At 31.6% G+C, this 59,623-nt stretch overlaps 1 protein-coding gene and 3 pseudogenes across 8 annotated transcripts in view; 1 reads left to right on the forward strand and 3 right to left on the reverse strand.

The window, feature by feature from the left end:
* Positions 1–820, reverse strand: part of LOC149518147 (cytosolic sulfotransferase 15 pseudogene) — a 1,250-nt pseudogene extending 430 nt beyond the window's left edge. The window contains exon 1 of the transcript XR_016343821.1: positions 1–820. This exon is cut by the window's left edge and continues 430 nt beyond it. The product of XR_016343821.1 is annotated as a cytosolic sulfotransferase 15 pseudogene (transcript).
* Positions 821–19,516: 18,696 nt separating this feature from the next.
* On the reverse strand, positions 19,517–20,747 carry LOC111277484 (cytosolic sulfotransferase 15 pseudogene; annotated as a pseudogene). The gene has a single exon (XR_016343822.1). The product of XR_016343822.1 is annotated as a cytosolic sulfotransferase 15 pseudogene (transcript).
* Positions 20,748–34,385: 13,638 nt separating this feature from the next.
* On the reverse strand, positions 34,386–35,123 carry LOC149518148 (cytosolic sulfotransferase 15 pseudogene; annotated as a pseudogene).
* A 3,314-nt stretch (positions 35,124–38,437) lies between these two features.
* LOC111277004 (putative polyribonucleotide nucleotidyltransferase 1, chloroplastic) lies at positions 38,438–53,268 on the forward strand. 6 transcript variants are annotated; one of them, XM_089763858.1, is made up of 26 exons: positions 38,438–38,871; positions 39,472–39,540; positions 39,685–39,791; positions 39,879–40,030; positions 40,454–40,537; positions 42,244–42,308; positions 42,413–42,569; positions 43,947–44,003; positions 45,001–45,114; positions 45,740–46,003; positions 46,122–46,193; positions 46,840–46,953; positions 47,303–47,395; positions 48,352–48,530; positions 48,659–48,842; positions 48,993–49,040; positions 49,212–49,284; positions 49,940–50,013; positions 50,108–50,215; positions 50,299–50,393; positions 50,856–50,919; positions 51,385–51,438; positions 51,543–51,584; positions 52,080–52,430; positions 52,514–52,567; positions 52,977–53,268. In XM_089763858.1, the coding sequence occupies exons 4-25, from the start codon at positions 39,992–39,994 to the stop codon at positions 52,523–52,525; spliced, it is 2,343 nt and encodes a 780-aa protein (XP_089619984.1). In that variant the 5' UTR covers positions 38,438–38,871; positions 39,472–39,540; positions 39,685–39,791; positions 39,879–39,991; the 3' UTR covers positions 52,526–52,567; positions 52,977–53,268. The 6 variants fall into 6 exon arrangements, with proteins under 6 accessions (XP_089619984.1, XP_089619979.1, XP_089619980.1 ...); XM_089763853.1 differs by having other exon boundaries at positions 39,879–39,921; XM_089763854.1 differs by having other exon boundaries at positions 39,879–39,921; positions 53,072–53,268.
* Positions 53,269–59,623: the final 6,355 nt, after the last annotated feature.

Here is a 59,623-nt window from a genome sequence, read left to right on the forward strand (position 1 = left end):
CTTGAGATCTTCATACTGTAAAAACAATATTTTGTTGGGATTTTCTTGGCTTGCATTCCAATACCCTAAAACATGATCAAAAAATGGTCCAAACCCATTGATTCCCTGGCAGAACTTCTCAAAAGCTTCATCTAGTGACAGCGGCTCTACATTTTCTGCTCGAAGCTTGTCAGTGAAAAACCAAAGAGAGATAAAAGTATCCCTCGGATTTCTACAAATGTAGACAATCTTAGAGCTGGAATCTTTAATGGAAGGTGGCAAAGAAGCATAGGGTATGTGGGTGGAGAAAATTCTTGGCTGGTATGGATAGCTTTTTTCGATATCTGGATAAGGGTTATTGATGTAAAGATCAAACTCAAAAGAAGGAACAAGTTGGTGAGGGCATACGTTGAGCAAAGGAGTTTCTTCCATTGCAAATTGATTGCGGTTCACAATTGAGAAAGTTAAAGCCTTAAGCCAAGTAGTGCCACATTTTGGTGAACTTGCGACAATAATATCACTATCAAGTGCTTGGAAATGTTTTTGGAAAGAAATCACGGCTTTTAAAACAATAGATGAACACCAAAATCCTTGATAGAAATAAATATGAAATCCCCACCAGTTGTTTTCTTTAGCGAGGGTTTGCAACATTTCTTGGAATTCATCCTCCCATGGCACCTTACCTTCATCATCTTGTGGTTTAGAAACAATACTAACGTCTTTAGGGATTTCTGTGGTATCCATGATGAAACTTGCAGCAATTGAGAGGAGGAGTAGAAATGAATATGAAAACTCTACACTAGTTCTTTTTTGCTATAATTATTTATAGTGAGGGTAGGCTTCCTTGTTTCAGGATAAGAATAAATTATAGATTTTAAAAGTCATTTATTTTGAATTTATAAATCATTTATCAAAATAACTATCGGTAATAAAATTTAAATCTAATTTTTATAAATAAAATATTTGAATTTTACCAACTTAATCAATCTGTTAGCCCTAAAGTGATTCTTTAATAAATTTATATAAGTTGTTCATCTTGACCTATTCATTTTTAATTACATGTGAATTACTTTAGATAATCAAAAACATTTTTTTAATTTTGGGTAATACTATATTCTTATTTATGATTTTTAATTTTTAATTTATAACCCTTTATTTTTATTACATTAATTTTTTCTAAGCAAAAGAAAAATTAATGAAATTTTATGATCAATCTAATATCTATTGTTTATCAATAAAACAAGAAAAAAAATCTCAATAATTGCACCGTACTTTCTCTTTAATTTGAATTAAAATTATAAATGTTTTTTTTATTAATAATTTTTTGTGGTTATAGGACAACATCACAATAAAGAGGGACAGATCCAGCATTAATATGGAAAGAGAAATTCTTAAATTCATTGAGAGTGAAATTTTTTTAATTTTATATGTAAAAATAAGATGGTAGTATATATTTTTTATACATTTAAAAAATAAAATATTGTAAAGAGGGACAGATCCAGCATTAATATGAAAAGAGAAATTCTTAAATACATCAAGAGTGAAATTTTTTTAATTTTATATGTAAAAATAAGATGGTAATATATATTTTTTATACATTTAAAAAATAAAATATTTGTTATTATCTTAATTCTATATGTGAAATTAAAAAATTTTCACTGTTAATATATTTGATAATTTTTTATATGTAAAAGATTAAATTATGTAATTAATCTTAGTATTTATATAAAATTTTAACTTTAGTTTCTATATACTAATTTAGAAAAATTAAATTCTCATATTAATTTTATTTAATAATATTAATTTAATTAATAATGGTGTTACTTAATTCTTATTAAATTAGTTGACGTAGTCATTGACCATGTTGATATGAATTGACTTTAATGAAATGGCATTAATTTACTGACATGACAAGAGAAATTAATGAAATCAATTATTAAATTATACAAATAATCTCAATATTTATATGAAATTTAAAATTTAGTCCTCACACGAAATTTGAAATTTAATATCTTTAATATAAAAAAAATATTTTGAATTATTTTAGTTTTTTAAAAGTATTAAATTTTAAAATATTTTAATCCTTTAATATATTAGTTTTTATTATATATAATTAATTATTAATAATATCATATTAATAATATTATTATCATTTATATTAATCAATTATAATATTAATAATTTAAATTAATATATCAAAGTTAATATTATTTTAATCACTATAAATATATCATGTAACAAAATTTATAATGAACCAAACTATTAAATTGATTAGCATTTGTAATAAATTCGAAATAGACTATGAATAAAATGATCATTCCATCCAACCAAATAAAATAAAATATTCAAACTTAAATTTTTACAAAAAATGAGCTTCTATCTATCTGAAGAACGAACCTTAAATCTTAACAAAATGAAAGGAGGAAATGGTTTATTTGATCAATCGAAACATCAATATCATGAATTATAATGAAAACTTATAATTTTTTAGGTCTTAAAAAAAAAAAAGGACTTAAATAATTGTGCTAAATTAAATAATAAAATTAATTTTAAAACCAATACATATTAAGTATAATAAATTACTTTAATATATTTAGACTCTTGAACCTATATTTGATTATAAAAAATCATTTAAATAGGAGTTTAATTTAAAGGAATAGAAACATTGCTTTTATGGATAATTTGATCATTATGGGATATAATTCTAATTCTAATTCATTAGATAAATTAATAAAAAAATTAATAGTTTTACTAAAATTTGATAGTAACATATTGGTATCATATATTGATAAATTTGTGATAGATTTTTAATAGATTGGTTTAAGAATTTTTTTTATACAACCATAATATATTACAATTGTGACAGAAAAAGAAGATAAAATTAATTATAGATTTATATTTTATGACAGAATATAACAAGAAATAGTAACAAAACTAGTAATAGTATTTTACATAGGTTACAAAAAAAATGACAAATTTAATGACAATATATGAAAATTGTAACTAAATATTGTGATAGATTTTTTAATTTTATGATAAAATATTATGAGAGAATATTATAATAATTTTTTAAAATTCAATGTTTTAAAAAATTAGATTATTTCTAAAAATTTAAAATAGTTTTTGTATTAGAAATTAAATTTCAAATTTCGTATGAGTACATGGACTAAATTTTAAATTTCATACAACTACAAAGATTAAATTTTAAATTTCGTATAAGTACAGAGATTATTTGTATAATTTAGCAACTGGTTTCATTCATCTCAATTACCACGTTAACAAATCAATGTCATGTTATTAAAATCAACATTACGTCAACATAACCAATAGCCACATCAACTAATTTAACGAAAATCATGTAACAATGTTATCAATTAAATCAACATTATTAAATTAAATTAATATGAGACTCTAATTTTTACAAATTATTGTTTAAAAACTAAAATTTAAATTTTATATAAATATTAAAACTAATTACATGATTTGACTTATGTAAAATAGTTAGACAAATAAAGGCTCGTTAAGATAAAACATAGGCATAGGTCGCTTCTCAAGGACTTTCGATGGCTCGAATGTATGTTATATTAGTCCATAAAAATTTTAGGTTCATATATATATATCAAACTAGTCAAATAATTCTATTTTGTTTGTTATGTGGACATTTAAATTTTAAGGTAAACCTATTTTTGCAACATGAATCTTCATACGAGGTTGAGATAATAGAATTTATCAAATTATAATAATGAAATAGATGATTTAAAATATTTTTAAAAAATAATAAATTTAAAATTAATTTTTAAAAGTTATAAAGGAAAAGATAGGGTATATACACTATTTGTAAACATCGAATTTTGTTCAGGTCTATTGATATTTTAAATCACATTTTTTGTTTTTGTTTATTGATATTAAACTAATAATAATAATAATAATAATAGAAAAAAATATTGATAATAAATTATTAATATTAATTTAATATTTAAAAATATAAAAAAAGAAAAAAAAAGTAGCAGAAAGTAGGGGGCTGATGCCTAGCACCAGCCACCCTACAGCCCTCTACAACATCCCGACCAACCTCCTACCACCACCTTACTGCCACCTTACAGCCTACCTTAGCCATATCTGTAGCCACCCAGAACCTCATCTACTTAAAACCCCAGCTTCTTTCCTTTTCAATATCTCGGATACATCTTCTACAACAAAAAGAACCTAAGCACCCACACCCAGAAACCCCAGCTCGACCTTGCCTCGATCCCCGACCTCCACACTGTTACCTTCACCAAACATCCCACTAAACCTTCACCCACTAGAAAATAAAAAACACTAAAAAAAAAAAATAAAACAACACGATCTTCATTGATTAAGCGATGATCCAACAGCACTAAGCTACTTGCAAAGAACAATGAAAATATATCAGCTTTAATTTTTTAAAAGAAAAAAGAGGAAGGAGAAAGGAAGACAAAAACTTTGAGCCTCGATCTACGCTGATTGGGGCTATTTCCAATAAAAGAAAGATCGGATCCAGAAAAAGCGCATCGAAAAGAGTCTTTTGGTGCATTTTGTCATTTTTCAACCACCGACGACGGCCATCGGTAGTAACCCAAGTGGCACCCAGCGTGACGGTCAGGCATCGAATTCTGGCTAAACTAGAGAGAGTTTCTTAAGCTAGAGGGATTTTTTTTCTGAAAGGAGGATGAAATGAACAAAAATAAAAATTAAATTTTATATAGAAAGCTAGAAGCAAAATGACGTCATTTTGCTTAAGGGGAAAATCTGCGCGTGAACCCAAATTTGACTCGAGATCCACGTGTTTGACCCGTCTACTCGCTTTCTTCACAACCCTAAGCTGATTTAACTAGACTGAGTCAAATCGCCAGTGAATCGATTTGAACCGGTTTGAACCATTTCTGCATTGAACCTCTAAATCGAACCGAACCAACATTGACCAAACCTTTGACCGGTCTAGTTCAGGTATTTTTTTATTTTCTAATTTTTTCTATATTATTATTTTTGTTATTTTGAGTTTTTTGTTAATATTTATACATGATAAATTTTAAATTTTTATTAGAATAATTATTTGACTGTACTTAATAATAATAAAATAAAAATAAGGTAGGATAATGACTAAATATATATATATTAAAAATGCTTATAAAATAAATATAATATTCTAAAAAATAATAATAATAGAATAATATTTTTTCTGCCTAAATGTTAGAGGGAAGAAAAACATATTTTTAAAAATAATTCTGCCTAGATGTTAAAAATTTATTATAAAAATTTTTTAAAATTAAAAAGTATAAAAAGATAATAAATAATAAATTAGCAATAATAGTAATAATAAATTTTCATTAAAAAAATATATGAAAAATCAATTTTCTAAAATCATAAAAATCGAACTTACCAAAAGTCCATCTAGATGTTGAGGATTTTTAGAGATGTTCGCGTTTTCTTCAATTAAAAAAGCTAAACCTTAAAATCGAAAACCTAAAGCCAAAACCCTAAACTCTCCAAACCTCAAAACTAAATCCTAAATCCTCCAAACTCAAAACCCTTCACACCCTGAAATCAAAACCTTAAACCCTTCAAACCATAAAACAAATCCCTAAACTCTTTAAACCCTAAAATTAAACCTTAAACCCTCCAAGTCCTAAAATCAAAACCCTAAACAACCAAACCATAAAACAAATCCCTAAACCCTACAAGTCTTAAAATCAAAACCCTAAACCCTACAAGTCCTAAAATCAAAACCCTAAACATCCAAACCCTAAAATTGAAACCATAAAATCAAAACCCTAAATCTCAAACCACAAAATTAAAGTCCTAAAATCGAAAACTTAAACCCCAAAATCTGAAACTTGAAAACCTAACCCTAAAATCTAAAATGCCAAACCTTAAAATCCAAAAATCTCAAAATTTAAATCCAAAAATCCCAAATTTGGTACACAACTCCGAACCGTCATCGAAAAATTGTTCAAACTCTAAAACCCCTAACACCCTAAATCTATTCTGAAACTTTAAAGATACATGTGAAAATGTCACATGAAATGATTTGTTCCCGAATGTCGCCTAGATGATGGAGTATTTAGGAAACTTTATTTCATTAAGTTTTTCATATGAATCCTTAATTTACATTAATAATGGGATTAATAAATAAAAAGTATAATAGTAAATTGGGGTCTTAAATATAAACAATCGCACCTGAGCCCTACCTAGATGTTAGAGAGTTGGAGTGATCTCATTATACTTAAGAGCCCAACTTTAAAATTGCATTTCATCTTACATAACATTCATTGGCTTACATATATTAGCATATTATCATTGGCATTTGTTTGCATCTCATTGTCCTTAATTTTTACTTACTATCTGATAAAACCACTGTGTACTTTTTCGCATAAAAATGTTTTTCAATTTATTTACTTTTAAAATTATGATATTATAAAATAAAAAAAAATAACATTTCAAAGGAAATAATTCTTGGTACTCTGCCTAGATGTTAGAGAGTCACCAATAGTTATTTCTTGCAATGAGTGTTATTTTTATTTTAAAAGATATTGTATTAAATCTTAAGTGAAAAGAGTTACTTTAAATTTTGTCTAGATATTAGAGAATTTTAACATAATTCTTTAACTTAAAGATTCTCTCGATACTCCTAAATAAAGAATTTTGATAAAATTAATTTTCTTTCTTTTAAAAAAATAAAAAGGGATTATTATTAAATTTTAAATCAAAACTATTTTATTCGACACCGAAAATAGTGCATAATTATTATGAGCGTTGTAGGGGTGCTAATCATTTCCCATACATAACCGACTCTCGAACCTAACCTAGTTTTCGTAGATCAAAATTTATCTTTTTTATAAACTTTAAACCTATTTTTATAGTTTTATTAAAAAGATAAACTTTTGAGTGGTCAATCATACCATAAAAAAGATTGGTGGTGACTCTTACATTTTTCTCAATTTTTAAATTCTTTATGTCTAGTGGTCCCAAAACCGTTACGATAACTTGACGACTCCACTAGGAAGTTTTGAGAGTCAGGCTAAAATTTTAATTATGTGCTATTAATAGTTATTGGATTTAATTGGTTTTATTCGATATTTAATTTAATTCCCTTTATTTTAATTTTTCAAAATATATATACATGCAAGTTAATAAATAAAATAAATTGTACGTTAGTTATTACTTTATTTTGATTTTATGTTTATAATTTATTTATGTTATTTTGATTAATACATTACTTTGCACACACTTTGCATATTTACTTACAAGCATGAGCTCTAGACCCAAACTCTTTTCCTTTTAAAAGGAAGTGCAGTAGTTATGCTCTCATGAGGTGATAACCTTCGCATTTGCTAGTGAAACACTTTCACTTAGATTGAACCATTTTCGTTAGTAGCTAGTAATGGGTAAGGATCAGGGAGTCTTACTAGTCTATAACATACAATGATGTGAGGAATAATCTAAGAATCTTTAGACAAATAAATCCTAACTTAGCATATCATGAGCCATAGAAAGCTTGCCTAGGGTAGAGCCCTCCCAACCTTTTTATAGAAATAACTTAAAATTGTATTAAATTTTGAAAAAATGGATAACAAAAAAAGAGCATTTTCTTGAAAAAAATAATTTTTCTCTTAACATGTTGTTCATTTATTTGGTAATTGTCCAAATTTTACATTTTCATAAAATATTTTAGCATAAAATGATTTTTTTAGCATTATCCAACAAGCAAAAAAAAAAGTAAAAAAAAAAGTTTTTAGAAAAAATTAAAGATTTTTCTTAAATTCTTTGTTTATTGGCCAAATAAAAATTAATTTTCATGTCTTAGTTATTTTATTTTTTTCTTTTTTAAAAAAAAATTGTATTTTGTTTCATTTTTTGCATTTCATAAATCATAATAAATAATGCATGTATTTAATCCTATGTGCATCATAATAAGATAATATGAGCATTACATCACATCTGTATCAATGGATAATCTATGCATCTCATGTTATGTACATATTGATAAGTGATATATGTCTTTCATATGCATTTTAATAGATAATGCGCATATTCCATTTCATTACATATTTAAAGATAGTGTCAGTTTCACTAGGTTGGCATAACACAAGCATTGCATTCAGTGTAAAAATATAATGTGCACTTGATAGGTTCATGCATTCCATACAAGTATGTTGCATTAGTAATAGGAATACATCTCATTACTCATGTGAATATGTCATTGCATTTCATGCATATGAATTCATAAATAGTAGAGTCTTATGGAACATATATTACGTTTCATATCCCACTATCCTTGCAACATAACATTACATTCCTTCCACACACATTCATGGTCGATAAAATCTTATCATTTGGGTCTTGTACATATAAAACTTCATTGTCTTAAGCATATATGCATTCTATGACATTCATTAGGCATCATTATCACATTCATGAACATGCTATATGTGTCGTATAGGTTAGAAATTGTTTTTGTGGCATTTATTCAATAAGGGTAGTTAAATAAAATTTTTGGTCTAAGGCCCAGAATAAAATGTCTGTCTTGGTAGAAATTAGAATGGCAAAAATGAGAGATCAATTGGAAGTAAGGATTAGTGCTTTAAAGTTAAATCAAGAGGAATTATGGCTAGAGCTTCGGGAGATGAAACAATAGATCGTTCAATTGATAGAAATGGTTAAAGGTAGTTGTGGAGTTGAGTTTGTTCCTCTTTAAGGATCATTGTCATTTTCGATTCCATCAAATCAAGATCAGCTGGCTCCTATTAGTTCCAATACTTTTTTTAGCAAACTAAGGTATTGGGTGATTTGAATAGTGATCAAAGTTTGGGTGAACTCAAGAGAAAATTGAGTGAACTAGCCATACAAATGACTGAGCTCAAAAGTTTAATTTTTGAGAAAGAGTCATTCGGCTTCAAACAACCATCACCTACTATCTTGAGTCCAAACCCTTACCTAAATCCTTCTTATGACTACTTTCAACCTCCTTTCCGAGCACCTAGGATTATGCCCCTAAATTTCATGAAACCTTCAAGAATTTCACATATGAATTCACATTCACCATCTTATATTTCATAATCATTTGTTCAGCATGCTATGCCATCACCACTTTCACAGCTTAATCTTCGACCCAGAGTTTCTCAATTCACTTCAAAACCAACTATACCATAATCTTTTTCAGCAAAGCAAACCAACTATAAGATAAAAAAACTTTAGCAACACCAAAGGAAAAATCCTTGTTGATCTAATACCCATGTCCTACACAGAGTTATACCCATTACTCCTAAAAAATTATCTCATTGCCTCTATCTCTGTTGAACCTCGCAAACTACCTTTCCTTGAATGGTATGACTTTAGCACTTGATGTGAATACCATTTTGGCTTCATGGGCTATTCTCTGGAAAATTACACAGCTTTAAAACATAGGGTGCAGGGACTAATGAAAGCTGGATATCTTAGTTTTGATGCCAAAACAAAGTCAGTTATTCATGAAAACCTTTCATTAATCCATGCCAAAATAACAGATAGTGTTGTAGGTAACAGTAAGGTTAGTCAGGATGATGAATAAAAAGCTTTTAAAGCAAAGGGTTGCCCTCCCTAGCAATCATAGTAAACTATTTTTGGATTTCTTAGGTGAAATAAGGGGGAGTGAGAATAGGTCTAGCACTTTTTAGCCCCAGCCCTAGAATGGTTCATGATGCGTAAACTTGATACTTTTGGGAATGAATGGAAACTTCTTTTGACCTAAATTTTTTATGAATTGATGCCTCTCCACTTTTAACGATTGTTTGTCTAAAAGAGCCTTTGAAAAAAATTATGGTTATAAATATGCTTTCACCAAACTTTTAAGGAAAAAAGAATGTCTTTAGATCACCCAACCAGAATAGAAGATGAAACTCAAGTTTTCCCTCCTTAATAATAATAAAATTTGACTTGCACATTATGGATCATCTATTTAAATTCATTGTTTTCATGCTAGCTAAGGACAAAATGATGATTATGAATATGCTTTTGTTAAACCTTCAAAGCTAAAAGATTTTTTATAATAAAATTCATGTCATACATTTTTGTTTTTGATAATTAATAAAAGGTCCAAGGATACCTATCCTAGGAAACAATATCAGTTAAGTCTGCACACTTATAACACTCGAGCCTATATCAGAATCATAGAAAATGAAGATGTAATCAGATGGACAAAGTGAAAAAAGCCCAATGAGAGATCAGTGAAATAGTTATGGGAATGCAACAGAACTTGAACAAACAATTGGCAAAATTAAAATAGATGTTAGCAGAGTTGACAAAAGGAAAAGAGTTGTTGAAACATACATGGCAAAGGAAGAAACAATTACTGAGGTACCATTGTATCCATTTGGGTCCACATATGTTCAAGACCTTCATATGCCATAAGCATATCCAAGAACTCATCAACCTTTCACTGACATTCCTACCGAGTTGTCCTTAGTTCAAACAAATGTCAACCTCGGGCATACTCTTCATGACTCCACTGCTGTGTCTAATGTGGATGATCCTAAAAAATTAAAAAATTTAAAAAAGGTGCCAGATCCATCAAGAGATATGGTGATGAAAGATAAATTTGATCTGTTAAAAAAAAGATTGAAGGTAATTGATGCCTATGATACATACAAGAATGTTGATGCCAATGAGCTTAGTCTAATGCTTGATCTTATTATTCCATCAAAATTTAAAGCCTTAGATTTTGAGAAGTATGTGAAACGAAATGCTCTTTAACACACATCACCATATATTATCAAAAGATGGTAAGTCATACTCATGATGATAAGTTGTTAATCCATTGCTTTCAAGATAGTCTCACTAGGTCTACAGTAAGATAATACGCTCAGCTGATCGAAGTAAGATTTGCTCTTTGAGTGACTTAGCTAGGGCCTTCCTAGCACAATACAAACAAATCAAAAATATGGCGCCAGATAGGTTGTTCTTGCAAAACATAAAAAAAAGTCAACTAAAACTTTTAAAGAATACACACTCAGATGGAGAGACATAGCAGCCCAAGTACAATCACTCTTGTGAGAGAGAGGAATCATTGTTCTATTTGTCAACTCTTTGAACACTCTCTATTATGAAAGAATGATCGAAAATGTCTCCAAAATCTTTTTTGATATGGTGACTTCTGATGAAATTATAGAAAATGCAATCAAGAATGACATAATTAAGTTAAAAGATCCAATAGATGTTGAAGAAAGTAGTACAATAGAAAATAATGAAGGAAAAGTGCAGTCACAATGGAAGGACATTTACTTAATAACTTCATCATGTATAATATATATCCTTTTCAACAACCTCATCACTTTGTCACAGATAATATCTCTCATAACCCATATCCTTGCCAACCAAGTTAACATTTGAGCTTTTCAGTAAAATCTCATCCTCAAATGGCTATTCATGATCTTGTTCCATATTTGAACCCGTCACTCGACCAACAAAGAACTGAAAGAGACCAAGGAATGATCAAAAGAAATTATCCATCCTTATTTTTCACCTTTTACTTTTATTAATAAAATGTCAGTATCTCACTCTTGTGCCTCTGAAACAACATTAAATCTATTAGCAAGGAGTTATGATCCTAATGGCAAGTATGATTATCATATGGGGTTAATTGGCCACTCAACTGAAAATTACAAACAATTAAAAAAAAAGGTTAAAAATCTTATCAATAGTGATATTTTAACTTCAGAGGTGATAGAATAATGGAAGTCGATGACTCCATCCAATTGCCAAATGTGAGGAGTTGAGATGAAGAAGAAAGTCTCATGTTCTGAAAAATCAAGATAGGATGATTTTCTTTTAAATCTTTTCATTATTTATGTATGACATGTGCATGGTGTCTTTAGGGGTTATCCAACTTATTTTAAAAGAATCGAATACTTTGGATCTTTTTCATGAAATTTTCTTTTTATGCATTTGTTTGAATAAAAGTCCCACATAAGTAACTTTCAAAAAAAAAAAAAAGAGGAAAAAAAGAAAAATGGTTTTTCTTTTGTAATAAAGATGGAAGGATTCTTGAAAGAAATGGTGATTACTATTAGGAAAAAGTTTATCAAATACCTCCACAGTTTTTCAAATACTTTCATGCCTCTAATCATTTAAATGATTGGACTCATCAACCATGACCCTTCAGGGAATGTGAGTTTGAACTCATACCTTAAAGGGCCGATAATCTTTTCTCGGGTAAAGAACAAAAAACGTTACTTTTGAAAGTTTGTTTTGAATTTCAAAAATTAGATACGTTTTTAAATTTTTAATTGAAACACTGTAGACACCCAATTGGGTCCGGGCCCAAATCAATTGGGCCTGACCCAAATGGGTAAGGCCCATTTCAATCATGTATATTTTTTTTCTTCTTTTGTATTTTATGTATTCTATTATTATTATTATTATTATTATGTATATCTTTATTTATTTATTTATTTTTATTCAGATTAGATTTATATGTATTTTATTTATACAGTTATATATTATTATTATTTTTTTTGTGTAATATATTTTTGGGTTTATCTTATTTTATTTGTTATTATTATTTTTTTTAATCATCTGTTAATTCTATCTTCTTTTTCCCGAATTATCTGATATTATTTTTAATTTTTAATTTTTGATTTTCTTTTCTAATTATCTAGTTTTTTTTTATTTTGATTTTGGAGGGCTGAGATTGAAGGCTGAAGAATCCCATTGGAAGTGGGAATTCAATCAGAAGAGTCCAGTGGGATTCAAAGATTGAATTCCCGTCCAAGGAGGAATTGGGATTGATCAGAAACTCCTGATCAATCCCTATATAAAGCACCTCCTGGAACAGTTCAGAAACAGACAGAAAACAGTGAAAAAGCTACTGATTTGAGAGTAAAGGAGGCGTATAGGAGGCTAAAAAGGGTTTAGGAGTGTTCTGGGAGCTAAAAGAAATTTTTTGAAGATTTTTCGATTTTTTTTTCTGGGAATTTCTGGAAATTCCAGTTTCCGGTTGAATTTTCCGGCGAAACTTGAATTTTCCGGTCAAATCTCCGGCCAACATTGAAGTTTCCGGCGACCTGCCCAGTTTCCGGCGAAGAATCCCAGAAACCGGCGACTAATCCCAGAAACCGGCGAACTTCCGGCTAAATTCTGGCTAAATTTCCAGATTCCGACGAATTTTTCCAGAATCCGGCACCGGTGTTCTTCATTTTCTAGAGAGAAGGGAGAGAAAAAGGGAAGAAGAGAGAGAGAGGAGGGACCGTTCTACCGAAAAATGGAGGAAGGTGCCTTTTATACCCTCCCAAAACGACGTCGTTTTGGCCTTAAGTAACCCAGAGGATCCGCGCGTTTTGCCGTAACCCGACCCGACCCGAGCGTCGACCCGATTCTGACCCGCGCGTGCCAGCCCCCCTCCGAGCCGAGCCGAGCCGATCCAAGCCGCCGAGCCGATCCCCCGAGCCGTTTTTCTTCCTTGAGCCGAGCCGAGCCGCGCCGATAGCCGAGCCGCTCCAGGTTTTTTTTTTTTTTTTTTTGAATTTTTATTTGTTTTATTTGTTTATTTATTATTTTTATTTATTAGATTAGATTTATTTAACATTCTTTTTATCTTTATTTTATTTTTAGTTTTGTTTTACTTTTCTTTTTTTATTTTTCTATTTTTCTTTAAATAAAAAAAATCAAAAGTTCCAAAAAAAAAATATTTTTAGGGAAAAGTTGAAAGTATCAATTTTCCTTAGAAATAAATTTCCAAAAAATACTTTTGGGGAAAAGTTGAAAGTATCAATTTTCCTCAGAAATAAATTTCAAAAAAAAATATTTTTAGGGAAAAGTTGAAAGTATCAATTTTCCTTAGAAATAAATTTCCAAAAAATATTTTTGGGGAAAAGTTGAAAGTATCAATTTTCCTCAAAAATAAATTTCAAAAAAAAATATTTTTAGGGAAAAGTTGAAAGTATCAATTTTCCCTAAAAAAAAAAAAATCATTCTTTCCTTCCTTTCTATCTTAATTTCGATTTTGTTTTTTTAAATAATCCGACGACGGAGCCTCTGTAAGTGAAACAGTAGTTTTTCTTGCATACTCTTGAGGTGAGGGAATTTTCTCAATTTTCTGCTAAAAGTATTAGAGTCAATTGAGAAAAGTTTCCAACAATTAATTACTTGGTAAAATTTTAAGGCTTTTGGATAACACAAATTCAAGCTGGTACCATCTTTTGATGGGCGTTGTGAGGGTGCTATAACTTTCCTCACACGTAACCGAACTCTCGAACCCTGTTCTGGTTAGCAGACCTGAACCTATTCTTCTAGGGACCCTTAAACTTAGGTGTTTCCTTGAAGGACAGATTCCTTAGGTGGCCAATCGCACCTAGATAAAAAAGATTGGCGGCGACTCCCTAAAGTCCAATGTCTAGCGATAGATCCCCGGATCTAGACGTTACGACAAACACAATTCATTATGCTTGCTCTGAATTGATATATCAGTCAATATTATATGTTAACTATATGAAATTGTTTGTAAACAAAAGAAACTTCAGCATTTGGATTTCGAATTCGATGCATTTCATCTAAAACTTTGTAACCCTATTCTATGTCAAGAAACTTTTCACCTAGCAATCAAAGTTGCTCAAAAGTTGTAATTACAACCTAAATTTTGACCTCAATACTCTATTTATCAAAGAATCCAAAATAAAAAATTTATTTTTCCTAATTTGAAAAAGAAAATTAAATTTAAATCAATTAAGCCTAAACTATGTGAATGATCATATGACAAAAGAATACCATAAAAATGCTAGTTAATTGCGAGACATGTACAAAAGAAGCTTGAAATTTATTACAAAGAAAAAATTTTAAAACTACATCGAAAGTTGAAAGTCAAGTGATAACATTTACATTATAGGTATCTTTATGACAGAGCAAGTAAAAATTATTTTTGTTGTAAAGATAACTGAACTTTCTCAATTCAAAATTACAATGAAATCAAAACCAGACTTTCTCAATTAAAAAGGACAATCATTTTTTCAATACTCTACTGTTCACTCAAATATCAACAAGGAATGTATAAACAAACTAATATTTTTTACAAAGAAAAGTTTAACAAAAATGCATGAAAGGTTGAAAGTCAATTAATAGCATTTATATTTTATGTACCTTCATGATAGGCATTCATAACTACTTAGATGCAACTTCAAACACAAAAAATAAATTAACTTCTTTGATAACAATGAAAACATACACATAAGGCTAAGATTTCAAATGTCAAGCAATCATGGCAACAATTTCATAGCCAAAATAAATATTATAGCTTACACAATTTTTTATTTTCAATTAATCAACCACTAAAGGCAAAATAAACTTATCCTAAAAAAATCTTTACCATGAAATCTTCAAAATGATTCAGAGAAATCAACAATAACTCTGGCACTTTCACTATCCAAATAAAGTAAAGTACTAGAATTACTCAAATTAATATCAAAGGATAAAAGCATAGTTGAATCACTATCACCTAATTGTCTGTTAAGAGGAACTGAACTACTTTTACCTACATCTACTTTATAGTCGCTAAAACCAACAAAATCATCATAACTATGTGGCTGATTAATAAGTGAAGTGAACTGAACCCTATAAAGGCATTCTTGGGTTTTTGTAGCTCATAAATATTCATCACTTGTGTTGTGCTATATTTTATAGCTTTAAAAAGAACACAAAATGCATAAACAATCAACATTTAGTATGAACCTGAAGTGACGGACTCAAGATTAAATAAATTATGGAAGAAAAAAAGAAAACAAACCATTTTCAACTTTTTTGTAACTTTCTTGAAGCCCTTTCATTATGTGATCCCTCTCAATTACAACATTGATAATTGGTTGATTATGAAGTGCATAAAAAATAGCCTGAAAGAATATGAGACATTTTAAATAAGGATTTAATAGCATATAAAGACGTAAACGCACATTTGTATCTTTCAGTGAATAATACCTTTACAAATCCTGAGATAAGTCCTAACTTTACTCCATGTTTCTCAACAAAAGCATCTTTATTGTCAAATCAAAGCATCATCAAATTGTCCTGAAATTATACATCAAAATAGGGAGGCTAATAAGCAAATAAGTTATTACTAACTTAAAATAACATAAGAAAGTTGTAAATGCTGAGTGGCACAAAAAAAGTGTATCCATTTCAAATATAATCAAAACATATAAGTTTCAAACAACATAAATTCTATGCCTTCTAGAATCATAAGGACTGGAAGAATAAAAAGTTAGGCAAAAAGAAGAGCAGTAATTAACATTCCACAATATTACCATAAGAAAATGTGGTAGTTACATGTCAACTTCATTGAATGTAGTCAACATTGCAAAAGTGTTTTCGAAGTTATTTAAGCATGTTGCAACACATTTTCCAAGTATAGTCATAAGAACCTGAAATCACAGAAACTGTAAGATGTTAAAGTAGTAGCAATTTTTCCCTTTGATAATGTACAATAAACAACAAAAAGCAAAAGGTTAGTAAATATTCAATGTTTGTCATAAGAAATATTATAAGTAGAAAAATAAAATTCCTATAGTACTTACTCTTCTCTCATTTTCTTTAAAAAGAAGTTAAGGTTCCTTAGTTGAAGGTTTGAAAAGAGACAGAAAAGGGCAAGGAATAATTTTAAATATTAATTAATAGAAGAGATAGATAGATCAATATTTTGACATCCAACCATAATGTTTTAATAAAGCTATTAATTAGTAAAAGCAATTATTTAAAAGCACAAGAAAAGTGAATAATTTTAATAACTTTACATTCGTTCAATCAACAATGACCCTTGAATGACCTTCATCACAAGCAATACTATATAAAGATATACCAAAAAATTTTGGCTTTCAAATACTGTGATCTGGTCCTTAACCATCTATAATTCTTTCATAAATTTATATCATGGATCCTTTATCTTTTATACTTCTTTCTTTTTTTAAAAAAAAAAATTCTTTCATTTCTTGAATTTCTTATTTGAATTATTTAAATTAGCTTTATATTCCTTTAATTTAGTAAGAAGTGTTGCCTTTACCCTTGGTCATAAACTCTTTACCTCAAAGTCCATTTTCTTAATCTACAAATAAAAATGAAAACCAAATCAATATCAGATAATAACCTAAAAAAAAAAAAAAGCAAACAATAAAAACAAACATATCCTTAGAATATAGTACCAAGAAATTAGCCTCATCAACCCTAGAATTTATCTCGAAAAATTTTTGCTTCTTCTGTTTTATAATAGTTTGTAACGCCATAAATAATAATATTAAAAAATTTCCTTTTTTTGGGGGTTGAATGGATTGAGGAAGCACTTGCATCAAGAATAGAAAGTAAAATTGCATTTTTGAGAAAGATTGGTTGAGAGTTCTTTATATTGTTGTTCATACTTTTAAAACTCTTTACTCATCTTCAAAATTTTTTAGACAAGATTAAATCACCCAAAAAGAGATGAAAAGCAAAAGATTTAGATCTGATTGGAGAAAACTATTGTTGTTTGTTAGGGACTTAGGTAAAATAATCTAATTTTTATCCAACTATTTGCAAAGAGAAGAAGAAATAAGGGGAATTAATTGATTTTTTTTTTGTTTTAAGGAATTGTAAAACTGAGATTGATAGAGATATAGCAACCTTCCTCATGACAGCTAGCTTTTCCCTTTGTGTTTGTTACTACTTTGCTAATCGTCTCTTTACGATAAATAAAGAAAAATAAAAGTGATTTTTCACCTTGCATGTAGCCTTCATGGCATCATTTTCCTCATTCTATTGCTTCACCGTCTTTGCAAACACTTTTTGCTTTAAGTTAGCCCATTTAGGGTTAATTGTGGCAAATTCGTCAAAACTCTAGTTTTTTAAATCAAAACCCTAAAAGAACCCAAATTTAATACCACAAAAAGTAATTAAAAAAATCAAAGCTTAAAAAGATCAAAACGGAAAAATCCATTAATTATTTTACCTCATTTTTGTCCAAGGAAAAGCTAAGAACAATGAATTTTTTACTCTTTGAGTAAATGAGTCTGTGAGTCAACCCAGCTAAAAACTCATCCTCATCACTACTCTTAGTGCCAACAGACCTAACAACGGATTCAGCAGGGAAGTTGAAGGTAAAGAAGGAATCGAATGAATCAAACTCGTAAAGGATCCCAATTGGGAAATCAAGCCTCAATATTTCTTTAAGTGTTTACTTTCTCTACACAACAAAAATATGATATTAGCTACAAATCTTTCCTAAAATCTTTTCAGGTTCTTTTTTTATATGAAGGTTCTGAAGAATAAAAAAAAAGTAAAAAATTACCCTCAAATTTTTTTTTTTTGACATTATTAAGCTGTCCCTCCAATACAATCAAGGACAACTTTTATATTATGTTATAAATGTTATAGATATAGAATTCAAGTTGAGTTTAATAATGGATTTACATGTTTACTTATATCCAATTTAACTCAATTATTTGGGTTTCAAATTTTTCTCAAATTTGTCCAATTAATAAATGATATAGCTAAAGCTTACTCAAATAAATTTTTAAAAATAAAATATGATATTTTATTTAATCTTTAATATTTTATTTTTTTGTTAAGATTTAAAACATGAATAATTTAATATATTTTTAAATATTTAGACGAAAATATTATACAAAGAAAAGTTATATACATTCTCTTAAAACATAGTATTTTTTAGCTTAAAATAAAACTACATTATCCACCAAATTTTCAAAAATACTATTTAACCCCAAGTAGTATTTTTAAAGAGTGTATATAAGAGGGCTATATTATACATATTTATCTTTTATATAATTTAAATTATATAACATATATAAATATAAAAATGACATAAATTATATAATTAATGTCAAATTGGATCAAACTTGAGTCTTGAATATTAAAATCAAAACTAGTTTATTTTTTAAATGAGTTTAATATTTTTGTTCAAACTCGTCTGAAGGGTATAATAATATTTTTTTAAAATCATATCAAATATTAAGCAAACTTTTGAGTTTGGACTAATAATTTAACTCTTGGATGATTCTACTATATATATACAAATATTTATGTAATTAAAATGTTTGGGTTGGTTGAAGAGATTGTTAGAAAATCTTTTAGCAATGAAACTAAAAACAAGAAAGCGTATGAAAGCAAAAAATTTAGATAAATTAGGCACTACTTTTTTAATGAAAAGGGAGCTTTCATTAAACCCCCCCCCCCCCCCCCCCAAAAAAAAAAAATCATAAAACTTGTTAGATAGAAACAAGAGGATTGTATTGTACGAGAGAGAGAACGCCTAATTTAATTAATTTTGTCCCAACACTTCACATGCTTTCGTTGCTTTTTCAGAAATATTAAGGTACGTTTGGCAGTATTATAAAAACGTTTCGTACCAGATCCAAGTAGCTAAAGAGTTCAGTTCTTTGTAAGTTGGATTTTAATTTTGAGAATTATAAATAGAGAACATAAGTGTTGCAAGAATTTATTTTTTTACGAGATTTAATTCAACTCAATTTTAAATTAATTAAGATCAAAGTAATTATTGGGTACCAAAAAATCATAAATAAATAAAAATTCTTTTATTCACGGCGATAACAGCATTTGGTACAAAAAACACACACGCTTGCACGAACACAAGTTTTACATTCGTTAATTAATTAAGCTCCATCCAAACTCACAACACATATCCAAATTAAGAAAGTCTAAAAGTTAAACCTGACTTATCGATATTCTCTTGAGTAAGCTTCTCAAAACGTTCTACCATTGCAGGTGTGAGATAATTGCTCCAATCTCCCACTTCTGCTTTCCTAAATAAGTAGTTGTTTGGAGTTCCGAAAGGGCCAATGCCATTCTTGTTCACATCCAATTCTTTCAAGTTTCCAAAGCTACAGGTTTTGACTATTTCTTCAACTGTTCCATGTTTTTCTTCCTCATCTGTGAAAGGAAACCCCAAGAACATGGCCAACCTTTTTACATGAGAAACGATATCTTCCTTGAGATCTTCATACTGTAAAAACAATATTTTGCTGGGATTTTCTTGGCTTGCATTCCAATACCCTAAAACATGATCAAAAAATGGTCCAAACCCATTGATTCCCTGGCAGAACTTCTCAAAAGCTTCATCTAGTGACAGCGGCTCTACATTTTCTGCTCGAAGCTTGTCAGCGTAAATCCAATGAGAGATGAAAGTATCCCTCGGATTTCTACAAATGTAGACAATCTTAGAGCTGGAATCTTTAATGGAAGGTGGCAAAGAAGCATAGGGGATGTGGGTGGCGAAAATTCTTGGCTGGTATGGATAGCTTTTTTCGAGATCTGGAAAAGGGTTATTGAAGTAAAGATCAAACTCAAAGTAAGGAACAAGTTGGTGAGGGCATACGTTGAGCAAAGGAGTTTCTTCCATTGCAAATTGATTGCGGTTCACAATTGAGAAAGTTAAAGCCTTAAGCCAAGTAGTGCCACATTTTGGTGAACTTGAGACAATAATATCACTATCAAGTGCTTGGAAATGTTTTTGGAAAGAAATCACAGCTTTTAAAACAATAGATGGACACCAAAATCCTTGATAGAAATAAATATGAAATCCCCACCAGTTGTTTTCTTTAGCGAGGGTTTGCACCATTTCTTGGAATTCATCCTCCCATGGCACCTTACCTTCATCATCTTGTGGTTTAGAAACAATACTAACGTCTTTAGGGATTTCTGTGGTATCCATGATGAAACTTGCAGCAATTGAGAGGAGTAGAAATGAATATGAAAACTCTACAGTAGTTCTTTTTTGCTATAATTATTTATAGTGAGGGTAGGCTTCCTTGTTTTAGGATAAGAATAAATTATAGATTTTAAAAGTCATTTATGTTGAATTTATAAATCATTTATCAAAATAATTATCGCTAATAAAATTTAAATCTAAATTTTATAAAAAAATATTTGAATTTTACCAACTTAATCAATATGTTAGCTCTAAAGTGATTCTTTAATAAATTTATATAAGTTGTTCATCTAGTCCTATTCATTTTTAATTACATGTGAATTACTTTAGATAATCAAAAACATTTTTTTAATTTTGGGTAATACTATATTCTTATTTATGATTTTTAAATTTTAATTTATAACCCCTTATTTTTATTATATTAATTTTTTCTAAGCAAAAGAAAAATTAACGAAATTGTATGATCAATCTGATATCTATTGTTTATCAGTAAAACAGGAAAAAAATCTCAATAATTACACCGTACTTCCTCTTTAATTTGAATTAAAATTATAAATGTTTTTTTTATTAATAATTTTGGTGGTTATAGGACAACATCACAATAAAGAGGGACAGATCCAGCATTAATATGGAAAGAGAAATTCTTAAATACATTGAGAGTGAAATTTTTTTAATTTTATATGTAAAAATAAGATGATAATATATATTTTTTATACATTTAAAAAATAAAATATTTGTTATTATCATAATTTTATATGTAAAATTAAAAAATTTTCACTGTTAATATATTTGATAATTTTTTATATATAAAAGATTAAATTATGCAATTAATCGTTGTACTTATATAAAATTTTAACTTTAATTTTTATATATTAATTTAGAAAGATTAAATTCTCATATTAATTTAATTTAATAATATTAATCTAATTAATAATGGTGTTACTTAATTCCTATTAAATTATCTGACGTAGTTATAGACCATGTTGATATGAATTGACTTTAATCAAATGGCATTAATTTATTGGCAAGACAAGAAGAATTAATGAAATTAATTGTTAAATTATACAAATAATCTCAATATTTATACAAAATTTAAAATTTAATCCTCACACGAAATTTGAAATTTAATATCTTTAATATAAAAAAAATATTTTGAATTATTTTAGTTTTTTAAAAATATTAAATTTTAAAATATTTTAATCCTTTAATATATTAGTTTTTATTATATATAATTAATTATTAATAATATCATATTAATAATATTATTATCATTTATATTAATCAATTATATTATTAATAATTTAAATTCATATATCAAAGTTAATATTATTTTAATCAGCATAAATATATCATGTAACAAAATTTATAATGAACCAAACTATTAAATTGAATAGCATTTGTAATAAATTCAAAATAGACTATGAATAAAATGATTATTTCGTCCAACCAAGTAAAATAAAAGATTCAAACTTAAATTTTTACAAAAAATGAGCTTTATCTATTTGAAAAACGAACCTTAAATCTTAACAAAATGAAAGGAGGAAACAATTTATTTGATCAATCGAAACATCAATATCATGAATTATAATGAAAACTTTTAATATTTTAGGTCTTCACAAAAAAATGACTTAAATAATTGTGCTAAATAAATAATAAGATTAATTTTAAAACCAATACATATTAAGTTTAATAAATTACTTTAATATATTTAGACTCTTGAACCTATATTTGATTATAAAAAATCATTTAAATAGGAGTTTAATTTAAAGGAATAGAAACATTGCTTTTATGGATAATTTGATCATTATGGGATATAATTCTAATTCTAAAAAAAAAAATTAATAGTTTTACTAAAATTAGATAGTATCAGATTGGTATCATATATTGATAAATTTGTGATAGATTTTTAATAGATTGGTTTAAGAATTTTTTTATACAGCCATGATATATTACAATTGTGACAGAAAAAAAAGATAAAATTAGTTACAGATTTATATTTTATGACAAAATGTAACAAGAAATAGTGACAAAACTAGTAATAGTATTTTACATAGATGACAAAAAAATATGACAAATTTAATGACAATATATGAAAATTGTAACTAAATATTGTGATAGATTTTTTAATATTATGATAAAATATTATGAGAGAATATTATAGTAATTTTTTAAAATTCAATGTTTTAAAAAATTAGATTATTTCTAAAAATTTAAAATATTTTTTGTATTAGAAATTAAATTTCAAATTTCATATGAGTACATGGACTAAATTTTAAATTTCATACAAGTACAAATTTTAAATTTTAAATTTCGTATAAGTACAAAGATTATTTGTATAATTTAGCAACTAGTTTCATTAATCTCAATTACCACATTAACAAATCAATGTCATGTTATTAAAATCAACATTACGTCAACATAACCAATAGCCACGTCAACTAATTTAACGGAAATCATGTAACAATGTTATCAATTAAATCAACATTATTAAATTAAATTAATATGAGACTCTAATTTTTACAAATTATTGTTTAAAAACTAAAATTTAAATTTTATATAAATATAAAAACTAATTACATGATTTGACTTGTGTAAAATAGTTAGACAAATAAAGGCTCGTTAAGATAAAACATAGGCATAGGTTGCTTCTCAAGGACTTTCGATGGCTCGAATGTATGTTATACTAGTCCATAAAAATTTTAGGTTCATATATATATCAAACTAGTCAAATAATTCTATTTTGTTTGTTACGTGGACATTTAAATTTTGAGGTAAACCTATTTTTGCAACATGAATCTTCATACAAGGTTGAGATAGTAGAATTTATCAAATTATAATAATGAAATAGATGATTTAAAATATTTTTAAAAAATAATAAATTTAAAAATTAATTTTTAAAAGTTATAAATGAAAAGATAGGGTATATACGCTATTTGTAAACATCGAATTTTGTTTGGGTCTATTGATGTTTTAAATCACATTTTTTGTTTTTGTTTATTGATATTAAACTAATAATAATAGAAAAAATATTGATAATAAATTATTAATATTAATTTAATATTAAAAATAAAAAAAAAGAAAAAAAAAGTACCAGAAAGTAGGGGGCTAATGCCTAGCACCAGCCACCCTACAGCCCCCTGCAACCTCCCGACCAACCTCCTACCACCACCCTACTGCCACCTTATAGCCTACCTTAGCCATATCTGTAGCCACCCAGATCCCTATATACTTAAAGCCCCAGCTTCTTTCCTTTTCAATCTCTAGGATACATTTTTTATAATAAAAAGAACCTAAGCACCCCCACCTAGAAACCCCAGCTCGACCTTGCCTCGATCCCCAACCTCCACACAGCTACCTTCACCAAATATCCCACAAAACCCTTACCCACCAAAAAATAAAAAACACCAAAAATAAAAAATAAAACAACACAGTCCTCGTTGATTAAGCGATGATCCAACAACACCAAGCTACCTGCAAAGAACAACGAAAATATATCAGCTTTAGTTTTTTAAAAAAAAAAGAGGAAGGAGAAACGAAGATAAAAACTTTGAGTCTCAATCTACTCCGATTGAGGCTGTTTCCAATAAAAGAAAGATCGGATCCAAAAAAAATGCATCGACGAGAGTCTTTTAGTGCGTTTTGTCATTTTTCAACCACCGACAATGGCCATCGATAGTAACCCAAGTGGAGGCCAACGTGGCAGTCAGGCATCGGATTCTAGCTAAACCAAAGAGAATTTCTTAAGCTGGAGGGATTTTTTTTCTGAAAGGAGGATGAAATGAACAAAAATAAAAATTGACTTTTATATAGAAAGCTAGAAGCAAAATGACGTCATTTTGCTTAAGGGGAAAATCCGCGCGTGAACCCGAATTTGACTCGAGATCCACGTGTCTGACCCGTCTACTTGCTTTCTTTATAACCCTAAGCTGATTTAACTAGACCGAGCCGAATCGCCAGTGAATCGATTTGAACCGGTTTGATCGTTTCTGCTTTGAACCTCTAAACTGAATCGAACTAATGTTAACCAGACCGTTGACCGGTCTAGTTCATGTATTTTTTTTTAATTTTCTAATTTTTTCTATATTATTTTTTTGTTATTTTGAGTTTTTTTCTAATATTTATACATGATAAATTTTAAAATTTTGTTAGAATAATTATTTGATTGTATTTAATAATAATAAAATAAAAATAAAGTAGGATAATGACTACAAAAATATATATTAAAAATGGTTATAAAATAATAATAATATTCTAAATAATAATAATAATAATAATAGAATAATATTTTTCCTGCCTAGATGTTAGAGGGAAGAAAAACATATTTTTAAAAATAATTCTGCTTAGATGTTGAAAAATTATTATAAAATTTTTTTAAAATTAAACAGTATAAAAAGATAATAAATAATAAAATAATAATAAATTAACAATAATAGTAATAATAAATTTTCATTAAAAAAATATATGAAAAATTAATTTTTTAAAATCATAAAAATCGAACTTACCAAAAGTCCATCTAGATGTTGAAGATTTTTGAAGATGTTCGTGTTTTCTTCAATTAAAAAACCTAAACCCTAAAATCGAAAACCTAAAACCAAAACCCTAAACTCTCTAAACCCCAAAACTAAAGCCTAAATCCTCCAAACTCAAAACCCTTCAAACCCTGAAATCAAAACGTTAAACCCTCCAAACCATAAAACAAATCCCTAAACCCTCTAAACCCTAAAACTAAACCTTAAACCCTACAAGTCCTAAAATCAAAACCCTAAAATTGAAACCCTAAACTCAAACCATAAATTGAAGTCCTAAAATCGAAAACCTAAGCCCCAAAATCTAAAACTCGAAAACCTAACCCAAAAATCCAAAATGCCAAACCCTAAAATCCAAAAATCTCAAAATTTAAATCCAAAAATCCCAAATTTGGTACACAACTCTGAACCATCACCGAAAAATTGTTCAAACTCTAAAACCCCTAAAACCCTAAATCTATTCCAAAACTTTAAGGATACGTGTGAAAATGTCACATGAAATGATTTGTTTCTGAATGTCGCCTAGATGATGGAGTATTTAGGAAACTTTGTTTCATTAAATTTTTCATATGAATCCTTAATTTACATTAATAATGGGATTAATAAATAAAAAGTATAATAGTAAATTGAGGTCTTAAATATAAACAATCGTATCTAAGCCCTGCCTAGATATTGAAGAGTTGGAGTGGTCTTATTATACTGAAGAGCCCAACTTTAAAATTGCATTTCATCTTACATAACATTCATTGGCTTACATACATTAGCATGTTATCATTGGCATTCGTTTGCATCTCATTGTCCTTAATTTTTACTTGTTCTCTGATAAAACCACTATGTACTTTTTCGCACAAAAATGTTTTTCAATTTACTTACTTTTAAAATTGTGCTATTATAAAATAAAACAAAAATAACATTTCAAAGAAAATAATTCTTGATACTCTGTCTAGATATTAGAGAGTCACCAATAGTTATCTCTTGCAATGAGTGTTATTTTTATTTTAAAAGATATTGTATTAAATTTTAAGTGAAAAGAGTTATTTTAAATTCTGCCTAGATATTGGAGAATTTTAACATAATTCTTTAACTTAAAGATTATCTCGATACTCTTAAATAAAAAATTTTAATAAAATTAATTTTCTTTCTTTTAAAATAATAAAAATGGATTATTATTAAATTTTAAATCATAACTATTTTATCCAACACCAAAAATAATGCATAATTAAATGGTACCAATTTATGAGTGTTGTAGGGGTGCTAATCATTTCCCATACGTAACCGACTCCCGAACCTAACCTAGTTTTCATAAACCAAAATTTATCTTTTTTATAAACTTTAAACTTATTTTTATAGTTTTATTAAAAAGATAAACTTTTGGGTGGTAAATCATACCATAAAAAAAAATTGGTGGTGACTCTTACATTTTTCTTAATTTTCAAATTCTTTATGTCTAGTGGTCTCAAAACCGTTATGATAACTTGGTGACTCCACTAGGAAGTTTTGAGAGTCAGGCCAAAATTTTAATTATGTGCTATTAATAGTTATTGGATTTAATTGGTTTTATTCTATATTTAATTTAATTCCCTTTATTTTAATTTTTCAAAATATATATACATGCAAGTTAATAAATAAAATAAATTGTATGTTAGTTATTACTTTATTTTGATTTTATGTTTATGATTTATTTATGTTATTTTGATTAATACATTACTTTGCACACACTTTGCACATTCAATTACATGCATGAGCTCTAGACCCAAACTCTTTTCCTTTTAGGAGGAAGTAAAGTAGTTACGCTCTCATGAGGTGATAACCTTTCAATTTGCTAGTGAAACACTTTCACTTAGATTGAACCATTTTCGTTAGTAGCAAGTAATGGGTGATGATCAAGGAGCCTTACTAACCTATAACGGACAATGATGTGAGAAATAGTCTGAGAACCTTTAGACATATAAATCCTAACTCAGCATATCATGAGCCATAGAAAGCTTGCCTGGGGTAGAGCCCTCCCAACCTTTTTATAGAAATAACTTAAAATTGTATTAAAATTTGAAAAAATGGATAACAAAAGAAGAGCATTTTCTTGAAAAAAATAAATTTTCTATTAACATGTTGTTCATTTATTTGGTAATTGTCCAAATTTTACATTTTCATAAAATATTTTTGAATAAAATGATTTTTTTAGCATTATCCAACAAGCAAAAAAAAAAGTAAAAAAAAAAAGTTTTCAGAAAAAATTAAAGATTTTTCTTAAATTTTTTGTTTATTAGCCAAATAAAAATTAATTTTCATGTCCTAGTTATTTTATTATTTTTTAAAAAAAAATTTTATATTTTGTTTCATCTTTTGCATTTCATACATCATAATAAATAATACATGTATTTCATCCTATGTGCATCATAATAAGATAATATAAGCATTCCATCCCATCCGTATCAATGGATAATCCATGCATCTCATGTTATGTACATGTTGATAAGTGATATATGTCTTTCATATGCATCTTAATAGATAATGTGCATACTCCATTTCATTACATATTTAAAGATAATGTCAGTTTCATTAGGTTGGCATAACACAAGCATTACATTCAATGTAAAAATATAATGTGCACTTGATAGGTTCATGCATTTCATACAAGTATGTTGCATTAGTAATAGGAATACGTCTCATTACTCATGTGAATATGTCATTGCATTTCATGCATATGAATTCATAAATAGTACGGTCTTATGGAACATATATTGCATTTCATATCCCACTATCCTTGCAACATAACATTACATTCTTTGCACACACATTCATGGTCGACAAAATCTTATCATTTGGGTCTTGTACATATAAAACTTCATTGTCTTAAGCATATATGCATTCTATGACATTCATTAGGCATCATTGTCACATTCATGAACATGCTATATGTGTTGTATAGGTTAGAATGTTTTTGTGGCATTTATTCAATAAGGGTAATTAAATAAAATTTTTGGTCTAAGTCTCAGAATAAAATGTCTGTCTTGATAGAAATTAGAATGGCAAAAATGAGAGATCAATTAGAAGTAAAGATTAGTGCTTTGGGATTAAATCAAAAGAAATTATGGCTTAAGCTTCGGGAGATGAAACAATAGATTGCTCAATTGATAAAAATGGTTAAAGGTAGTTGTGAAGTTGAGTTTGTTCCTCTTTAAGGATCATTATCATTTTCGATTCCATCAAATCAAGATCAACTAGCTCCTATTAGTTTTAGTACTTTTTTCGAGCAAACTAAGGCATTGGGTAATTTAAATAGTGACCAAAGTTTGGGTGAACTCAAGAAAAAAATGAGTGAACTAGCCATACAAATGACTGAGCTCAAAAGTTTAATTTTCAAGAAAGAGTCATTCGGCTTCAAACAATCATCACCTACTATCTTGAGTCCAAACCCTTAGCTAAATCCTTCTTATGACTACTTTCAACCTCTTTTCTGAGCACTTAGGATTATGCCCCCAAATTTCATGCAACCTCCAAGAATTTCACATATGAATTCACATTCACCATCTTATATTTCATAATCATTTGTTCAGTATGCTATCCCATCACCACTTTCACAGTCTAATCTTCGACCCAAAATTTTTCAATTCACTTCAAGACCAACTATAACATAATCTTTTTCAACAAAAACAAACCAACCATAAGAAAAAAAAACTTTAGCAACACCAAAGTAAAAACCTTTGTTGATCCAATACCCATGTCCTACACAGAGTTATACCCATTACTCCTAAAAAATTATCTCATTGCCCTTATCTCTACTGAACCTCGTAAACCACCTTTCTTTGAATGGTATGACCCTAGTATTTGATGTGAATACCATTTTGGCTTCGTGGGCCATTTTCTGAAAAATTATATAACTTTGAAACATGGGGTGCAGGGACTGATAAAAGCTGGATACCTTAGTTTTGACGCCAAAACGAAGCCAGTTATTCATGAGAACCTTTCATTGTTCCATGCCAAGATAGCAGATAGTGTTGTAGGCAACAGTAAGGTTGGTCAAGATGATGAATAAAAAGCTTTTAAAGCAAAGGGTTACCCTCTCTAGCAATCATAGTCAACTATTTTTGAATTTCTTAGGTGAAATAAGGGGGAGTGAGAGTAGGTCTAGCACTTTTTCGCCTCAGCCCTAGAATGGTTCATGATGTGTAAACTTGATACTTTTGAGAATGAATGAAAACTTCTTTTAACCTAAATTTTTTATGAATTGATGCCTCTCCACTTTTAACGATTGTTTGTCTAAAAGAGCCTATGAAAAAAATGATGGTTATGAATATACTTTCACTAAACTTTTAAAGAAGAAGGAATGTCTTTAGATAATCCAGCCAGAATAAAAGATGGAACTCAAGTTTTTCCTCCTTAATAATAATAAAATTTAACTTACACATCATGGATCATCTGTTTAAATTCATTGTTTTCATGCTAGCTAAGGACAAAATGATGATTGTGAATATGTTTTTGTTAAACCTTCAAAGCCAAAAGATTTTTTATAATAAAATTCATGTCATGCATTTTTTGTTTTTAATAATTAATAAAAGGTTCAAGGATATCTATCCTAGGAAACGATATCAGTTAAGTCTGTGCACTTATAACACTCGAGCCTATACCAGAATCATGGAAAATGAAGATGTAATCGGATGGACAAAGTAAAAAAAGCCCAATGAGATATCAGTGAAATAGTTATAGGAATGTAATAGAACATGAACAAACAGTTGGCAAAATTAAAATAGATGTTAGCAGAGTTGACAAAAGGAAAAGAGTTGTTGAAACATACAAGATAAAGAAAAAAATAATTACCGAGGTATCATTGTATCCATTTGGGTTCACATATGTTCAAGACCCCTATATGCCACAAGCACCTCCAAAAACTCATCAACCTTTCACTAACATTCCTACTGAGTTACCCTTAGTTCAAACAAATGTCAACCTCGGGCATACTCTTCACAACTTCACTGCTGTGTCTAATGTGGATGATCTTAAAAAATTAAAAAAATTAAAAAGGATGCCAATCCATCAAGAGATATGGTGATAAAGGATAAATTTGATCTGTTAAAAAAAATTAAAGGTAATTAAAGCCCATGATACATACAAGAACATTGATGCCAACGAGCTAATGCTCTTTAACACATATCACCATGTATTATCGAAAGATGACAAGTCATACTCATGATGATAAGTTGTTAATCCATTACTTTTAAGATAGTCTCACTAGGTCTACAGTAAGATAGTACGCTCAGTTGATCAAAGTAAGATTTGCTCTTGGAATGACTTAGCTAGGGCCTTTCTAGCATAATACAAGCACATAAAAAATATAACACCAGATAGGTTGTTCTTATAGAACATAAAAAAAAAAGTCAACTAAAACTTTTAAAGAATACACACTCAAATGGAGAGACATAGCAACCCAAGTATAATCACTCTTGTTAAAGAAAGAAATCATCGTTCTATTTATCAACTCTTTAAACACTCCCTATTATGAAAAAATGATTGAAAATGTCTCCAAAAACTTTTTTGACATGGTAACTTCTGGTGACATTATAGAAAGTGCAATCAAGAATGACAGAATTAAGTTAAAAGATACAATAGATGTTGAAGAGAGTAGTACAATAGAAAATAATGAAAGAAAAGTGCAATCAATCACAATTGTGGGACATTTACCTAATAACTTCATCATGTACAATCTATATCCTTTTCATCAACCTTATCACTTTATCACAGATAATATCTCTCTCTCATAACCTATATCCTTGCCAACCAAGTCAACATTTGGGCTTTTTAGTAAATTTTCATCCTCAAACGACCATTCATGATTTTGTTCCTACATTTGAACCCGTCACTCAACCAATAAAAAACTGAAAGAGACCAAGGAATGATCAAAAAAATTTATCCATCCCTATTTTTCACCTTTTGCCTTAACTAATAAAATGTCAGTATCTCACTTCTGTGCCTCTGAAACAACACTAAATCTATTGCAAGGAGTTATAATCCCAATGGCAAGTATGATTATCATATGGGATTAATTGGCCAGTCAACTGAAAATTACAAACAATTGAAAAAAAAGATTAAAGATCTTATCAAGAGTGATATTTTGACTTCAGAGGTGATAGAATAATGGAAGTTGATGACTCCATCCAATTACCAAATGTGAGGAGTTGAGATGAAGAAGAAAGTCTCATGTTCTAAAAAATCAAGATAGGATGATTTTCTTTTAAATCTTTTCACTGTTTATGTATGACATGTGCATGGTGTATTTAGGGGTTATCCAACTTATTTTAGAAGAATCGAATACTTTGGATCTTTTTTATGAAATTTTCTCTTTATGCATTTGTTTGAATAAAAGTCCCACATAAGTAACTTTCAAAAACAAAAACAAAAAAAAAAAGAAAAAAAGAGGAAAAAAAGAAAAATGGGTTTTCTTTTGTAATAAAGATGGAAGGATTCTTGAAAGAAATGGTGATTACTATTAGGAAAAAGTTTATCAAATACCCCCACACCTTTTCAAATACTTTCATGTCCCTAATCATTTAAATGATTGGACTCATCAACCATGACCCTTTAGGGAATGTGAGTTTGAATTCATACCTTAAAGGGCTGATAATCTTTTTTCGGGCAAAAAATAAAAAACGTTAATTTTGAAAGTTTGTTTTGAATTTCAAAAATAAGATACATTTTCAAATTTTTAATTGAAACACAGTTCATTATGCTTGCTTTGAATTGATGTATCAGTCAATATTATATGTTAAACTATATGAAATTGTTTGTAAACCAAAAAGACTTCAGCATTTGGATTTCGAATTTGATACATTTCATCTAAAACTTTGTAACCTATTCTATGTCAAGTAACTTTTCACCTAGCAATCAAAGTTGCTCAAAAGTTGTAATTACAACCCAAATTTTGACCTCAATACTCTATTTATCAAAGAATCCCAAATAAAAAATTTATATTTCCTAATTTGAAAAAGAAAATTAAATTTAAATCAATTAAGCCTAAACTATGTGAATGATCATATGACAAAAGAATACCATAAAAATGCTAGTTAATTGCGAGACATGTACAAAAGAAGCTCAAAATTTATTACAAAGAAAAGCATTTAAAACTGCATCGAAAGTTGAAAGTCAAGTGATAATATTTATATTATAGGTATCTTTATGATATAGCAAGTAAAAATTATTTTTGTTGTAAAGATAACTAAACTTTCTCAATTCAAAATTATAATGAAATCAAAACCAGACTTTTTCAATTGAAAAGGACAATAATTTTTTCAATACTTTACTATTCACTCAGATATCAACAAGGAATGTATAAACAAATTAATATTTGTTACAAAAAAAAGTTTAACAAACATGCATGAAAGGTTGAAAGTCAATTAATAGCATTCATATTTTATGTACCTTCATGATATGCATATCATAACTACTTAGATGCAACTTCAAACACAAAAATAAATTAACTTCTTTGATAACAATGAAAACATACACATAAGGCTAAGATTTCAAATGTCAAGCAATCATGGCAACAATTTCATAGCCAAAATAAATATTATAGCTTACACAATTTTTTATTTTCAATTAATTAACCACTAAAGGCAAAATAAACTTATCATCAAAAAATATTTACCATGAAATCTTCAAAATGATTCAGAGAAATCAATAATAACTCTAGCACTTTCACTATCCAAATAAAGTAAAGTACTAGAATTACTCAAATTAATATTAAATGATAAAAGCAAAGTTGAATCACTATCACCTAATTGTCTATTAAGAAGAACTAAACTACTTTCACCTATGTCTACTTTATAGTTGCTAGAACCAATAAAATCATCATAACTATGTGGTCGATTAATAAGTGAAGTGAACTGAACCCTATAAAGGCATTCTTGGATTTTTGTAGCTCATGAATATTCATCACTTGTATTGTGCTATGTTTTCTAACTTAAAAAAGAACACAAAATGCATAAACAGTCAACATTTAGTATGAACCTGAAGTGAGGGACTCAAGATTAAATAAATTATGGAAGAAAAGAAGAAAACAAACCATTTTCAGCTTCTTTGTAACTTTCTTGAAGCCCTTTCATTATGTGATCCCTTTCAATTACAACATTGATAATTGGTTGATTATGAAGCGCATAAAAAATAGCCTAAAAGAATATGAGACGTTTTAAATAAGGATTCAATAGCATATAAAGACGTAAATGCACATTTGTATCTTTTAGTGAATGATAACTTTACAAATCATAAGATAAGTCCTAACTTTACTTCATGTTTCTCAACAAAAATAACTTTATTGTCAGATTGAAGCATCATCAAATTGTCCTAAAATTATACCTCAAAATAGGGAGGCAAATAAGCAAATAAGTTATTACTAATTTAAAATAACATGAGAAAATTGTAAATGCTGAGTGGCATAAAAAAAGTGTATCCATTTCAAACATGATCAAAGCATATAAGTTTCAAACAACATAAATTCTATGCCTTTTAGAATCATAAGGACTAGAACAAAAAAAAGTTAGGCAAAGAGAAGAGCAGTAATTAACATTCCACAATATTATCATAAGAAAATGTGGTAGTTATATGTCAACTTCATTGAATGTAGTCAACATTGCAAAAGTATTTTAGAAGTTATTTAAACGTGTTGCAACACGTTTTCCAAGTATAGTCATAGAACCTAAAATCACAGAAACTATAAGATGTTAAAGTAGTAGCAATTTTTCCCTTTGATAATGTACAATAAACAACAAAAACCAAAAGGTTAGTAAATATTCAATGTTTGTCATAAGAAATATTATGAGTAGAAAAATAAAATTCCTATAGTACTTACTCTTCTCTCTTTTTCTTTAGAAAGAAGTTAAGGTTCCTTAGTTGAAGGTTTGGAAAAAGACAGAAAAGGTGCAAGGAATAATTGTTAAATATTAATTAATAGAAGAGACAAATAGATCAATATTTTGATAGCCAACCATAATCTATTAATAAACTAATTAATTAGTAAAAGCAATCATTTAAGAGCATAAGAAAAATGAATAATTTTAGTAACTTTACATTCATTCTATCAATAATGACCCTTGAATGACCTACATCGCACGCAACACTTTATAAAGATATACCAAAAAAATTTGGCTTTCAAATACTGTGATCTGGTCTTTAACCATTTATAATTCTTTCATAAACTTATGTCACTAATCCTTTATCTTTTGTACTTCTTGCTTTTCTTTTTTAAAAAATTCTTCCATTTCTTTAATTCTTTCTTCAACTTATTTAAATTAGCTTTATATTCCCTTAATTTAGTAAAAAGTGTTACCTTTACACTTGTCAGTGTAAAACCAATGAGAGATGAAAGTATCCCTCAGATTTTTACAAATGTAGACAATCTTAGAGCTAGAATCTTTAATGGAAGGTGGTAAAGAAGCATAGGGGATGTGGGTGAAGAAAATTCTTGGCTGGTATGGATAGCTTTTTTCGAGATCTGGATAAGGGTTATTGATGTAAAGATCAAACTCAAAGAAAGGAACAAGTTGGTGAGGGCATACATTGAGCAAAGGAGTTTCTTCCATTACAAATTGATTGTGATTCACAATTGAAAAAGTTAAAGCCTTAAGCCAAGTAGTGCCACATTTTGGTGAACTTGTGACAATAATATCACTATCAAGTGCTTGGAAATGTTTTTGGAAAGAAATCATAGCTTTTAAAACAATAGATGGACACCAAAATCCTTGATAGAAATAAATAGGAGATCCCTACCAGTTGTTTTCTTTAGCGAGGGTTTGCACTATTTCTTGGAATTCATCCTCCCATGGCACCTTACCTTCATCATCTTATGGTTTAGAAACAATACTAACGTCTTTAGGGATTTCTGTGGTATCCATGATGAAACTTGCAGCAATTGAGAGGAGGAGTATAAATGAATATGAAAACTCTACACTAGTTCTTTTTTGCTATAATTATTTATAGTGAGGGTAGGCTTCCTTGTTTTAGGATAAGAATAAATTATAGATTTTAAAAGTAATTTATGTTGAATTTATAAGTCATTTATCAAAATAACTATCGGTAATAAAATTTAAATCTAAATTTTATAAATAAAATATTTGAATTTTACCAACTTAATCAATCTGTTAGCTCTAAAGTGATTCTTTAATAAATTTATATAAGTTGTTCATCTTGTCCAGTTCATTTTTAATTACAGTGAATTACTTTAGATAATCAAAAACATTTTTTTTTAATTTTGGGTAATACTATATTCTTATTTATGATTTTTAAATTTTAATTTATAACCCCTTATTTTTATTATATTAATTTTTTCTAAGCAAAAGAAAAATTAATGAAATTTTATGATCAATCTGATATCTATTGTTTATCAATAAAACATGAAAAAAATCTCAATAATTACACCATATTTCCTCTTTAATTTGAATTAAAATTATAAATGTTTTTTTTATTAATAATTTTTGGTGGTTATAGGACAACATCACAATAAAGAGCGATAGATCCAACATTAATATGGAAAGAGAAATTCTTAATACAGTTAGAGTGAAGTTTTTTTAATTTTATATGCAAAAATAAGATGGTGATATATATTTTTTATATATTTAAAAAATAAAATATTTTTTATTATCTTAATTTTATATGTGAAGTTAAAAAATTTTACTGTTAATATATTTGATAATTGTCATATGTAAAAGATCAAATTATGCAATTAATCATTGTACTTATATGAAATTTTAATTTTAGTTTTTATATAATAATTTACAAAAGTTAAATTTTCATATTAATTTAATTTAATAATATTAATCCAATTAATAATGGTATTACTTTATCTCTATTAAATTACCTGACGTGGTCGTCGAGCATGTTGACATGAATTGACTTTAATGAAATGTATTAACTTGCTAACATAGCAATAGAAATTGATGAAATCAATTGTTAAATTATACAAATGATCTCAATATTTTTACGAAATTTAAAATTTAGTCCTTGCATAAAATTTAAATTTTAATCTCTTTATTATAAAAAAAATATTTTGAATTATTTTAGTTTTTTAAAAATATTAAATTTCAAAAATATTTTAATTCCTTTAATATACTAGTTTTTATTATATATAATTAATTATTAATAATATCATATTAATAATATTATTATCATTTATATTAATCAATTATAATATTAATAATTTAAATTAATATATCAAAGTTAATATTATTTTAATTAGCACAAGTATATCATGTAACAAAATTTATAATGAACCGAATTATTAATTAGAGTAGCATTTGTAATAAATTCAAAATAGATTATGAATAAAATGAGCATTTTATCCAACCAAATAAAATAAAAGATTCAAAATTAAATTTTTACAAAAAAGAAACTTCTATCCATTTGAAAAATGAACCTTAAATCTTAACAAAATAAAAGTAGGAAATGGTTTATTTGATAAATCAAAATATTAATATCGTGTATTATAATAAAGACTTTTAATTTTTTAGGTCTTTACAAAAAAAATTACTTAAATAATTGTGTTAAATTAAATAATAAGATTAATTTTAAAATCAATACATATTAAGTTTAATAAATTACTTTAATATATTTAGATTATTGAACCTATATTTGATTATAAAAAATCATTTAAATAGGAGTTTAATTTAAAGGAATAGAAACATTGCTTTATGGATAATTTGATCTTTATGGAATATAATTATAATTCTAATTCGTTAGATAAATTAATAAAAAAATAATTTTACTAAAATTATATAATAACAAATTTGTATCATATATTAATAAATTTATGATAAATTTTTAATATATTGATTTAAGAATTTTTTTTATACTGCCATAATATATTACAATTGTGACTGAAAGATGATAAAATTAGTTACAGCTTTATATTTTATGACAGAATATAACAAGAAATAATGACAAAACTAATAATAGTATTTCAGATGGGCGACAAAAAAATGACAAATTTAACGACAATATATGAAAATTGTAACTAAATATTGTGATATATTTTTTAATATTATGATAAAATATTATGAGAGAATATTGTAGTAATTTTTAAAATTTAATGTTTTAAAAAATAGATTATTTCTAAAAATTTAAAATATTTTTTGTATTAGAGATTGAATTTTAAATTTCGTACAAGTACGTAGATTAAATTTTAAATTTCATACAAGCACAAAAATTAAATTTTAAATTTCATATGAGTACAGAGATTATTTGTATAATTTAATAACTAATTTTATTAATCTCAATTATCATATTAACAAATCAATGCCACGTTATTAAAATTAACGTTACGTCAGTGTAGCTAACAACCATGTCAACTAATTTAACAAAAATCATGTAACAATATTATCAATTAAATCAACATTATTAAATTAAATTAATATGAGATTCTAATTTTTACAAATTATTGTTTAAAAACTAAAATTTAAATTTTATATAAATATAAAAACCAATTACATAATTTGACTTATGTAAAATAGTTAGACAAATAAAGGCTCATAAAGATAAAACATATGCATAGGTTGCCTCTTGAGGACTTTCAATGGCTCGAATGTATGTTATACTAGTCCATAAAAATTTTAGGTTCGGATATATATTAAACTAGTCAAATAATTCCATTTTGTTTGTTATGTGGACATTTAAATGTCGAGGTAGACCTATTTTTGCAACATGAATCTTCATGCAAGGTTGAGTAGGAGATTTTATCAAATTATAATGATGAAATAGATGATTTTAAAATATTTTTAAAAAATAATAAATTTAAAAATTAATTTTTAAAAGTTATAAATGAAAAGATAGGGTATACACTATTAATTAAGGTTTTTATTTTTGAAAAATTTAATATCTTTACTTTTTTATGTTCTAAATTTATATTTTAATTTTTAAAATATTTTTATGTAAAAAAAAAAAACTGAATCGAAGCAAAATCTATTGATAAGTTGGATTTGTTTGTCTCTTAAATCAACCATGAAACGATTGGCCAAAAAAATGAATTGTTAAACTATTCGAAGTGAAGGATTTCAAGAAAATAATTTTTCATAAATTTATTTGAACTTATTATAAAAAATTATTGGATAAAATATCAAATTTATTTACCGTAAAAAAACTCAAGATTGGACTCAACAAGAAGCCCGTAATTGATGGTAGGCCCATTGAATCTAGATCCATTAGGAAGAGCCCAAACAATTTCACTTCCCTTTCCTCTCTTACCTTCCACTCTCCTCCAGCCGTAGCGCGCCTTCCAAACGGATAAACCTTCTCCTTCTCTTTTCGTTTCTCTGCCTTTCTCTCCACAAAGCTTTGAAAACTTCAAAAACCAAACAGCAAAAACGAAGAAAAAATTTTGAAATGCTGACAAACCCTAGCGGCATACGAAGCACGCCGTGCTATTCTCACCCTTCGTATTTCACTTTCTCCAACCGTTGCAAACTCCTTTTATCTCCAAATTGCCCTCGCTTTCTTAGTTCCAAAAAGTCCTCTAAGTTTTGCCCTCTCTCGCTGCTTTTACCCAGAAATGGCGTTCCCAGTAACCGCTTTGCCGTTAGAGCTTTGGCGGAACCGGAAGTTTCCGAGTCGGATGCTGCTGCTGCCGACGGATGTGGTGGTGCTGGTGGTTCCTGTTTTCTGCAACCGGTTTCTGTTAAAATTCCTTTTGGAGATAGAGAGGTAAGCTTCGAGAATTTGTTGTCTCACTTTTATTCTGAAAATATTGTAGTAAATGAAGTATTAAGTAAAAGCAAATAGTGAAAAACTAGATGATGTTTGATCAAAGAACGAGCGAATTATTAAAATGAAATACAAATTTAATTTAACTTTGAAGCATGAATTTTTTTATCTAAAAAATTTAATTATGCAAAAAGATGTTAGTATTTTCTTTTGACCGAATTCACATTTTTACTCTTTGTTTGTTGAAAAAAAAAGTAGTATTAAAAATGTAAAATTAAAAAATTGAATGAAACATTAGGAAATTCAAAATAATATGTTATTATGGGAACTTGATTCGTAAAGGTTTTAAGAAATGAGTATATGATGTATAGTTGATATTGTAAAAGCAGGCAAAAGTGTATGCAGTTTTTGTTAGAAAATGATGGCCACAAATGTTTTGCATTTTTTTCTAGCTCATCTTTTGCACTTTAGGCTAGTTGAAATGGTAGTTTTATTTTGGTGTTATTCCTTGTTGGGTTTTGGAGTGATAATTAGGGGAATATTGAACTCAACCTGACATTATTTAGTTGATTACTTAAGTAATTTTGTTGCTTATTGCAGATTCTGGTTGAGACAGGTCACATAGGGAGGCAAGCCAGCGGTTCTGTAATGGCAACGGATGGAGAAACCGTAAGTTCTGATTTCCTCGTATGGGTGTGTGATGTGTTTCTATGAAAACACATTCACATTCATTGCATTTAGAGATTTGTTCTGTCTTATGTGTTTTTCTCATTCGTTAAAAAACTAGTGAAGGCTTTATTTACTTTTTTGTAGATTGTATACACATCTGTTTGTTTGTCAGATGTCCCAAGTGAGCCTTCTGATTTTTTCCCACTTAGTGTTAATTATCAAGAACGTTTTTCAGCAGCAGGTCGGACTAGGTGTGTCTTCGTTTAACCCTTATATTTGTTTTATTAATTACTTGAAATGAACTTATTTATCATACTTAATGTTTTCTATTGCTTCAGCGGTGGTTTCTTTAAACGAGAAGGGAGGCCAAGGGATAATGAGGTACTAGTCACTGTTATCCAAGCATGGGAAATTTTTAATCCTTGTTGGCATCTGAAGCATTCTTGGAACTATGGACATGCTATCAAAATATTTGGCTTCCATATTGCAGGCAATTGGTTACTTCATCCGTCCTATTATTTCATCACTTTTGTCATTTTAAATTGTCCTAACTAAAATGTTGCTGTTGAAATAGTCAAATGCTTAAGTTTCCCGTATACTCTTTCATTGTTACCATTAAAAAGTAAGACAATCCACTGGGTAAACTAAAACTAGTTGACCACTTTTTTATGTCAACTTTTCCTATTTTGGTTTTCTTAAAATGAGTATTTAATTAAATGTGACAATTGTAGGACAAGGTGAGTATTTCAATTTGGTACAGCACTTTGTGTTTGAGGAGCTATTTTCTTCAATAACTTGCTGAGAGCAGCACTATTTTAATGTTATTTTATGGCATACATATCTTCCTGAGCTACTGATTAAAATGTCTTTGAAGTTGTCATTTATCTATTATTTGTTACTTTGTTTTGTGTAGGTTCTTATTTGTAGACTGATTGATAGGCCTTTGCGTCCAACTATGCTTAAGGGCTTCTACCATGAAACTCAGTTATTATCCTGGGTAAACCTTATCTTCCCTCTAGAATGATTTCTTTTTCTCCAAATGATTCTTATATTCAAAGCTTTTAGCTGGCCTCTGTTGACTCTTATGTATATATTATGTGATGTTATTTTTGTTGAAAAATCGTTTTCTGAAATGTGATAATGTGGTGGTTCTTATATACATGATGACGTGGACAATATGTTAACTAGTTTATCTGATTAGTTGTTTTGAATTTACTCAATAAGGTTTTATAGCCTTATCATCAGTTTTTGCTAAATAAATCCTTTGCGCCATTTAGTGCTTTTGCTACAAATGTTAGCTAAAATGAGATGTAACCAACCATTTGTTCTCCATGCTTGGTGAAGCTTTTTTAATTTTAAATTTTTGCTTCTTGTTTATTATTTTAACTTATGTCTAATTTGAAGGAGTGCATCCTCCTTGGACCTAATTTGTTATATTGGGTTTATGGAAAACGGCTGACCTAGATTCTGACCATGCATTATCATTCTTTATGATGTTACAATATGATGATGCTTTGGAATAGAGCACAAATTATAAACTCTAATGTGAAACCTCTACTTTTATTACCCCTTCATACAACTTTTAAGCTGTCATCTTTATTTATTTTTTTACTTATTTTTTCCTTTTTCCTTTGTGGCAATATTAGCATGCATGCCACCTTTCTTATTGAGGAAAATACCAACACTAAACAATATCTCTGTCACATGAGTGCCGTAATATGCAATTTTATCGGACTTTGTACCTGGTCAAAGGCAGTTTTTTAATACGCAATACATGTACATGCTATGCACCCCTGTGTGCCAGTTTTGTACAAATGTCTGACACTGATATACCTCCGACATGGCAGGATATGTGTCATACATGGGGCAACATGCCAAGAATTAAAAAAAATCAGACATGGTCAAGAATTTTTTGAAATTGCCATGTTGCTGTGCCCATGCTTCCTAGGTCAAAGGGGAGACTATAATTTGGTACAATGGGAGCAGCATTAGGTGAATATTCATTGGGGAATTTACTTCCTTGTTTCCTTCTGGATTTTCTTCCATAGAGGACTATAATTTGGTACAATGGGAGCAGCATTAGGTGAATATTCATCGGAGAATTTACTTCCTTGTTTCCTTCTCCTGGATTTTTCCTCCATAGAGGATGTTTGCTCTCTCAACTCAAACTACTTGGCTACCATATCCTCTCTCTTTCTCTCGCCCTAACATTCACTTTAATATACTCAGTAGATGTATGTCCATTATGTCATTGCACTGTCTATAGCTGCAAAGCAGTTATTCTTGGCATATGTTTGTGATAGTGAATGTGAATTTTACCTTTGTATAGTTGCAAAGCAGTTATTCTTGGCAGATGTTTGTGATGGTGGATGCTAATGTTGTCTTTGTTTGATTATTGTTATACTATGAATAGCAAAAAGATTATGACCTTAATTTTATCTAGGGGCTTGCATTCTGTGTTAGCAGATATTGTAAGGGTGTGCAAAAGTAATTTAGACTTAAGGGATTTTAATGCCTTAAAAACAGATTATATCTGCTGATGGTAAGTTTGTCTGATACGTTGTGCATTTTGTGTTTGCCCTTGGTTTTCAGTGCTTGATCATTCATGCTTTCTTTCTAGAATTTGAAGCATAGTTACATGTGACTTATATAAACTTCCATTGCTTGTTTTATATCTGAATAGCATTCACCTTTTACTTGCAGGTTTTGAGTTATGACGGTTTGCACTCCCCAGATGCTTTAGCAATTACTGCAGCCGGTATAGCAGTGTAAGGCTGATAAAAGTTTTGGTCTTACTTACCTTGTGGCTTTTGTGATGTGTATATTTATATATAGGATGTTGTTTTTGAATATGTACTCATCAATGCCACAGAGCTATTTCAGAAGTGCCACACTCAAAAGCTATAGCAGGGGTTCGAGTTGGTTTGCTTGGTGATAAATTTGTTGTGAATCCAACGACAAAGGAGATGGAAGACTCAACATTAGACCTATTTTTGGCAGGCACAGATGGTGCTATATTAATGATAGAGGTTAAACTTTAATCCTAATTTCTTTGTCGTACGATATAGTGGATTATGATGCACTTTTGTACCAGTAACTTGGAACATGTGGCAGCTGATTTTGGTCTTTTCTGAAGGATCTTTATTTTTGTTTTTCCTTTTATTATTTGTTCATGGAAATATTTTGGTAGGAGTATGTGCACTCCATCTAAATTGTCTCCTATAAACTACAACCTTTACCTCTCATGTCGGAAGTTGGAGCCAGTTCTAACTCTCATATGGATTATTTCTGAATGTTTTCAGTTTTCTAGTAAATTGTTAAGGGATTGTAAGTTAAGAAAAATGAATTTTGGACTGTGTTTTCCTCTACTTGTTTGCAGATGTCTCCTTTAATTTTGTCCTATGATTTGAATATGGCTTATGGTTGAATTGTTACACAATTGTGCATCTTCTTACATCTTATTTCATTTGGGGATTTCAATAGAGAATAATGAATCTTCAGTATGAGGAACAGTAATTGAAAACATTATAAAATAATGTTTGCAGTGGAATGAGAAAGTGGACATGGTTTAAATTTAGACAATAGAATCTAGCATGTAACCTAATTTCTTAGACGAGACGATAGAAGGATCAGAGATTTTACAAACAAGAGAGGTAACTGAAATTTACGAAGTGAGAGTAGTAGTGCACTCACAAAGACTTTCCCTAGTTGTCATTCTCTACAGTTTGGTATTTGGCAGCAGCTTTAGAAGTGCATGCAATGAATGTGGGTAAATGTTGCTCTTCTTGAAATGCATTATCTTTTCCAAGGAGTTTCTTGTACTGGGTTAATCATTGGATAAGTTGCATTTGTGGTCAGAACTTGAAAGTTGAGTCTGGGAGAGTGAGCACTTACTAGGTCATCGTCTGATGTACTTTTATTTGACCCATACATTTAACAAAAGGGATTGACCTAGAAATTAGTAATATTGATGCTATTTTGAAGTAGGTGGCCGGCGGGACATAAGTTTGTTAATGAATCAGTGCTCGTGTGAGCATTTCACACTTGCAAAACAGATACATAGATGTGGGGCTGACTTATGGTAATGAGTTTTGCTATTTAGTAGTGGAGCTTGTGCTTCTGGATAATTGAATGTTAGGAGGTACATAAATAAGCAAAAAAGGTAAATGGTCCAAGAAGGATCATTTGAGAGAAAGCTGCTCCACCCCCAATTGTTTTCATATATTGTGTGTTTTTATCATTATTATGAGCTTAAAGGGCATTTATCATTTTACTTTGCTTTCCTGTGTATATGTTATTTATGGGTTGCACATTGTTCCAGATTTGTATTCTTGATTCTTTTTAATTAACTGTTACTCATAGGCATTCTGACAGTCATAGATGTTTGCAACGTTTATTCCTTGCAGGGTTATTGTGATTTTCTATCAGAAGAAAAGTTGCTGGAAGCAGTACAAGTTGGGCAGGTTGTTTTTTATATCTAAGTTTGTTGCTTATCTGGTATTTCATTTTTTTAAGTCATAAGTTTTCACTGTCCTGTCATTTGAGGAATTCCGTTTTATATTCCCATGAGAGTTGCTATTTCTTCATGCAATAGCATCAATCCACTTCTCTGGTTGAATCCTGTAAACCAGAGAGAGAGAGTGTGTATGTGTGAGAGGTGAAGACTTGAATTGAATTTGTTAAATTCAGAATTTGGCAGTTATTGTGAAAGCCCCAAAAGGAATTTCAAACTGAATTCTATCGAAGGAAGGCTTGGATTCTAACCTTTTGGCCAATATTTTCATTTTTGTTTCAGAATACACTTGTCTGGACTAAATCAAACTGTGAATATTCCTAGCTTGAGAAGTGTCTTGTTTTCTGCATGATGATGTATGCCTTATTTTTATCCTTATATGCTGCTTTTCTAGATAAATATTTACATTTTAAAGGCTTGTTCTTTTCTTCCTGTCACTTTGATGTGCATGCTACATTCTATTCTTACGAGTTAGTTGTCTTGTCATATCTTTGTTTACCATCATAATTTTGAAACCTTTATTTAGAGGAAACCATTAAACACCTTTTGAGGAAGTTTTGTGTTTCATTTGAAGCAGATTATCCAATATAACTTTGTTATATTCATAATAGGAAACTCAATGGGCAAGTTTGAATGGAATAAGCATTCTGTCTTCACCCTTACCTTTCTTGGCTGGGACCTGTTCTATTTTACAAGTTGAAGAGATTATATTCACTGGCATATGTACATATTTGCATATGCATATTCAAATGCAGTTTTGCATTTACCATATCCTTCCTGTATAATTATGCTGAAAGATGAGTTGATTAACATTTTCCCTTCAGAATGTGATATAAAGCATCCTACAACAGCCACAATATATTAAAAAAAAAAAAAAAACAAATCTAGAGATTTTTTTTATTATCTTGATTATAACATTTAAATCTTGTCCATTTCACTAATACCAGGATGCAGTGAGAGATATCTGCACCTCTGTGGAGTCTTTGGTTAAGAAGTGTGGGAAACCAAAAATGCTTGATGCAATCAAATTGCCACCTCCTGAGCTTTATCGGATTGTGGAAGTATGGTTCTTCTCTTCTGTTTCCGTTAACATGTATTTTCTTTTCTTTCTTTTGATTTTTGAATTAATTTGGTTATTATTTTTCAGATATAATTCTATTGTCTTTACTAATATATGTGATCTTGTCCAATGATGTAATACTTTTATTATGCTAGTAAATGTTCAATTTCCAAATCAATTACAGACGCTAGCACTTATTTGTTTTAACAATTGGAACTTTTGAGCAATTAGTGGTGATGCAGATAATGCTGATCGTTTGAGAATCTTACCTGAGAATAGCATGAAAACTTTGTAATTATAATTGAAGGTCCTGTCTCTCAATGTAATGTAGTTATAGCACTTTCAACAGTTTAAATATTATAAGAAATGGTTCCTTCCCAATCGCTTCTCCATAAAGGAAGAAAATGAGAGTAAGGGAAGTGAATAAGCACTAGATGCGGACAGTTCCACCTTCTACAAAAGTTTTACAAAAACTATAAAAGGCCAATATCTGATGCTTGAAAAAGAAATTGGTGAAAATTTGTTTTTCATGTGTATTTACCTCTCATCTATCTTTTCTTATGCAAATTCCTTTATAAAAATTGTACTTCGTGGTAATGTACTTTGTGATTATTTGCAATATACAGAAAATTGCTGGTGATGAATTGCATAAAGTGCTGCAAATTAGGAGTAAAATACCAAGAAGAAAGGCCATCTCATTGTTAGAAGAGAAAGTTATTAACACACTGACAGATAAAGGCTATATCAGTACAGAGGATACACCAGGGACTGTTGAAACAATCCAAGACTTGCTTGATGAGGAAGATGAGGATGAAGAAATTGTTGTTGATGGTGAAGTAGATGAAGGTGATGTGCACATAAAGCCGGTTTCTCGAAAATCCACTCCCTTGGTGAGTTGTGATTGGGGTAATCAGGCATTTTAATTGCTTGTCTTGTAATATCCTGTTAATATTCGAAGTTGTTTCTCAAGTCAATAACACAATTTTTATTCCTGTTGTCCTATCATAGTTTACTGAGGTGGATGTGAAGCTGGTATTTAAGGATGTTTTATCCAAATTCTTACGGAGACATATTGTGGAGGTATGCTTGTTGTCAATGACAAAATGAAAATTTTGGGTTTGAATAATCATTGGTGGATAATAACTTTTATCAGTATTTAATTTTTAAGAGTTCTACTGAATCTTCATTTCTTCCCCAAAGCAATGAAGTAGTGACTCTGAAACTGTGAGGAGGCAGCTTTTTCCTTTATCCCTGGAGGTTTACATTTCTTCTGTCTGTAATCTTTTATTTTCCTGATTGTTAAAGTAGTTTAAAGTGAAATCAGTGTTAATCCTGTGAACTAGATTTTTGTGTTTCTTAAAAGTCAAACCTGTATTTTCTAAGGCCATGTTATCTTTTTCATTGGCAATTTGCCTTTTTGGCTTAATCTTGCAGATTAAAGATCCAATAAGTTCTATGATTTCTATTAAGATTTGGTGTTCACGTTTTCTACTAGTTTTTTGCTCTAAAAAACATTATTTTGCTCTTGACATTTTTGTGAAGCAACAAATCATATCATATAACTCCAGTAGCATCTGAACAGCCTGTTTATGCTTGATTACGTTGAGAAAAGGTGAATAACTTTCATTTGCTTCTTGGGGATGTATCGCTTTTCAGCCAAACGTGATTCCTTCCAAGCGCATCCACTTTCTTAACGTTTTTTCCTTGAAATTTGCAACTGTTACAGGGAGGAAAAAGAAGCGATGGGAGGTCCCCAGAAGGGATACGTCCAATCACATCAAGATGTGGATTGCTTCCAAGGGCCCATGGAAGTGCTCTCTTTACACGTGGGGAGACACAGGTTTGTAGAAGTGCAGTGCTCTTGCTGATAAAATGTTTAATTGTGCACCTATCATCTTTCTGTTACTACATGCATGCTTGTTTTTGGGATATGGATAAACACTAGAGGTGATTTACATAAGCCTATATGACTGCTACTCTGGCTCATTTGATATTTTCTGAATTCTGGTTAAGTTTGCATTAAAGTGTCTCCAAAAGTAACATTTAGTTTCATCATTTCACATGTTTGTTTCATGATAAAAAAATTCTGCATTTTTTGTCCATTTATTTTATCTGCATGATGCTTAGTTGCTTACTGCTATGTTTTCATTATTCCTTATTTTGTTTATTCTCATCCATCTTTCTTTTAGTCACTGGCGGTGGTCACACTTGGTGATAAACAAATGGCACAAAAAGTGGACAATCTAGCAAATGTAGAGGAATACAAGAGTTTCTATCTTCAGGTCGGTTTAAAACATTTATTCTTCTATTCTTTTCTTCAGTTATCAACTATAGTTCCTTTATGTATATACTAGTTTCTATTTTCGTGAGAGTGAACTTGTCAAATTTGCAATTAATCATTGACATCACTCGTTAGACATTTGTCTTCAACAAGTACCTTACTATTATGAAATTGAATTGATATCAAAGACCATAATCTACTTTATCTTCTCTGTTTAATTTTGGAACTATTACTGAAATTCTGTTGCAATGTTAGCTTCTAAGATAAAACTATCCAATGGAAAATATACCTATCCTAACAAGCTAAGGACTGCAGCGTTAATTGGATGGTGTGTGAATTTTCCATTTACCTGCACATAGGAGTGACAAACATAGATGGTAGTTGATGTAGCTATTTGGTTATCATGTTTATGTCATACTTTTGAAATAGATAATTAATGTGATTTGCTTGGCAATCCCATATAATTAGTGAGATGACGTGCTTGATTTTTGAAGATGTAAACACGATGAAGTGGATGAAATTTTATTTTACCATGATAGTTTTGTTGGTCAAGCATTAATTACATTTAGTTAAATTTCTCATGATATGATTATGTTGTTGGAAACCTTGCTCTGGAGGACTTCTGTTGATTTTATTTTGAAAACCGCTTATCTGCTTATTTGGTTCACATGCACCTGTAGTTGTATTGCAAAGTCAAAGTATAAATAGTTGCTTAATCTAGTCTTTGATTTCCTTATACCCTGCCCCTCTTAATGGGGGAAAGTTGTATTCTTGCCCTGTACAGAGCTATACATGATGCTCCTATATTTAAAGAAATATATCTGCTCAACATCATAACTAATCTGCTAATTAGAAGTGCTTTTCTTGGATTCAAAAATTTTTTTTTTCTAATTAAAGTGAAATTTCTTTCCCTGAGTGATCAGCTAATAACTTGCCAGTGTTTATCTGATGTTTCAGTATTCATTTCCTCCATCAAGTGTTGGAGAGGTCGGCCGAATGGGAGCACCTAGTAGAAGAGAAATTGGACATGGAACTCTTGCAGAGAGAGCTCTTGAGCCTGTATTGCCTACCGAAGATGAATTTCCTTACACCATACGAGTTGAAAGTACCATTACTGAAAGCAATGGTTCCTCAAGGTGTTTTTTAAAAATTTTAAGAGTGTCCAAAAGCTATCATGCACTTTTCTACATTCAAAACCTCTGTTTTTTTAGGAGCTTGATGTCAAGTGTTTTACTACTTAACATGAAGTTTTGTTGCATAACAGCATGGCATCTGTTTGTGGAGGTTGCTTGGCATTGCAAGATGCCGGTGTTCCACTAAAATGCTCTATTGCTGGGATAGCAATGGGTTTGGTATTGGACACAGAAGAATTTGGAGGAGATGGTACACCACTTATTCTTTCTGACATTACTGGAGCTGAAGATGCTTCTGGGGATATGGATTTTAAGGTCATCTTCATGAATTTTCTTTATAATTTGTAATCTGGTTTGTTCAATTAAGCATTCTTAGAAGATAAAAATTATGTCAATGTCCCTCTCAAAACTGGTAGGGTAAAGATAAAATTATGTAAATTACCTTATGAAGAATGTTCTTTGCAGGTTGCTGGAAATGAAGATGCCATAACTGCATTTCAGATGGACATAAAGGTCATTGATCATATAAAATTGTTATCCCTTCTTGAGTATATAGTTGTCGTGTTTCCTCTGGTGACAACAAACCGTTTGCACTTAAATCTTCCCTTCTGGCCCCAATTATTGATTTGTGTTTCCTGTCTGTTAGTTATAGATTATAATGGATGTATTATTCTTCTCTGACAGGTAGGAGGGATAACCTTACCTATTATGAAAGAGGCACTCCTACAGGCAAGGGATGGTCGCAGACGTGTTCTTGGTAATGTGAACCTGTATTCCTTTTGAACTTTTAAACCCCTTGAGTTAATAATTTGAGCCATTGCAATTTCTAACAGAGTGGGTATAGCCAAGTTTAGAATTTATATTATGGCTCTTAGACATTGAATATTGTTGGATGGCACATTGATATATTTTATTGTATGATTATTTCTATACCACATGGATTTGCTTCCTAACCCCTCTTCTCTTATCCTATATATCTCTTATTAAGAGTGTCTTAGTTAACATTAACTTTCTTTCTTATACATGTTCCTAATGAATTGGGTTTTCTTTATATGCTTAGCCACAGGTACTTTAAATCTGCACTTCATTTATTCTTCAGTCTCAAATATATATCAGACATGTGCATGGCTTGAGTTTCTAACCATAGATGGTGGCATGCCAACTGTTTATTGCCTTGTGCAACATGTATTCTTTTTTGGAGATTAATGAAGCATTTGGATTGCCTTTCTGGTGTTATTACTCACAGATACATGAGCTTGTTTTTATTTCCTTGGGCTGGAGAGTTCTGTGTGATTACTGACATGCTTTAGCTGTAGAAATGCTATCCAATAAATTATAGAATTTTGTCATCTTTTAAACTAATTTATTCTTTTTTTATTCTGTATCCTCTTCTTCTTGATTGAACTCTTTAGCTGAAATGATGAAATGTTCTCCTCCCCCTGCAAAAGGTCTCTCAAAGTATGCTCCACTTATTCATATCATGAAGGTGTTCATCTTAGACCCATCCTTTTGTGTGGTTCATGATAACTGACCATCTGTGGTATCTAATGTGTTCTATGCCCTTTGCGATGTCATTTTAGGTTGCTCCAGAGAAAGTTAACATTATTATTGGTTCTGGTGGGAAGATGGTGAAAAGCATTATTGGAGAAACTGGAGTTGAGGCTATTGACACACAAGATGATGGAATTGTAAGATCCTACATGACCTTACTTTTTATTGAATTGGCATGATCATTTCACTACGGAAGGTTTCTTATCTATGCTTTTTACAGGTAAAAATCACTGCAAAGGATTTGTCAAGTCTGGAGAAGACCATATCCATTATTAGCAATCTGACAATGGTTCCAACTGTCGGTGATATTTACAGGTATTTCTTTCAGTTTCCTTTCCCATCAGATAAAACAGAGAACACAGTTAAAATTTCTATTACCATCCTGCAGTAAAGTTATCTTAAAACTACATATAGGAGATGTGCTCAATAGAGGCTCAAGCATTATTTCTGTTTGTCAAAGTACATGGGTTTGGTTCCTGCTTTGGGCCTTGGGAAACTTTTTTTAACCAAGATTGATTGCCTTCTGGACAAAACTTGGCAAAGGTTACAAATTATTATGGGGAGGTTAGGGAACTAATTGTTGGTCATGGTTTTTTATTCTTGGGACCATACTTGAATGTCTTATTCAGTTAAAGTGGTGCTACTATTCAGTGTAGGAAACAAATTTTTAAGTTCTAAACTCTGTACCTCTGGAAAGTCTATCCTTTCTTGTTTGCACCTGTAGCTTGTTGATGTAGACTTGGGAAATATTTTATTCTCTGTCATCTTTCTAATCAGGAACTGTGAGATCAAATCAATAGCTCCATACGGTGTTTTTGTTGAGATAGCTCCAGGGCGTGAGGTACATATTTTTATCCTGAAATTCACAAGTTTTGCCAAAAGCTTAATGTTTTTACATTCACCTTACTTTTAAGTTTTGGTAATATAAAATTTGGTTTTATATATAAAGTTTTTCCTTTGCTTTAAATTACAGTTTCATTTTTTTTTTTTTTATTTTGGAATTCATAAGATGAGCATGACAACTCTTATCAGTCTTTATATATATATATGTGTGTGTGTGTGTGTGTGTGTGTGTGTGTGCACTATTATTGGTGATATCTTTTGTAGTTGTCACAACTCATGACTTTTCTTTTCATAACAAAATAATTATGAATTGAAGCAGTGGACTCCATTGAAATATTGAATTAAGTGTCCCGTGGCGTTTGAAATACTTACAATTTTATAAAGGAATTTATCTGAGATTTCATAGTAATGAGAATTAGGAAGAAGGAAAGATTCAAATATATCATGAAATTTGTTTTCTCAGGGACTTTGCCATATTAGTGAGCTGACTTCAGACTGGTTGGCCAAGGCAGAAGATGTAAGCATAGTTTTCTTTCCCTCTCAATTTCTTTTATCCTCAACTTACAGATGAGTTGATCACTATGAACTTTTTATTATTGTTAAAATTTTTTGCCATTGTAGGCTTTTAAAGTTGGTGATCATGTTGATGTTAAACTTATTGAGGTAAGTAACTTTTTTTTGTCTTGTTGACAAGCTTATATTCAATCATAAATTAAATATGGCAAATGTTGTCCAATTAAAATTGATTTATCCATGCATTTTGGTGCTGGGTTCCTACTAATCCTTACTCTGTATTGTACCAGTAGATTACCAATCTTCACTTTGTATCAAAAACTTGATATTCTATGCATTTGCTTCTGGCTTCCTACTGCTTAATATATGATTTTTATTATATGCTTTACTGGATGTTTTAGCCATTATTTTGTTCACATGTTCACACAATACTCCGCCATTCTACTGGCTTGAGCTATATACTAGTTCTATGAATGTTAAACATATAATCCGTGAGATTTTAAAAGTGGTTTCTAAATTTTTATCCTTCATCTTGTAAATCCATCAAAGAGCTAGATTGTGACAGAATTCTTATTCTTCTTCTTTCTCTGTACTTTTCCCTTTCTTCAAAGAATATCTGTCCATTAACTGTGTCGTCTAACGCAGGTTAATGGTAAGGGACAACTTCGCCTTAGCCGCCGAGCTCTTCTTCCTGTTCCTGAAACAAATCCAGAGGAACCCAGTTCAAAGCAGCCTACTGGCGACACTGCTGAAGTTATTGCTGATTCTGATAAAGCATCTGACAAAAGTACACCTAAAAAATATGCAACCGAAGCCAAAGCAGATGCTTTAGCTGAAGAGAAGATTGAACAAGTCAAAGATAAAAGTAGTGCTACCAAACTTGCTAGCTCACCCAAAAGTAATTCTACAGAGAACACTCTACTGCCACGAAAGAAGGCTTTTAAGAGAATAAGGAAGAGCAGCAGTAAAGCTGTCACTGGTGTCTCTGGCAAAGATGGAGAGTAGTCGATAACTGAATGGAAGTATTATTGTGCTTATAAGTTATAATATGCTAACAATTTTTTCTTTTTTGGTCTCCAGTGACCTTGTGAGGAAGGTGACAGAAAAGCTTCCACACTTTAGAAGAAATAGAGGTATGGCTGACCTATTTTCTTCTGTTCACTGTCTCTCTGCAGTTTAATCTGATATGGTTATGGATAACCCACAATAAGAACATCTTTCTAATCTTGCTAGTTGCGTGTGGTTTATAAGAACTCTGGACCTTAGTTCAGGGTTGACGATGGACTTGTAATTTCTAATAGGGTAAGTTTTTGAAATGCCCACGATGTTGCGTACTAATTGAGCATGCAACATTAATTATAACTGGGAAAAAAGGAAAAGGCACTAAACATTTCGACGGTACAAACAATGCTTGGATTGTCTCAAATGGATGAAATGGCTACTGGATGCTCATTTCCCTAATCTTAGTAGGTTTAGATGGCTTGCAACCGAACTCTATTGTGTACGTCTTGTGAATTGGCTAATATTAGATTCTTTTTGCAGGTACATTCATCATAACATAACTGGAATCCTGCACTTGGTCTGTGAAATCTGATTCAGTAGCCGGTGTGGAACCTAATGAGATGTTGCTTCCACAGAGTAATGTTATTAAAGAAGGCAAAGGCAGAAAAGCTTGGCAGAGCTTTATCTCAAGTTTTGTTTCAGTAAAAACATTTTGCTAGATGCTTGGAAAGTTTTGACGTATTGATTTTATGCTCTACCCCTGCTGCCCTTTTTGTGTGCAAAACTTGAACTACTTTCATTCAATGTTCATTTAAAATTTATTGATTATTCATGTTCAACTCAAAATCATTTTATTTTCATAATACTGTGTGGCTGTTTGGTCGGACAACGCATCTCCAATTGTTTTTTTTTTTTTTTTTGATAAAATGATAAGTTAATCATTAAAATAAGGAACGGTACAAAATTGTTTTAGCAGAGTCGGCCATCATTAAAATCTGTAGAAAGTCGGGAGGTTCAAATGCATTACAAAATACGGATTGGTCATGTCAGCATTGGAGCTGGTATTACAGAAGTCCCCTTTTTTGGGGTCATAGCCACCACCTTTTCTTGCGAAGGCATCGGCGCATTGATTGGCATCAAGGAAGATACTGGTTCAACATAATCGTGCAATCATGAATGAGAGGTTCTAGTGTCATGGAGTTTGAAATTTTTTTTTTATGCTTAAGTCAGCTTAAAGATTTAGAATTCGTGCGGTTTTAAGTTTGGAATTTTTTTTTTTATGCTTAAGTCAGCTTAAAACACAAGCGTGTGGGTACTAAAATAATGGGAATGGTTGATTACGCAAGTTAAAGAGAAACAGGACAAGAAGACAGAATTCTAGAAATGTTCTTGTATTCACTGAAACAAAAATATTTGATGGTATACAAATGAGGGTAGAGCAACCCTCTATTTATAGTTGAGCTTCCAGCTACAACTTAATGGCATATCCCTAAAATAAAGGTTAAAATCATGGGATTATACAGATTACAATCAATCAGGATACTAACTCCTGATTTTCAGGGTCAACTAAATCTGTCAGGATGCTCCAGCTGATTCTGCCTGCTTCCAGAAGCTTCCCTTGCGTGTCCAGCACCTTGGGCCCTTCTGTATGTGGTGCGGGCAGCTTGTAAGCCAGGCCTTGGTCTCACGGGCTGGCCTGCAAGTCGGGCGGGCGTTCTGAACTCGTTTGCTAGGCTTTACGCACAGATACCCGCCAGCACCCTTGGTCTGCGGGCCTCAACCTCTGGCTCGCCTGCTGGTCTGCCTGATGTGCCTGGTGCGCCCGCCCAGGGCGTGACATTCTCCCCCACCTGATTGCGCAACGCCCTCGTCGCATCTTTTGCATGGTACTGCCTGATCTGGTCCCTGAACTGCCATAAGTCATCTGCTGGTTCCCAGCTCGCCTCACTGTCTGGAAGTCTCTTCCAGCGCACCAAGTACTCATGTCTTGGTTGATAGTTCTTCCGTCTCACCTCCCGGTCAGCTATGATGCTGTGGACCTCCTTCTCATACGAGGCCCTTGCTCCCAATGGCGCACACTTTGACTCTGCCCGTCCTGGACCTCCCTCATCCTCATGGAACAACTTGAGCATGCTCACATGGAACACCGGGTGTACCCTCGACTTGTGTGGCATATCCAGCTTGTAGGCAACCTTGCCTACCCTCTTGACTACTCGAAAAGGTCCCTCATACCTCCGAACTAGGCCTTTGTGCAGCCTCCTGTGGCGCACAATGGGATGCAACTTCACCAACACCAAGTCTCCAACCTGGAACTGCACGTCCCGCCTATTCTGGTCTGCCCACTTCTTCGACCTCTTGGCCGCCTTGTGTAGACAAACTCTGGCCAAGTCAGTTTGCTCTTACCATGCCTTGGCAAACTTGTATGCTGCCGGATTCGGCCCTGTATAACCTGTAGCAATCGAACCGGGTGTTAGTGGTTGTTGCCCTGTCACAACCTCAAATGGGCTCTGGTTCGTTGCCTCGCTCCTTTGCAAGTTGTAGGAAAACTGCGCAATATCTAGCAGCTTTGGCCAGTCCCTTTGTATGGCACTCACATAATGCCTGAGGTAGACCTCCAATAGTCCATTTACTCGTTCTGTCTGCCATCGGTCTGCGGATGCATGCTGGTGGAAAGTTCAAGTCTGACCCCAACAGCTTGAACACCTCAGTCCAGAACCTGCCCGTGAAACACCCATCCCGATCACTAACAATGGTCCTCAGCACTCCTCAGTACTTAACCATGTTCTTCAGGAACAATCAAGCTACCTCCTCGGCTGGGCACTCCTTGGTTGCTGGAATGAAAATTCCATACTTGGAAAACCTGTCCACCACTACCATGATACTTCCAAACCCTTCTGCTTTGGGTAGACCGACTATAAAGTCCAGAGAAACACTCTCCCATGGTTGCTCTGGCACTGGCAATGGCTCCAAGAGACCCCATGGTTTCTTGAGCTCCACCTTGTCCTGTTGGCACACAAGATAAGTCTTCACATAGGCCTCCACATCGTCTCTCATGTGCAGCCAGTAGTACCGATCCTCGATCAGCTCCAAGGTGCGGCTCACTCCTGGGTGTCCAGCCCACCTTGAATCATGACACTCTTGCAAAACTTCCTTGCGGAGCTTCCCGTGCTGTGGCACAAACAGTCTACTACCCCTGGTGTACAGCAAGTCATCTTGCAACCAAAACTGCCTAGTTTTACCTTGCTGGGCGTACTCTATCAAAGCCTTGGCTGTAGGATCATGTGCAAGTCCCTCCTTGATGCGCGACACCAGTGACCCCTCTGGTTGGCTAATGGCAGCAAGGTTAGCCTTCTTGTTCAGGGCGTTTGCTACTAGGTTCACCTGTCCTGGCTTATACTCCATCTAGAAATCAAATTCTGCAAGAAAATCTTACCATCTTGCTTGCTTGAGGGACAGCTTTTTCTGCGTCTAGAAGTAGCTGATCGTCACATTGTCCGTCCTAACCACGAACCAACAGGTAATGGCTCCAAGTGCGCAAGTAGTACACCACTGCAGTCATCTCTTTCTCTTGGACCGTGTACTTACGTTCAGTCTCGTTCAGCTTCTTGCTCTCGAACGCGACTGGACGTCCCTCCTGCATCAACACGCCCCCTATGGCAAAGTCTGATGCATCCGTATGCATCTCATATGACTTGGCATGGTCTGGCAAGGCCAAGACTGGCTCCTCAATCACAGCCCGCTTCAACCTGTCAAAGGCTTCCTGGCACCCTACGTTCCACTCCCATGCTCTCCATTTCTTGAACAAGTCAGTCAATGGCGTGGCTATTGTTGAGTGACCTTTGATGAAGTGCTTGTAGTAGTTAACCAGCCCAAGAAACGATCTCAACTCAGTGACCTTGGTTGGCAGTTGCCACTCTAGGATGGCGTGTATCTTGCCTTCATCCATGCGTATCCTGCCACTTCCCACTATGTGGCCAAGGAACGGGATCTCTTGCTGGGCGAATGAGCACTTCTCCCTCTTGACAAACAGTTTGTATGCCCGCAACACCTCGAACACCTATCTCAAGTGGTCTACATGCTTTCCAAAAGTTTGGCTGTAGATCACAATGTCATCCAAATAAACCACAACAAACCGATCAAGGAATAACTGAAGTACCTTGTTCATAAGGGTGCAGAATGTTGCTGGGGAGTTCGTGAGTCTGAAAGGCATCACCAAGAACTCATACAAACCATACCGAGTGACACATGCTGTCTTTGGCTCATCTCCCTCCGTGATCCTAACTTGATAGTAGCCTGACCTCAAATCCAACTTGGTGAACCACCTTGCGCTTCCAAGTTGATCGAACAAGTCCGCAATGAGTGGGATGGGGTACTTATTCTTAATGGTCAGCTTGTTCAAAGCCCGGTAGTCTATGCACAGCTGTAACGACCCATCATGCTTGCGCTGGAATAGAATCGGTGCACAATAGGGTACCTTCGATGGCCTGATGAAGCTAGCATCAACTAACTCTTTGAGTTGCTTCCTCAACTCCTCCAACTCTGGTAGAGACATTCGGTAAGGGGCTCTGGCTGGTGGCTTGGCCTCGGACACCAGCTCGATCTTGTGGTTCACCTCCCTCTTAGGTGGTAGCTTGCTAGGCAGCTTTACGGGCATCACATCACTAAAGGTCTTCAGCACCCTTAGCACCTCCAAGGGTGACTCGGTCTCCTTCTCCCTTGGCTCATCATATTTCAGGGCTGCCAAGAAGGTGTCTTCTTGTCTGCTTATCGCCTTGGCAAATTGGATGGCTGACACCACCCGCGACCCAACTCCAGACCCTCTCCTCAATGGTACTAGGCATTGGCACCGTGCATCCAAGATGCAAACACAATCAGCAAAAGGCACAAGGAGGGCGTTAATCCGAACAAGGAAATCCAACCCAATCACAAACTCATAATCGTCAAGGGGTATTACCTCAATGGTCTCCTTGCCTTTCCGGTCTCCAAGCTGCAACTCCATTCCCCGTGCTACTCCAATGGCTGAAACTTCCTTGGAGTTCACCGTCTTAATGGTACCAATCATTTTCTGCACCTTTAGTCCGAGCTTTCGGGCTCCATCACCTGAAATAAAAAGATGTGAGGCACCAGTGTCCACCAGTGCGCTCACTTTTTGACTCGCAACCATCAGATCCGTAAACATCAAGCCCTTTGGCTTGCGACTCCCCTTACTCTGGACAGCATTGAGCACTAATGACCCAAGCTTTGCTGCCCCTGACTTTGGCTCCTCGTCAGACTCCTTGTCTACAGCAGCCAGCTTGCCCTTCTGCGGGTAATTACGCACTATGTGGCTCCCTCCACATAAGTAGCATACTAGTGGCTCTCAGTCCCCTTTTGCTTTCCACTTGCCTCCTGGTGGCTTCCTCTCGCCATCCTTGGTTGAACGGTCTCGGTCCCCATCATTGGACTCCCGGTCACGGTCCTTCCCCTTGGACTGCTTCTTCCGGTCCCTATCATCCCTGCCCTTACCCTTGGGCTTAGAAGACTCGAACTTGTTCAAAGGCTTGAACTCTATCAAGGCCTCGGCAGTAGTCATGGCTTTAGCCAAGTCATGAACTCCCCTCCTTTGTAGCTCATGCTTCACCCACGGCTTCAGCCCATCCTTGAAAGCAAAGAATGCGTCCTTCTCGCCTAGATTCGAGATCTGTAGCATTAGTTCAGAGAATTTTTGGACATACTCATTTATGTCCCCCTCGCTAGCTCAGCCTGAGCAACTTTGCCCGCGCCTCATCATCGGCATACTCCGGGTAAAATTGTTCTCTGAACTCTCTTTGGAACTCTGCCCAGGTTTCAATCTTGGCGCTCCCACGCCTGACATCATCACACATGCACCTCCACCACAACAAGGCTACATCAGTGAGATACATAGCAACGGTGCTTACCTTTATCGCCTCGTCTTGCATGCTCATGGCCTGGAAGTACTGCTCCATACCCCAAAGGTAGTTGTCTACTTCCTTGACCGCCCTAGTCCCCTTGAACTCCTTAAGCTTGGGGACATCCAATCTGGATCTGGACACTCCAGCAAACATGCCATTCCCAATGGCAGTCTTGCAAGTAACGAGCTCACTGGTAAGCTCTTCCATCCGCTGGCGCATGGCCTCCATGCCATCGCGCAAGGTTCGCACTTCAGCCTCCAAGGTCTGATTCTTTTTTGTGAACACGTCCAAGCCTTTGTTGAGAGCAGCTTCTAGCTCACTTTGGATCTCCTCCCCCATGGAGTCTAGCGATGCAATGTGAGTCTCTACTTCATCAAGCTTCTCCCCCATGTCGCCTACGGTCACCTCCACCTTGGCCAGCCTATCGTCCATGGTAGACCAGATATCTCTAGAACTAGTTTTCTTACCTCTTCCCCGGCCATGCTCCTGGGCCCTGGTTGTTGGCTAGCAACGTCGCTTTGGAATTCCATCTCCTCAATCACGATCTAACCTGCACAACACAAACACGCAGAATCAAACTTGCTCTAATACCAACTGTCACGGGCTCCGACCTTAGACTCAGAATCCGTGCGGCCTTAGGCTTGAAATCTCCTCTTTTATGCCTAAGTCAGCCTAAAACACAAGCGTGCAGGCACTAAAACAATGGGAAGGGCTGATTACGCAAGTTAAAGAGAAATAAGACAAGAAGATAGAATTCTGGAAATGCTCTTGTATTCACTGAAATAGAAGTGTTTGATGGTGTACAAATGAGGGTAGAGCAGCCTTCTATTTATAGTTGAGGCTCCAGCTACACCTTAATGGTATATCCCTAGAATAAAGGCTAAAATCATGGGATTATATAGATTACAATCAATCAGGATGCTAACTCCTGATTTTCAGGATCAACCAAATCTGTCAGGATGCTCCAACTGATCCTGCCTGCTTCCAGAAGCTTCCCTTGCGTGTCCAACACCTTAGGCCCTTCTGGATGTGGTGCGGGCAGCTTGTAAGCCAGGCCTTGGTTTCACGGGCTAGCCTGCAAGTCGGGTGGGCGTTTTGAACTCTTTTGCTAGGCTTTGCGCACAAATACCTGCCAGCACATCTGGTCTGTGAGCCTCAACCTCTGGCTCACCTGCTGGTCTGCCTGATGTGACTGGCGCGCCCGCCCAGGGCGTGACACTAGCACAAGGCTAGCAGAATGAGTGCATGGAGCAGTAATGAAGCTAATAACTGCAG

Source organism: Durio zibethinus, chromosome 7, assembly GCF_047325235.1.
Source record: "Durio zibethinus cultivar Kanyao isolate XHJ-2024 chromosome 7, ASM4732523v1, whole genome shotgun sequence".
NCBI classification, from domain to species: Eukaryota; Viridiplantae; Streptophyta; class Magnoliopsida; order Malvales; family Malvaceae; genus Durio; species Durio zibethinus.

Bases quoted from the DNA above. Each gene is read 5' to 3' on its own strand.
- LOC111277004 (XM_089763853.1), top strand. From the start codon at position 38,554: ATGCTGACAAACCCTAGCGGCATACGAAGCACGCCGTGCTATTCTCAC. The intron at 39,922-40,453 runs GTACTAGTCACT...TGTTTTGTGTAG, and splicing joins GGAGGCCAAGGGATAATGAG to GTTCTTATTTGTAGACTGAT. The intron at 44,004-45,000 runs GTTGTTTTTTAT...CACTAATACCAG, and splicing joins AAGCAGTACAAGTTGGGCAG to GATGCAGTGAGAGATATCTG.